The sequence below is a fragment of the Vicia villosa genome, linkage group LG2 (genome assembly GCF_029867415.1).
Source record: "Vicia villosa cultivar HV-30 ecotype Madison, WI linkage group LG2, Vvil1.0, whole genome shotgun sequence".
Taxonomy (NCBI): Eukaryota; Viridiplantae; Streptophyta; class Magnoliopsida; order Fabales; family Fabaceae; genus Vicia; species Vicia villosa.
Window position 1 is genome coordinate 111,224,701 of NC_081181.1, and position 72,089 is coordinate 111,296,789.

The window sequence follows — 72,089 nt, forward strand, 5'->3', positions numbered from 1 at the left end:
TAGGCACCCTCAACCCTTTCCTAAGGTTTTATGTTCACAGTAAAGGTTAGTGGCTAAATATTGAGGTTTATAGCTAAGGAAATGAGAAGGGGAAAAATTGAGATTTTTGGAAAGGGGGACTCGCCTTGTTGCCAAGTGCCTACGTACCTCCCTAGGGAGGATCAGAGTCTACGTAGTTCGGGGACAGGGTTGTACGCCTTAGAATTGAATTTGATATGGTTGAAAGTTGTTTGAAGGCTTTTTAAATGGCCTATCGTAGTTTTGAAAAGGTATTTTGAGTTACCTGATTGAAAAGGATGAAAATCCGTAGTATCGTGGTTTAGTGTTTTTTTAGATGTTTTGGGCGTACAACCCTAATTTAATTTGTACCATTAATCGCGATGACCAATAGGTTTGATCACCATAATTAACAGATTAACAAAAGCATTGCTAATTATTCTAATCGATTGATTCGATTATCACCGTTAGCAAATTGATGTGTTTTAATTATTTAATTTTATCGTTATCCCTCATAATCAATAGCTTTGATTACAAATAATAACGAATTGATAAAGGAATGCTAATCATCGTAACCAATAGATTTGGTTAAAACCATTTAGCAAATTAAGTTTATTTGAATTATATTGGATTTGATTAATTAAATTAACCGATTATTAATCATCGCGACCAATAAATTTAGTCGAAACGAATAATAATTTAAATCCTAATATTTTGATACTTTGACCAAATGGGATGGGGTAAACCCTAATACCTTTAACCTTTATAGGGTTCTTTTTGATCTTTAATTAAAACTGGTTAAAATAATTAAATCGAGGAATCGAAATAATCGGAGTAATCGGAAAATATTGTAATCTTAAACCTAATCCTAATTTTACTAATTGATTAAACTAAACATAATTTATTAATATTCAATCTAAACAAAATAATAGAATTATAAACAAAAATATAAAATTATATAAAAAAAACCTGGGAAAGTAATCATGTGTTATTGTTCCTTGAAGGTGCATGGTGGATCCACAATTCCTGGGGCGTTAGATTGAAATTATAGGAGATCCAAGGGTGGTTGCCTGAAAGTCCATTGTGGGCATGCATTGGCTATGTGTACTGGATCTGGAAGCATGTTATTCACAAAAAATTATATAGAGACCTGGGGATCGAACCCAGGATGCTGTGGTTGCGCCAAAGATCTCCTTGCCAGCTGAGCCAATTTTCTCATTCGTCCATGTAATAGCTACCAAACAATAAATAAAACAAACGCATGGAATGTAAATTGGAAAGAGAGTCAGAGCGGGCCCCGCAGCAATTTATCTCAGCCAATCGCGTGGAGAGAGAAAGCCTCTGACTGTTTGACTGACCACTCAAGAGGTTACACGCGCGGAGAGAGGGAGGTTGTTTGTTGATTGTCCAATCGCAACACACGATTGTGCCACGCATGCAATGTTCCCAGCCCTAAATATTCTCAGACCACCGGAACAGTGCGCCGGTTGTCTTCTCCGGCGAGGCGAATTGCTGGACCTACAAAATACGAGTAGAAAACGAACAAGAAAGGTCCTTGTCCACTAATTAAGGCCTTGCGAATCCAATGGCAATAGTGGCTTATCCTAAAACTGCCTGTAGGATGCGTTTCGAAGCACCCAAACCGAACTGCCCTAACAATGGCAGCGGTTGGCTCCGACGTTCAAAGCTTCATGTGAATCGTCAGGCGTGTCCCAAGCACGTGTATGAAGCAACCTGGGCAAGAAAAGTCAATTAACAATGCGTGGAATTAAAGAACGAAATCAAAACCTTTACCCAACCGGTGCACTTCGAATGAGGGTCTTTAGGCACGTTACAAGCTTCGAGATGGACTCAGAAACGTTCCTGGGAGCCTCAGGAGGATAATGAATCCCTTGGAATTGCTTGAATCCTCCTGTAACGATTTTGTGATGAAGACCTAGTTTGTTTGAAACTTTGGAATCTCAAACCCTAACCCTTGCTGCCTTTTTTCGTCTCCCTCTTCTACTGATGTTTTTTTGAATATATATGCTCTCTTTTTAGGTTAAACATGGGCTGCTATCTTTAGGTCATGAGGCCCCTTGGTGATTCCACATAATTTGCATATATACTTTCCAAAATAGGTGATTTTTGTCTCTCCATCAATCTTCACGTTTTGGATACTTCATGGTGTATAATATGGGCCTTCAAAAGAAAAAAATCAAGCCCAAGTGGATTAATTCAATTATTTCCATTTTCTACTTAATTTATTTGCCTTTTAATTGAATAAAAATTCAAATAAATATAAGTAAAAATAATAGAAAATATGAGGATGGCCTTATAAGTCATTTTTTAGGTCATAAGGTTGTTTGCAATCAAAAACTTAGGCCAAATAATCAAAAAATGTAAAATTGGTGCAATTAGGGTTTCATGCATATCCTGAAAACTTGCCAACTTGTGCGCCTCGTATTTTGCTCAATTTTTGACATATGAAAGTATTCTTGGACTCTTTAGAAAGCTCAAAGAGTCCTCTAAACACACTCTTTTGTTTCATCTCCATTGAAGTTTCCATGTTCAAGTTATGAGCTTTGACCTAAAAGGTGTTTCTCGTTGACTTTTCAGAGGACCTATAATCTTTTGCACCATATCTCTCAAATGAAGCATTTCTAGCCTTGGCTTGTGAGAGACAAAATTGTAGAGAATCAAATTTCCTTCAAAATAGGCTTTGGTTGGGAAATTTTTGATGCTCCACGTGGAAGTTATGACCAGTCAAAGTTGTGTTGACTTTCTCCATTTAAAAACCCTAATTTTAACCTTGCATTTGTTCATTTCTGAATTTTTATTGATGGATCATGATCAAACTTTGATCAAATGATGGATATAACCTCGCATACTTGATGTTGACCAAAAATCTTGAAGTTTGACTGTATTTTGACTATGGTTGACTTTTAGGTCAGCATAGTCGATTATTGATCATCTAAGCCATTGAGTGCGCAATCCTTGGGATTAAAGCTTAATAATTGTCATGGAGATACATTGAGACATATGAGACATCTTGAGATCCCTTTGAGGCCTTAGAAATTCAAAATCCTTTGATAAGTGCAAACCCTAGCTTTGAGAGACCCTCGATTAGGAGAGTGTTGTTTTGAACAGTCCCTTGAACTTTGAGCCATTGAAGATGCATAGAGGGACCTTTGATTGAATATAGGAGGGCAAATTTTTGGGTATGACAGATGTCATGAGCAGTTTCTCTATTTGTTATCTTCTCATATTCAGCATGAGAGATAACATTTAGCAATATTGTTCTAGACTTGTGATGATTCTTGAAGTCTTTCTTTTGAGCATCACTCATGGCTTGTCTAGACACCTTGACACCTTGAGCATTAACAGGATGTGTGTAACCATCCAGCACTAGATACCATAAGTCACCATCTTGGCAAAGAAAGTAACTTTCGAGTCTATCTTTCCAGTACTCAAAGTTTTCACCATCAAAAACTGGTGGTCTATTATAGCCATTAAAACTATTTCTTCCACTACCATTGTTGTTTTGTTAAGGTGTAGGAGTAGATGAAGTTGTTTCAACCATATTGACTTTGTGTTTTTCTCCCTGAATCTTTTATCTAACACGGTTAAGTGCTTGCACCTAGAACCGGCGCTCTGATGCCAATTGAAGGATAGAAAAACACTTAGAAAGGGGGGTTTGAATAAGTGTGACTTCAAAAACTTGTAAGATAAAAAGAATGAACACAATTATTTCTATCCTGGTTCGTTGTTAACGAAACTACTCCAGTCCACCCCCTTATGTAGCAACTTGTCCTAAAAATTAAGCTTTTAGAGTCGCCACCTATTCTACCAGGGCGAATAGGAAACCCTACGTAGTTTTAGAGAATTCCGGGTAAGTTATTATATTCGGGTCAAGGGAAGGTGTTAGGCACCCTTAACCCTTTCCTAAGGCTTTTAAGTTTAAGGTAAAGGTTTATGGATAAATGTTAAGGTTTAATAGCTAAGGAAATGAATAGGGTGAAAAGTGAGATTTGAATGAATTGAGGTTTTGGGGAAGGGGACTCGCCTTGGTTATCCAAGTGCCTACGTACCTCCTTAGGGAGGATCAGAGTCAACGTAGTCCGGGGCAGGGTTGTACGCCTTAGATTTAGTATGAATGTATTTGAAGGAATTTTGAGTTACCTTATCGAAGTTTTTGAAATTCGCAGTTTGCAAGGTATTTTGAATTACCTTATCGCAGTGATGAAAATCCGTAGTTTGAAGATGAAAGAATGTTTTAAAGTTTGGCGTACAACCCTGATTTTAAATATGCACTATTAATCGCAATGATCAATAGGTTTGATCACCATAATTAGTAGATTAGTAAAGGATTGCTAACAATTCTAATCGATAGGTTCGATTATCACTAATAGCAAGTAAATGTATTTTAAAAAATTAGTTAATTTTATCGTTACTCCTCATAATCAATAGATTTGATTAAAAATAATAACGATTTGATAAAGGGAAATATGCTAATCATCGTAACCAATAAGATGGTTAAAACCTTTTAGCAAAATAAAATCCTATTTGAATTTAATTAATTAAATTATTGATTATTAACCATCGCGACCGATTAATTCGGTCGAAACAAATAATAAATAAAATCCTAATATTTTGGCCAAATAGCCAGTGGGATTGGGCAAACCTTAATACTTGATAAACCTCTCTAGGGTCTTTGTGATTTTTATAATTAAAGTTGATTAAAATAAATTAAATCGAATAATTGAAAGAATCGGGAAAATAATTCTAAACCCTAATTATAGCCCTAATCCTAATTTATATTCTAATCCTAAGTAAATTAACTAAATCTAAATATAATTAATTTAACCTAATCCAAATAATTAAATAATAAAAATATATAGAAAAACCTGGGCATGATCCTGTGCTGTGCGTTTCTGGATGTCCATGGTGAGCCTCCAGCTGTGTGCACATTAGATATGGATTACTGAAGATCATATGGCTGATAACGAGGGTGTATGGTGGCCTTCCCTGGGTGTGCTGCGTTGGATCTTGTAAAGAACCCTTTGTAAAAATTAAATTGTTACAGCAAGGGTTCGAACCCAGCCCCTTTGTATACACGCCTCCCCTCATTAGCCAATTCAGCCAAAATTTTAATTTATCAATGAATCCAATACAAAACTATAAGTATGAAATTAAATGTAATAATGGAATTCAAACCAAAAGTCACGGTGGACCCCATCAGTGCGTTGACGGACCAATTGCAGGGAGAGAGAGTGAATATTTTTGACCAGCGAGTGACAATGGGCCACGCAACAGTCAAAGAATCCAAACCTACTGTTCATCATCTTCCTCAATTCACCTGCAGGATTTATTGCGAATTTTGCCACGGGCTTTCCTGCGGATTTCACACGATCCTGAAACTAACCATCACCACCACTTGGAACCTACAAAAAGTGAATCAAACAACAATAGAAACAACCCAGATCAATTAATCCAAGTATCACGAGTTGATTGGTGGAATTCTTAGGGTCTGAAACAGCCTGTGTACAGAGATTCGAAGATCATCCTCTTCATGCCCTAACCATGGCAACTCACGTTCTATACGTCAAAGCTCCAGAGCAAGGGTTCTAATCTTCCCTAAAACAACTCAGAAACTCAAAACAATCGTCAAATCATATTTAAACATAACCATATGCGTTAAACAAAATTTCAAGAAGTGTGTGAAAATATGAACGATATACTATGGCCTTTTGGACGTTTTATGACTCAACCATTTATATAGGCTTACTCTTTATCACCTTGGGAACGGAATGGAATGCTTAGGAAGCTTTGAAATTGCTTAATGTAAGCTCACGAAAATTTACCTATTCTTTGATATTTTTGAACCGTGAACCCTAGCCTCCTTTTTCAGATTTTCGCCCCCCCTTTGATGCAGAAAATATTATCCTTATATATGGAGTGAGATTAAGTCAGAAGTAATGATCAAATATTTGGCATTCATGGTGAAATATTTGATTGAAAATCAAATGTGATCTTACTAAACTTGGCCCATATTCATATAATCATGCCTTGTACGTTTCTTGCTAGCTTTCATGATTTTTCATGGACCTCAAGACAAATAACAATCAAGCCCAATATGCCTTTCCTTTCATATTTGTATCTTATTTAATTAAAATTGAATTCTAATTAATTAATTCAAAAATAAATTAAATAAAAGAGAGATGGGCGTGCAAATGAGTTTAGAGACCATGGATGGGCTTAGGAATAAGTTTAGATTAAAAGAACTTGGGCCCATTTGGAAGAAAATTGCTTTTGACAAGCATTTCTCTTCATGCACCTCTTCAAAAATGTTCAACTTCTGCAACTTGTATCTTGCTCAATTTTTATCATTTTGGGATGTTCTTGGACTTTTTAGAAAGCTCAAAGAGTCCTCTAAACACTCCTTTTGGTTTCATCTCCATTGAAATTCCATGCTCATGTTGTGGGATTTTGAAAAAGATGACCTTTTATTGACCTTTTTGGAGGACCTGTAATGTATTGGACCATATCTTTTGAATAAAGCATTTCTAGCCTTGGCATGTGAGAGACAAAGTTGTAGAGAATCCAATTTCCTTCAAAATAGGAATTGGTTGGGAAATTTTTGATACTCCATGTGAAAGTTATGTCCAGTCAAAGTTGAGTTGACTTTCTAGTTAAAAAACCCTAATTTGAACTTTTGACTTTGTTCATTTCTGAGTTTTTATTAATGAATCATGATCAAATTTTGATCAAATGATGGATATAACCTCAAATACTTGATGTTGACCAAAAGTCTGAAGGATAGAAAAACACTTAGAAAGGGGGGGGGGGGTTTGAATAAGTGTAGCTTTAAAACTTGTAATATAAAAACAATTTGCACAAAGATTTTTATCCTGGTTCGTTGTTAACTAAACTACTCCAATCCACCCCCTTGGAGTGATTTACCTCACCTGAGGATTTAATCCACTAATCACACAAGATTACAATGGTTTTCCACTTAGATAACCTCTAAGTCTTCTAGAGTATTTTGATCACAACCTGATCACTCTAGGAACAAACTGCTTAGATACCCTCTAAGACTTTCTAGAGAATCCGATCACAACTTGATCTCCTATAGTTCTTACAAATTAATGTAAACAAATTCTTATAAGAGTTACAATGCTTCTTAATAAGCTATTATCACAACTGTGATTTTTCTCTTAAGTTTAAGCTTAATCTCACTAAGATATTACAACAGAAATGTAGTGAGGTTGAAGATGAAGTTTGAGAGCTTTTGAATTTGACAGCGTTTTTGTATGTATGCGCAAAGTGTTGTTTTCAGCTTCTCTTCAGAACTTCTATTTATAGGCACTTGAGAAGATGACCATTGGGAGCATTTAATGCTTTGCGTGATCCGTACAGCATTGCATTTAATGTTTCACTCTTTTGTCAACTACCTCGAGCCTTGCTTTCGCTGTGTCTACTGACGTTGCCTTTAATAGCTTCTAAGGTTCCTTTTGTCAGTCAGCATAGCCTGCCATCTTATACTTGCTTCTGATCTGATGTTTGTGTAAACAACGTTTGAATATCATCAGAGTCAAACAGCTTGGTGCAGAGCATCTTCTTGTCTTCTGACCTTGAAGTGCTTCTTAGCGTGATACCATGAGAACTTCAGTGCTTCTGCTTCTGATCTCAAGTTCTTCTGATGCTTCCATAGACCATGTTCTGATTCAGCTTGACCATCTTCTAATGTCTTGCCAGAGCATGTTCTGATGTTGCATGCTGAACCTTCTGAGTCAGTGCTTCTTGCGCTAATTTTGTGCATACTCTTTATGTGATTCCTGAAATGGAAATTGCATAGGATTAGAGTACCACATTATCTTATACAAAATTCATATACATTGTTATCATCAAAACTAAGAATATTGATCAGAACAAATCTTGTTCTAACAAAGTCTTGAAGTTTGACTGTATTTTGACTATAGTTGACTTTTATGTCAACATAGTTGATTATTGATCATCTAAACCATTGACTGAACAATCTTGTGATCCAAAGCTTGAAAATTTGCCTGGAGATGCTCTGGGACATATGAGATACCTTGAGGTCCATTTGAGGCCTTAAAGATTCAAACTCCTTTGATAAAATGCAAACCCTAGTTTTGGAGATCCTGGATTAGGAGGAGCTTTGTCTGGTAGAACCCTGAGTGTTCTTGGGGAATTGAGGAACCTTTGGTTGAATATAAGAGAGCAAATTTTTGGGTATGACACCTTAGAGTGATTTACCTCAACTGAGGATTTAATCCACTAATCCAACTAATTACAATGGTTATCCACTTAGAAACCTTCTAAGTCTTCTAGAGTCTACAGATCACAACTTGATCACTCTAGGAACCTTTTACAAACAATGTAAAATAATGTTTACAACAGTAAGATTGCTTCTAATAAAGCTGTAATCACAACAGTGATATTTCTCTTAAGTTCTAAGCTTAACACTCACTAAATATTACAAGAGTTTGTGAGGTTGAAGATGAAGTTCACGAGATTTGATTTTGACAGTGTTTCAGTATTATGCATAAGTGTTCTACTTTGCTTCTGATCAGAACCTCTATTTATAGGCGCTGAGAAGAAATGACCGTTGGGAGCATTTAATGCTTTGCGTGAATAGTATAACTATGCATTTAATGTTTCACACTTTTGTCAACTACCTCGAGCCTTGCTTCTCCTGCTTTTACTGACTTTGCCTTTTGTAGCTTCTTACGTTCCTTTTGTCAGTCAGAGATTAGACGTTTCAGCCTTTCATCTTGTACTTTCTTTTGGACTCAGATTTTGTATATAACAACGTTTGAATATCAAAGGCAACAACTTAGAGCAGTGCATCTTCTTGTCTTCTGACTTTGAAGAGCTTGAGCGTGATACCATCAAAACTTCAGAGCTTGTTCTTTTGACTTTCATTCTTCTGATGCTTTCGGTTCATGTTCTGATTCTGCTTGATCATTTTCTGATGTCTTGCAAGAGCATGTTCTGATGAAGCCATCCAGAACCTTCTAAGTCAGTTGCTTCTGAGCGCTGATTTGTGCATACTCTACATATATTTCCTGAAATGGAAAATGCAAAGGATTAGAGTACCACATTATCTTATACAAAATTCATATATAATTTTATCATCAAAACGCAGAATATTGATCAGAACAAATCTTGTTCTAACAAGTTTCAACCTTCAATGACTACTTACACTATTAGTAGTTTCAACCTTTAACTTTTACTTGTACCCTGAGTGGTTCCAATCCTAAACGGATCTATTTTTAAAATTCTATATATCAAGATGAAGTTTGAAGAATAAGGTGTGTGTGTGTGTAAGACTGTGTGCACAAGAAATATGATACCATAACACACCGTGGGAGTTGAGACAAAATTTGTGTCAGACAGAAAAGAAAGTTTAGAGTAACACACAAAAGAAGATGAAATCCAACCAAAAGGGTTATTGTGTGTTAAGAGAGAAGAGCAAGACATATTCCCATATGAATAGGAAATTCAAAAGAAATATTATATGAATATGATCAGTAGATCAACAAAACAGCAAGGCATAACAAATGAAGAACATTTGTATAGAAGAAGAAGAGAAAATACTGAAGAATTCATTCTTATACACTTAGGAGCTACTCAACTTATATCATGCTCCAAGTGTAAAACATTTGTATATCTTCTTAACCAAGAAGCACGCAAACAAACACAAAGGTTAACAATATATTCTTTTGATAGAAGAATTTGGAGTCTCTAGCAATCATGCTTGAGCACAAGTCTTTTTCAATTTTTTTTTTGGAAATCTTGGTATCCGACCTTGCGACCGACTAATCCAAGACGGACCAATCCCACCGTCCACTAGCGGGGGCCCCGTTTAAAGCCAGAACAAAGTTCTGTATGGATTGGCCCAACATAAAGATTGATAGCACCTAGCTAGATTCGAACTCAGGGACTTCAGAGGAGAACACTCTCAGGACCCAAGCCTCCACCGCTAAGCCAACCCTTGGGGGTTAAGTCTCTTTCAGTTTAATTGAGAAAGGAAGTCCTGAACAGTTGGTTTAGGTAAGGAAGTCTCTTTCAGTTTGATTGAGCAAGAAATCCTGAATTCAGGTTTAGGCAAGGAAGTCTCTTGTTTGAGGATTTGAGTAGGAAGTATCGATCTGTAAGATTGAGCAAGAAAGTCTCTTACATGCAGACTTGAGCAAGAAGTCTCGATCTAGAGGATTGAGCAGGAAGTTTCTTGTCGGGAGGACTTGAGCAGGAAGTCTCGATCTGTAGGATTGAGAAAAAAGTCCCTTGCTTGAAGGCTTAAGTAGGAAGTATTGAATTATAGGTTTAGGCAAAGAATTATCTTGCCTGTGTGCTTGAGCAACAAAGTCTCATTTTAGTTTGATTGAGCAAATTGTAATATGAATGATTATAGTGAAAATCTCTTGTGCTGCAAAGAGAACGAACTACTCTCAGTTTAGGAGGAACCATGATAAATTTGACAGTGCGAGAAACACAAGAAAAGGGATTTGAATTGGGTTGCCCCAAATATAATCTTTTTGCGACTCAAAATAAGGGGTTAATAAGTGAATAAAAATAGATGAGCACAATTATTTTTATCTTGGTTCACTGTTAACTAAGTTACTCCATTCCATCCACCAAGGTGATTTTGCCTTCTCAATAAAGACTTAATCCACTATAACCAAAATGATTACAGACAACCACACTGACCGCAATCAATGTCTTCTTAAAGCTCCTAATTAACACTTAGTCTTTCAAGGAAATAACCACAATAAACTAATGATCAACCTTGCTGAAAATTCTAACAAGTTCAGCTGATCCTTATCGTAAAACCACTATGACGGCAGCCACAGTCTTCTTGAGGTTTCTGACTAACACTTAGTCCCCCAAGGAATCTAATCAACCAAGCTGATTACAAGTGTGTATTACAAATATGCTTCTAATAAGCAGATTACACAATGTTTAAGTACAGCAGCACAAAAGTGTTGATAAATAAGATACAAACAAAATCTCCTTGCTAAAAATAGAAAAATATATAGATTTATCTAACAGAGTTTGTGCACCGCTTTGGTGTAGTTTTATAGAACAGATTCGTTGATTTAAAATTCTTCCAATGGCTTTCTTTATAGAGAAGGATAGATCTGTTGGAGGTTAGCATAGGAAATGCAAAGTACATCCGTAAAGTCCCTAACGCTCATGGTGGAAATGGTAGATAACAAGTACAGGTTGGACTACGCCACCCGATAAGAGTAGAGGTCACAGTTTACGTTAGTACTTTTATGCTCACCATCACATGTGAACCGTCCTTGATCTTAAGTCTTTAGAGGCTTCTGATTGTATGTTGATTGAAGCATGTTGTAGATGATCACAACTTGTGTCTTCAGAACATGTTCAGTAGAACCTTGTCTTCAGAGTCTTCAGCACTTGGTCTTCAGAAGCGATGTCTTCGGATCTTCACAACTTGTTCAGCAGAACCTCGTCTTCAGCATCTTCAGAACATGGTACACAAAAGTAAAGCTTTAGAAGGCCTCCAAAGCTTCCTTGCAAAGTCACGATCAAAAGCTCTTGTACTAACATTCCTTAGAACCGTTGTAGAAGTATCATTCCAGAATCTTGACTTCCATTGTAATATAGCACTAGTAATCTTACAGAGTGTTGAGTTCAAAACCCGATAACTTCACACGCCTTCTTACCAGAGTCAGAACCTGCAAGACAAAAGCCACACACTTGAAAATCTGATCTCATCTACTCAATTCTGAATCAAGATTGAAAAAAGTAGTTTTTGGTATACACAATTCAACCCCCCTTCTTGTTTATATTTTTCTCACCTTTAGAGTGGACCCGTAGGATATGGGAACTCACTGAGATTATTATCTCACTCCACTGTTATTATTGTTTTTCAGGTGATTTTTTACAGGTTAAAGGCAAGGACAAGCTTATCTGAGGATATTTCGAAGACTTTTGTAATCGTGATCTTCTGATGTATATTATGTGCAATTGTGGATATTATACATAGATCTTAGTTTTTGTTTAGGCACTCTTGTATATCATGTGACAAAGTTGTTTTTCCTTTTGGACATATATATATATATATATATATATATATATATATATATATATATATAGTGATGCCGTTAGACACTTATGTTGTATCAATACAAATTAATATGGCGTATAATGTATTTTCTAGATGTGTATTATACGGGTAGTTACGTAAAACTTGAGGGAGAAGTCTTAAAACTCAAAGGTTCTCTAAATTCTTAAAAAGAAGATCGTGCATCACTTGTGAATGATCAATTGTGTATTTCCATACCTTATAAGAAAAATTGGAATTAGTTAAGAGCGCGACTTGTCCAAATTTGAAAATTGAAATTAGCAACTTAATGGGACAAATAACACAACTCTCTAAAACTCCAATTATTGTTTCTATGAGTCCAAATAATGAAAGCAAAACTTTTAAAAACAATACAAGAAAAATGCCTACATCACTAGAAAGAATGGAAAATTTTCTCTTCTAAAATAGTTTGTCATTATTATAGCAAGATTGGACATATAAGGCCTTAACGTCAAATTAGGAATATAATGGTCTCTAATGAACTAAGGACAAGGGTGACTATAAGTCCCAGAACTAACTCTCCAGGATCCATCACAAGTTAGGTACCTAAATTACCTTGTTGATCTTAAATGTAGGAGTATATGAGGTCAACAAACAAGATATGATTTCAAGACAGTGGATGCTTGAGACACGTGACGAAAAATATGTCTATGTTTATTGACTTCATCAAGAAGAAGTGCAACTACGTCACTTTTAGATATAATGTTTGAGGTAAAATATTAGGTGGAAGCATTATGGAAAATTCCTCCACAAATACCATTGATGGTGTGGTGTTTGTGAATAATTTAAACATAACCTCTTTATCATTAGTCAATTATGTGACAAAAGAATACATTATTACTTTCGATACCCTAGATTGTGTTATATATTAAAAGGCTGATAAGGAGAGAGTGTTTAAGAATTATAGAGTTGAAAAATATTTATTCACTTAATCTCAATGAAGTATAATAGCGGTACCGAGTGTTTAATCACTAGAAGTGAAAACTATTGGTTGTGGCACAAACACTTGGGTTATGTATGTCCATTTTAATTTAATTAATAAGATAACACTCAAGAATCTAGTCACTAGTCTATCTAAGATTATAAATTTTAAAAGAGAAACTATGTGATGCATGTCAAATGGGAGATTCAACAAGAATGTCTTTTAAAATGAAATGCTTAATATTAAGAAAAAACATTTCATGAATTTTTCACAAAGTAGAATGTCGTGCATTCGAACTCACGTCCTTGCATCGGATGTCACTAAATAGTTATCTGTGCTGGCTTAAGGAAACATTTTTTCTTTTTATTTTATTTAATCGTAATTATATAAGAAAACAAAACAATATGTAACAAAACTATTTAAAAAAAAACTCACAAAAAGAAATAAATATAGATTTTTGTTTATCATCAAAATTTTGATGTAAAATATGATTTGCCTAATGTTATTGTGGCATGTAGCATGAAGAGACAGACATACATATGATGATAGGACTTTAATGCTATGTTATCTTCTATCTCTATAGTTGAAATGGCCGCTACTGCTACTACTGCTGCTCTCCGGTTTCTTCCCCCAAACCCCACTGCCAGAAAAACACCCCACTTCTTCTCTAAACCAAATGTCGTCTCACTGCGCTCATTCTCTTCTTCTTCTTCTTCTTCAATGTTTTCTCTATCTCACAAATTCAATCTTCCTCTACCTCCCTGCAAATGCTCCTTCACAGCCCCCGTTTCCACCACTGCCTATGAGGTACTTACTTATATCCTCCTTCCTTCAAGTTTAATTCAATTCTATTTCACAAACTCCAAAACATATCAAAAATCAATTTTAAGTCCTCAGAATCAGTTATTCATATGGTTGTTAGTTTTTAGGATTTTAACCTAGAAACCAAATGCCCCCTTGTAACATAGACTTTTTCGTTCTTATTGTAATTTCAAGTTTCTCTCTTTTAGCATTTGAGTTTCATTTATAACTGATGGTAACTAACAAGGTATAACTAAATGCAGTTTTCTGATGGTGCTTCTGAGATGGAGTTAAGGTTACAATTAGGAGGTATGGATATAACAAGCACAAAAGACATATCGGTTGATGCAGACGATACATCGTTAGTTATCAGAGTATTGCGCTCAGGATCGCCTATTACATTGTTACAAACTAATCCTCTTTTTGACAGGATTAAACCATCTGAAACAATCTGGTTTGTGCTAATTAAACTACACTAAAAATGGATTTTTGCTGTATTTTTTTTTTTTTTTCCCTTTTTGGTTGAGTGGTTTTGATTTGGGCAGGTATATAGATGATGATCAGCTTGTTGTGAATTTCAAGAAACATGACCCGGAGTTGAAATGGCCTGACATTATGGAATCATGGGAATCACTTGCTGCTGGATCATCGCAGCTTTTGAAAGGAACTTCAATTTATCTTGTTGGTGATTCAACTGAAATCAACCAGAAAGTGGCTGAAGAGCTTGCTACTGGTCTCGGGTACGTTTAAGACAGCATCTGATTGTGATTATCAATATTCAAATGCTTGTAACTAGGAGGAGAAATACTCATGCATATGATTGATGTGTAACTTTCACTAATGGCTCACAAATCTCTAGTGTTTGATAATGATATTCTTCTCTTATCAGATACACACCACTTAGTACACAAGAGTTGCTGGAGTCTTATACCAATCAAACCGTGGATTCATGTAAGTGCCAATGTCATTGCTAGTTTGATATGCCTTGCTCTTTCTTCATCTTCTACGACATCGCTTGATAGATAGAGACATTGAATTTCTGTATAGTTTGTATTGTCATCAACTTTAGCATATGTAATATTATTATAGAACTGTAGGATGAATAGTGTGAGTGCCCCAGTATTGTCTTAGAAGATATTATGTTTGACTTCAATTTTAGATCCTACCTTAACTCTAGACAAAAAATCTAAAGCAATGCGCCATTTCTGCCTTTTTTTAAGCAAATGCATAATTAGTCTTATGGAAACTGCTGAGTTTTGACACTACAAGTTTGTTGCCATTCTCTGTTACTTCTACTGATAAAGATGTGTTACTTGCAACCTTGGGAAACCTTGGCTCAAGGATCATCTTTAAGCTCTATTTATGAAGATTCCTGATTAATGAGTAAAAACACACAAAAAGCCCTCTCCTCGAAAGATATTTTTGTGATGATGCATCTTGTTTTAATATGAGAGAATATGACTGCAACCAGTGCACACATTTCAGCACAAGAGTCACTTAAATCATGTATCTTGAAGTGTATTAATAAATGTAATCGAATTCTAGGGCTGCTTGCTGAAGGTTCTGACTCGGTAGCCGAAGGTGAAGGCGCTGTACTTGAAAGCATAAGTAGGTAAGTCAATTACTTCATTTCATTTTATGGATACTCTTGTTGCTGGGTATTGATTCATTTTTTCACACTGTCTGCTAGACATGTAAGGACAGTAGTTGCAACATTAGGAGGTAATCAAGGTGCTGCTGGAAGATCTGATAAATGGAGATATCTTTATGCAGGATTTACTGTCTGGTTGTCACAGACGGAAGCATCAGGTAATTTTTGTTGACTTATTCTTAGTTGTTTTTACATGATATGTCTTCAGTTCCAGTCCTACACTTCAACCTTGTTTTGAATCTTCAAAAGAATTGATGAGTCACTTGATCCTTGACTTATGAAATTTTTACCATTATAAAGGCGATGTGTTGGATGGGGGATTTACGAGGGGAAATGAAGGGAAGAGTGTGGAAGCCACGTTTTAATCAACCTTTGTTTGGAAGTTTTTCAAAATGGAGGGAGGGAAATATGAAGTGAGAACTTACATGTATCAACCAATAACCTTTCCTTATTGATTTTCATGAACATCTTGTTCTACCAATTTGGAGGAAGAACTTTGGAAGATTTTAAACATCCAAACAAGGGGAAAGAAACTTAGTAAGGGTCTGTTTAGATTGACTTATTTGAGCTCTTCTACTTGCGTAAATACTGGTGAGGGTGTTTGAGATGACCATGGTTTTCAGCTTATTTCCATAAACTTATGAATAACTCATGAAAATAACTTATAACTTAATGAAAACAGGCCGTCTTTCTTTTTACTGTTTGTTATAGAAATAGCATATTACATAAGCACTTATATGATAAATGCTTAATTATGTTGTTTATCCAAATAGGGCCTAGTTTCCGATTGATACTCTGCCCTCCCTTCCCCTTCGTTTTCTTTTGATTTCTTCCCCATACTTTCGCTCCCAACTACCATATCACTTCAGCCTCTTGTTTCCAGTAAAAATTGATTTTGATTGCCTGAAATATAGATGAAGATTCTGCAAAGGAGGAGACGCACCGAAATGTCAAAGATGGCTTAACCGCATACACGAATGCAGATGTTGTTGTCAAGCTGCAGGGCTGGGATCCTGCCTATGCTAAAAGCGTGGCACAAGGATGCTTGAAGGCCCTAAAACAGTTAATCCTATCGGACAAGAAACTTCCTGGTACTTCTTATTTATTTGTAAATCACATGCTTTCATATCAACAACAATCCATTTGACTATTTGAGTAGTCATGTTTTTTAAAATAAAAAGTCTCCTTAGGCCTCAACACATCCAATCACTAACTCATATTGGGGCTGGGAAAAGTAACACCCGAATTTATTAGCCCGTGATTGACTTAATATCTTGCTATGATACTATGCAGGTAAAAAAGGCTTATACATAAGATTGGGATGTCGAGGTGATTGGCCAAACATCAAACCCCCTGGTTGGGATCCATCAAGTGAAGGCGGCGAAACTCTTGGCATATAATCATAATAAGTGAGTACAAATATGTCGATACAAGTCTGTTAGTTAAGGTACTACTGTTCAAGAATTGTTCTTGTCATCAAAGCCAAAGAAAAAGATACCAAGACTGAAAATGCAAATGCAACACTATCAAGTCTTTTAAGAAGCAATTCCTTCATATGTATGTATGCAATATCATTCCCCTCCAAACTGTTATCAATTTTATATGAAATATTCATGACTAAATCAATCTTTGAATCAAGATTTCAGTTGCTGCTGATATATTCTATAATGGGAGCTTGTGAAATTTTGAATCAACATTGTGCACGGTTTGATTATTTGAGTACTTTGATCGCAGTTTTAAGTCAATTCAAGCTATACAAAGCAATTGAGTTGTTAACTAGTAACTCTTATCAATTCGATGTCCAGTTCAATTTTTAAAACATTGATTTTTTTTAGTCCAGTTATTTGGAGTAACTCGGTTTTTAAAAATGGCTATCCCATTACACAAACTTATTTTAAAATCATAGAAATTGTTGAACAACTTTTGAAATCACATCATTCCCAGTGGAAATAATAAACTTAAATACTAACTTTAATATACTAACAAAGTCATAGTGTCCCTGACATACTATTTTTTTGAAACTGATTATGTAGGAAAAAATAGTATATGACCCCATAGAAGGTTTGTTAATAAGGCACGTGAATAAGTCATTATAATTTAAGTTAGGGACCCTAAAACGAATCCGTTTTCTACAGCTACATGACCCTTATCCTATATGATCACAGAAACTTCTAATACAATGGAATTGCACACCTGGAGAAAATGCAAATGGGGTGAAGTCTATTTATAGGGTAACATTCCTACATGTCTGTATTTTAAGGAAGGGCATTGTTAGGATCCCAAATTGAGTATGTGGATTCAAATAGATAATTAACTAATTGGTTGCAATAGCCCATAAAGAGTGACATTATCAAAATATAGGTAAGAGGAGGAAAAGAATGTGACGTGGGAGTGAGGGGTGACTAATTGAGTATGTGAAGGCATAAAGTAGGGTATCTTTGATCATCTTGTTGAGTTAGAACTAGGGGTGGCAAAACGAGCGCCCCCGCCCGTCCCGCCTTATGCCCGCCAAAAAAAGAGCGGCCTGCCCCGCCAAGATGGCGGGCGGCGGGCTTACCCGCCTATTTTTATTTATATATTTTTTAATATATTAATAGGTTTTTTTTATCTTTTAATTAAACTTTTCACTTATTTTTTAAAACAATTTTTTATAAAAGCAATTTTTTAACAAATTTACGTAAAAAAATATTACATATATTTATAAATAAATGTATAAAATAAACCATCAAGAATTGCAATTACTAGAATTAACTAAAAAAAGAGTGAGTTTTGGAGGAGAGGCGGATTTTGGCGGGCGGTAGGCTTTGACGGGGCGGGTATGGCGGGCGGCGGGTTTTGGCGGGGCGGGCTTTGGCGAGCGGCGAGCCTAAACTCCCAACCCAACCCACCATTTTTTGGCGGGTGCGCGGGCCGGCCCGACGGGCCACGACCCGTTTTACCACCCCTAGTTAGAACCTTAGAGTCAGAAAGAGAAAGAATCATATCTTCAATGAAGAGTTTTGCTCTAGGATTACAGTGATTTATATTTTGTAATATGTTTCTTTTTCCAATAAATAATACAATTTCATTTTATCTATTAAATTTGGGTTCCTAACACAATCCCACGGTGAATAACTTTTCTAATGAGGGATTTAATCCATTTTTATTATCAAAAGGCACCAACTTCATTTGATTTATACTCGAAGCAAATTGAGCTTATTTACAATAGTGATATGAAAAGAGAGCCAACAAGCCATAACTAGATAATTTATGGAAAAGAAATATTGAATCCAAAAAAATGACAATAATAACAATATATGTTATTCTTTCAGAAAAATATTTTTTGAAAATATTGACAAAAGTAATAGGAATATATATATTTTTTGAATAAACTAGTTTATGTTTAAAGCACAAATTAAGGAATGAAATAAAAAAAAAAAACCAAAAATTTTATATCATATAATAACTGATAAGATGATTTATGGATAAAATGAAAACACATATCTTGTAAACACAGTCATACATGCAATTGCAAACCATTAAGCCAAAAACTATTTACAACATCATCGCTAATTACATGCCAGGTCGAACAAGGGAGTATTACGGATAGGCACAAAGGAGAGCCTCAAATTAAGGAACATCACCTCACGAATGTGTCATCTAGACACCAAAAAATCCAACCATGTTTATCACTTGTACCAACAAAAAATGTGCAAGTGGAATCCATTAGTTCCCGGTGCAAATTGAGAAATCACTTTAAAGTTAAAGTAGTATCATAAATATCTGATTTATTGAAGAGTAATTCAATATTCAGAAGATGAGCATCAGAAGTTCTAATGTGGGTTGATCTTCTGATGGTTACTCAGAAGATAGTGTTGACCAGAAGTTCTACTTTCTAGGTCCCGTTAGCTTAGCTATTTAGTTAAAGGGCACTTTAGTATTTTGTAGTAGTGTACTGTTTGTACTTTAAACTTGTTCACTAAGTTTAGTCTGTTAGGGCTTAGGTGGCAAATTTTCTTTTGTATAAATAGCCTTGTAATAGCTATCATTTATTAACAACGCAAGTAGAATATACATCTTTATTCTCTCATCTCTTTTGCGTCGTTATTCCTTTTGTTCATTCTCTTTGTTATCATCTTTATTCTTGTGCACCAACAATTGGTATCTAGAGCTCCGGTTCCAAACACATGGAAACACGAGTGAACGTGAGTTTGTGTGATTGTGTGATTGATTTTGTTTCAGGGAAACAAAGTTGTGTTGAATCACATTTTTCTTGGTTGTTTGTGGGTTGGGAAACACTGTGTGAGTGTGAGTGAAATCTATTTTTCTGCACAAGTTTAAAGATGAGTGGAAGCAATTTGAACACCAAACTTCCAGTTCTTGATGGCAAAAACTGGAATAGATGGATGGTTCAAATGCGTGTATTATTTGGTGCTCAAGATGTTCTAGATCTTGTCACTAAAGGATATGTTCCGGTTGCAGCGGATGCAACGGAAGAACAAAAAGATGCGCAAAGATAAACGAGGAAGAAAGATCAGAAAATGTTGTTCTTCATCCATCAGTGTGTGGATGTGAATGTGTTTGAGAAGATTGCTGATTCTATGACGTCAAAGGAGGCGTGGGATATACTGGTCAGGTGTTACGGCGGTGACGCATCAGTGAAGAAGGTGAAGCTTCAATCCTTGAGAAAGCAATATGAGAATCTCAACATGAAGAACAATGAGAAAGTTTCTGAGTATATCTCTAGAGTGATTTTGATCACTAATGAGATAAAGGCTTGTGGAGAAACCCTTTCTGAACAAGTAATCATAGAGAAGATATTGAGGTCACTTACTCCTCAATTTGATTACATTGTTGTAGCCATTGAACATTCTAAAGATCTGGACACCATGAGAATAGAAGAGCTGCAAAGTAGTCTAGAGGCGCAAGAGTTGTGTCTGACTAAAAGAACTTCTGAGAGGGAAGTTAAGCAGGCTCTAAAGGCTTCTTTTGTCAAGAAGGACCAGAAGCTGAAAAAACATGGTAGGTCGCAGAAGTCAGAAGTCTTCTATTCTGATGAGGAGAAACATCAGAAGGGAAAGGAGAAGTATGACAAGAAAATGGTTCAGTGTTACTGTTGTAATAGGTTTGGCCACTTTGCTAAAGATTGTTGGTCAAACAAAGAAGAAGCAAAAATAGCCAGAGGAGATTCTGATGATGAACCTGTGCTATTAATGGCTTATGAATCTGATGAGGAACCTGTGAGTTTGTCGTTTTCTGATTCTGAAAGGGAAGAAGATAACTCTGAATATTCTGAAGGAGTATTTTTATATGATTCATAATCAGAAGATGACTTTGAAGATTCTGGAGAAGATTCAGAATCTGAGGTTTCTGAAGATGAGTCAGAGTTAGAAGATGACTCTGAAGCTGAAGACAAGTCAGAATCCGAAGGTGATTCTGAGTCTGAAGGAGAATCAGAAGATGATTCAGAATCTGAAGAAGATTTTGCTTATGAAGATAAGTCAGAACTTGAAAGTTCTGAAGGCGAGTCAGACTCTGAAGGTGATTCTGAGTCTGAAGGAGAATCAAAAGATGAGTCAGAATCTGAAGAAGATTCTGCTTCTGAAGATGAGTCAGAACTTGAAAGTTTTGAAGAAGAGTTAGAGTCAGGAGATGAAGAATCTTCTGGAGACTCTGAAGATGAGTCAGATGGTGAATTTGATTCTGATCTAGATTTTGATGATGATCAAGAATCTGGTGGTGGTCATGCTTCTGGAAGGGAAAGCTCTGAAGATATAGGTTTTGGAGGACAAGCTTCTAAATATGATCATGTTTCTGGTGTTAATCATGACGTTGAAGGTGGAACTTCTGAAGGCGGAGCTTCTGAAGGTAGTCCAGCTTCTGACGGTGGTCATGATTCTGAAAGAAAAGATTATGAAGTTGGAACTTCTAAAGGCAGAGCTTCTGAAGGCGATCCAACTTCTAAAGGTGGTGGTTTTGAACAAGACCCAGAAGTTAACAAAGGTGGAACTTCTGGTGGTAGTCAAACTTTCGAAGAAAATCCAGAAGGAGATATAGTTCCAGAATCAGAAGGAGATTCTGAACTATTGGGCATGGAAGAAGCAAGCATATTGAGACTAAGTATCATTTCTTGAGAAGCCAAGTCCATAATGGAACATTAGAAGTTGTGCACTGTAGCACCCAGAAGCAGATGACAGATGTTCTGACGAAGGCGATCAAGACAGATCAATTTCTGCTCTTAAGGAATGGAATTGGCGTTGTCAGCTTTGATTGAAGAATATGAATTAAGAGATGGTATTGAAGAGTAATTCAATATTCAGAAGATGAGCATCAGAAGTTCTGATGTGGGCTGATCTTCTGATGGTTACTCAGAAGATAGTGTTGACCAGAAGTTCTACTTTCTGGGTTCCGTTAGCTTAGCTATTTAGTTAAAGGGTACTTTAGTATTTTGTACTATTGTACTGTTTGTACTTTAAACTTGTTCACTAAGTTTAGTCTGTTAGGACTTAGGTGGCAAATTTTCTTTTGTATAAATAGCCTTGTAGTAGCTATCATTTATTAACAACACAAGTAGAATATACATCTTTATTCTCTCTCATAAATCTTTGCGCCGTTATTCTCTTTGTCATCATCTTTATTCATTGTGCACCAACACGATTAACAAGATTTATTATAAAACCATAACATATGAAAGTTGACAGTACATCATATCACCATATATTTCAAAATAAACCCTTACTAAGGGATGTGTTGATGTGCATAAGGTATATCGTTATGCCCGGTGCATAAATACTCAAATATTTTTTATATCATTCAAAGTATTATATTTATTACTCAAAATAATATACAGATTACCTAAAATAGTATAAATACTACTTAGAACAATGAATATATTACTCAAAATAGTTAAAATTTGATATTACTCAGAATGGTGTAAATATTACGCAGAATAGTGTACTCATTACTCACAATTAATAATTACTCACAATTAATAATTACTCATAATTAATAGATGTGTACAAATAATACAAATATTATTAATGAATTATGATATTATTACTCGTTTCTAACTAAAATGTTACTCTGAACAATTTAAATATTACTCGTACGAGACTTATGCACCGTGCTTAAGTATATACCTTATGCACATCAACCTGACCCCCTTAGTAAGTTCCAGTTTACTCCATATTCCATACTTTGTCTGTTAAATGTTATACATTACTCTTTGTTTGAAGTCTATATGACTTGTACAAATACTTATATTTAAATTTTTATTGAAAAATTAAATATAGAGACATTTGTAAATGTAGAGATGTCATTGCATTTATATAAAGTCGACCATGTTCTTGTCAATTATTGAAAATGTGTTGTCTTTGGTACTTGTATGGTTTCTCTATCCAACACTAGTTATAGGTTGTATTAGGCTTAAATCCTTTATCTTTTAGGGGGAATTTATAAACATAATTTTCTTTATTGCCAACTTTATACATTAACATGTGGCATATTAATATAGATTATTTTGTTGGAATGCTAAGAGGATCTAATTTTGCTATAACTACAATGCCCTTTATTATTATGTTTATGAAAACAGGGTTAAACAGTTGATCCTTTGTCGTGTTATAATGGGGAACATGGAGCATTTTCACAGTAGAAATAATCAGATTGGACCGAGTGGTTGCAAATATGATAATAGGGTTGATGAAATTCAACGCCCAAAATTCTATGCTCCCCAGTATCATATTCGCAACCATTGAAATGATTATGACTATTTCCATTATGAGTAGGCTCCATGTTCCCCATTATGACACGACTAATGACCAAGTGTTTTACCTCATTTTCGTCAACATCATAATAAGGGGCACTCTAAATATAGCAAAATCGAATTCTCTAGGCCCTCCAACGAAGTAATCCATAGTTATATGTCACATAATAATATTTAAAGTTGGCAATAAAGAAAAATATGTTTATCACTCACCCTCAAAGATAAAGGATTGAAGCTTAACACAATTTATAACCAGTTTTGGAAAAGTAAACCATATAAGTATCAAATTCAAAACATTTGCAATAATCGACAGTCTTATGTCTTGGTTAGAAGTTGCACTAATATTTTCATTTCCCACTTTGTTAGTGGTATCTTAACCATCAACTTCTACATCCTTAGCTAAAGCATTAGAATCCATACTACACTCCTCTAATTTGGATTCATCCACCCCCATTAAGTTCAATGGATAAATGCAATTCATGCTTTTGTGCCTCTTTCGTACCATGAGTTTCCTCACCCTCCTGCTCGCCTAAGTTACTGGATTCTTCATCACAACCAACAAAAAGTTCAAGGAAAAAGCAACTACCGACCTCATCAATCCAAGCAATGGGTTATTGCAAACTTGTTTATAAATTAATATTATACATATGTAAAACATATAGCACAACATCCTGGCCATCTAACTCTACCTCCACAAATGCCTTGATTTCAAAATCTTTATGATAGTCTGACCACTCACCATTTTTATAGAACATCCTTACGATAGTCTAACCATTCGTCATTTTTATATAACATTAAACGTTTGGGCAGTCCACTTTTCTTATAGTTAAAATTATATTTAACTAATGACTTGGAAATACTATGAGCAAAGTCAGTCTATCGCCTTTGATCTTCTACTAATCTTATTTGTTTGACAACTAAGTTTGTTGGTGTTAAACTTCATTTAGTTGAGATGTGCCACACATCAGGTAGCCTAATTTTTCTTCAGATTGGGTGCAACTTCATCCAATGCCTTTGTGGAATTGTCTGCCATTTCTATCTGCTAGATGAATACCTATGTACACACGCTCAAATCTAAAGGCTCATATTCATCGATAAAATAAAACTATAGACATTGAGCAACAATAATATTTGACAGTCCATGGATGTTTAAAAGATTTAAAAATATTAAACTAGTATAAAGGATCATGTGCTCATCATAATAGTATAATATTTACATAATAAAAAATATAGAGTAAGTCAATAAAAACATTTATGTATGACAACACAAATAATATGAAATAATTGTACATGTGAAATATTGCAACATTACAATCTCTAAAAAATTTCAAAAATAATCACTATCAAACTAATTTAATAGTCCATAAGAATAATCAATAGAACTCAAGCCATATATTTAATCCAAAATAAAAAATATTTGCACAAACAATGTAATGAACATGATAATGGCAATTCATTTGAATTAAATTTTATGTGAATCTACATAAAGTACTTTCATCTGTCAATTGTCATTTGATCATCATGATACTAAGGAGATTCAAAGAAAAAACAATTTCAAAGGATAATTCCGCAACAAAATTAAAATAGTTCAAAGAATAATTCCAACAAAAAAAATTTAAAATTTTGAAAAAATTTGTACCCACAATAAAATCACCCAAAAAATTGTCTCCATAATTAGAAACTACACAATCTTCAATATTCTGACTTGATTCTTTTGACCTTTAAATCTGCGCCACATAGGATTGCATAATATTCTCCTGAATATTCCGCATCTGTTAATTTCAAACTGAATCTTCATATTTTCCAGCTTCAGCAGGCGCAATGTCACATAAGACATGATGTCACAGGACATGTCTTAACATTCCATAGGACGTCTTGCTGTTGTACCTGTTTATGTTTGTAAGTTCTATATATCCTATTTTATATTGCTGCTACTATATTTTAGCCAAACATAAATACCAATCACAATATTCAGAACATTAACACCAACAATCCATAAGAATTAAATAATTTATGAAGAAAAAACGTTGAAACCAAAAACAGTGATGAGAAGATATGTTGTCCTTTCTGAAAAATGGTTTTTGAAAATATTGAAGAAAGTGATAATAATATATATTTTTGATTAAACCTGTTTATTTTTAAATCACAAACCAAGGAGTGAAATAAAAATAACTAATCACATGATTTATGGAGAAAACAAAAACACATATCAAGCAAACATAATCATACAAATAAATGTAAATCATTCAACCACAAAATAGGTCCAACATCCTCTCCAATTACATGCCATGTCAAACAAGAGCATATAAAAATAGGCACAAGGGATAACCCAATACTGAGTCATCCTCAACCCTACCTCAGAGTAGGAAGCATCACCCACAAATGTGTCATCAAGACACCAAAAATTCTAACCATATCTATCACTTCTACCAACAAAAAAATGCAAGTCGAAACCATCATTATGCAGTGCAAATTGAGCAATCACTTTAAAGTGAAACTAATGTAACGGATATTGAATTAACATAATTTATTATAAAACCATAAAATATGAATGTTGAAAGTACATCTTATCACCGGACAATTCAAAATAAACTCTTATTAAATTCTAGTAGCAAACATAGGCTACGGTTCCAGATCAAAACTAGAAATTAGGATGATAAAAAGAAATTGACAAAATAAGACATTTCTCCCCATAGCAAAAAACATCACAACTTCATGTTGGCAATAGTTAACTCCAAGTGAAAGATCTCCACCTCCTTATTTAAAATTCTCAGTTACATCGTCTAGATCATCATTTGATGGTCCCTGCAAGAAAAAAGTTAAACATTAGGATGCATAATCAAATTTCAAAATATAGTTCTTGTTACTTCGTGATAAAAAAAGTTGAGCATAACATTTGCAACTACAACTTCAAGGTAATTCATTGTGAGGTATAAACACAACACAAGAAAATGCATCATACTTCAAAGCCATAAACTTTTAGAATTTAGAAATTTGGTACCTTGTCTCGAAGATTAGTTACTACAGATCTCAGTATATCGTCTCCTACAATTAATCGCAGCTTCATCACAAAATCATCATGTGAAATCTTCTTTTCCTGCACAAGTACGAAATATAACATTAGTGACACTTTATCATATAAAACATAAGCATCAGTTGCAGCCACTTTATATACCATTAATTCTTTATAGTGTTCTTTAATCAGAAGCATCACTTTTGGAGTAACCCTGCGTCTGATAGCAGCTAACAACATTGGAAAGGGAAGCCATGGCGACCTTGGAACTCTTCGTGTGTTAGGAACACTGGCAGCATTGTCCTAAGGAATCTCACAACCAATTTTTTTTTTTTTTGATAAAGGTAATAAATACAAATATTATAGGAATAAAAAACAAATCTCAAAAGTTTAAAACCCAAAATGTTGCACATGAACACATAATGTATGAAAACATAACAAATCAATCAAATAAGTCTTTTACATAGAAAGCTAAGAAAACATAAAATGCAAAACTCATATGAGATAACTTACAGTATCCAAGGTAGAATAGTTATTCCCAGAAACATTTTTCTCACTCTCTTTTAAACAAGCTGTAAGAAAATATAAGGTATTATGATCAATTTGTTTTGAAATAAATAACAATCATACTACATACTGGTAGAACAAACAACGGGTTATTTTATCAAACCAGCTATTAGTATGTTGAAAAGAATTACATATTAATTAGTTTGCTGATGGTTAATCCCTTTAGGCTTCGGTACTAATTATGTAATATTAAAATAAAATGTACAAAGTATGGGAATTTTTTTGCTTAAGGAATAGTACATCACCTTCTGCGTCCAAAGGTGCCTTGAAGCTGACAACAAATTCTGGATAGATATGAGTTTTCATATTCATATTCCAAACCACAAAGTATTTTGGGTGTTGAATGTCATCAACCCCGTTATCATATTTGAAACCACTAGGACGAATCTTATTATTGCCACGATGAAGAGGCTCCATGTTCCCCATTATTACACGACAAAGGACCATGTGCCTAACTCCATTTTCGTCAACATCACAATAAGGAGCACTGTAAATATATAAAAATTGAATCCTCTAAGCATTCTAACAGAATAATCTATTGTAGTATGTTTGATAATAATGTATAAAGTTGGAAATAAATAAAAATATGCTTATAACTTCCCTTCAAAGATAAGGGGTGGAAGCCTATAACCAATATTGGACAGGGAAACTATACAAGTACCAAATATAGAACATTTGCAATAATTGACAGGAACATGAACAACTTAATATAAATGCAATAACATCTCTGCATTTACAAATGTCTCCATATTTAACTTTTCAATAAATAAATATAAGTATTTCTGCAGACTTTAAACAAAGAGAAGTGTATAACATGACAGAGGTAGAGTATGGAGTAAATGACAGTAAGAAAAATTTATAACATAAAATTGAATAAGAGAAAACTAGAGACACATATTATAATTTAGTAATTAAAATATTTTAATGAGTGGTTTCATTTCACCATAAAGGATCAACTTGCTCACTAGCCTAACAGTTATAAAAAAGCTCATATTCATATAGTCATTTTTTTTACTCAGACAAACTTATACCATAACTATTAAGAGCGTTTAAAAGACTATGAAGTTTAAAGTTTATCATATGAAAACTAACCAGACATAAGGGTGGGTAATAGTAGCAAGATGAACACCAAATCCATATATGCACTTGCATGATGATAGTGCATTGTGACCAAGCCCATATTCCATCATTGTAGTCAGTTCCTCTTTAGAACATGCAAGCCAACCGTATCGAACATTAGCATCACCATGAATTCCTTTTGTGATATCAGCTTGCTTCTGGAATAACTCTAGTCGCGCTTGCATTGAGATGCCCGAGCTACGGTAAACATCCACGATATCACCCTCGCTAATGCCGAAAGTATCCATTCCCGTGAGAAACAATTTTCTTACAGAATCTACATCCTGTCTTCCATATACAGGTTCAATATAAGCATCTAAATCTATTTCTATGTCTTGGTTATAAGGTTCATCATCGGAACCATCAAAAAGTTCAGGGAAAAAGCAACTCTCGGCCTCATCAATCCAAGCAATGGGTTGTTGCAAACCTGTTTGTAAATTAACATTATACATATGCAAAAAGTCTAGAACAATATTTTGACCATCAAATTCTATCTCCACAGCTGCCTTCTTGATTTCAAAATCTTTCCTAACCAAGTTAACAACATCCTCAGGATAGTCTGACCACTCACCATTTTTATAGAACATCAAACGTTTTGGCAACCCACTTTTCTTATAGTTCAAAAAATACTTAACCAAGAACTTTGAAATACCAGGACCAGAGCCAGTTGGTCGGCTATCATCTCCAACTAATCTCATTTGTTTGACAACCAAATTTGTTGTTGTTGGAACTTCAGTCATACGTGTAACACTTTGGGTGGATTGCTTTCTCTTCAGATTAAGTGCAGCTCCACCCAATGCCTTTGGGGATTTGTCTTCCATTTCTATCTACTAGATGAATACATGTAAACACACACCCAAATCTAAAAGCTTAGATGCAATAGTAAAATATAACTCGAAACCTTGAGCAACAAGAATATAAAGGATCATGTGTTCATCATAATATTATAATGTTGACATGATAAATAAAGAGTAAGTTGATAAAAGCATTTTCGCATAGAAAAACAAGTAATCTAAAACAATTGCATACATGAAATATTGCAACCAAACAATCACTAAACAAATTCAAAAAATATTAAGTATCTAACTAATAAAAATAAAAGATACCACAAGAATAATCAATATAACTCGACCTATATATCAAATCCAACATAAAAAGATTTACACAAACATTTTAATAAAAATGAAAATATCAATTCATTTCAAGCAAAATTTATTCAATTCTACTTTAAATACTTTCAATTATTAACTGTCATTTGATCATCATGACACTACGGACATTTCCAAAGACAACAAGTTCAAAGAATAATTCAACAACAAAATTTAAATAGTTGAAATAACAATTCCAACCAAAAAAACCATAATCATAATCGGAAAAAAATTCAATTCAATCACAAAAATCAAATAAGTAAGCTAAATTTAAAACAAAGTAAGATCACAATCAATTTAAATTGAAAATAAAAAAGCAATAAAAACTATTCCAAAAAAAAAAAATCTAAAAACTAAGTAATTAACCATGGCTGAATTTTGAGATTACCTGAATGTAGAAACTCACACAATAGAATTATATATTTTATATTTTGTAAATTTCAAACTGTGCATTTAACGGGACTAAGAGCCCTATATATACTATCCTAAGATTCAAGCGATTTCAGACCATGAATGATTCATTCTTGGGTTCTATAATATTACCTAGTATAGCATCCATTTTCTTTTTTTAAGTTTGTTATATAATAAATTCTTTTCTTTTAATATAAAATTCATGAATGGTTGGTTGTTAGAATTTCCATATTCTCATGATTTTCTAAAGTTTGTTATATAATAAATCATTTTCTTTTAATGTGAAATTCATAAATGGTTAGTTGTTAGAATTTCCAAATTCTCATTTTTTTAAATATTACTAAATTTGTATAGAAGGAAAATTTTAAAAAGATTGACTGAAATATTATAATATACTAGCATTTTTGAAAGAAAAAAAGTGAAAATGGAAAAAATATGAAATAGTCGAATTTTGAAACAATTAATTTAATATTTTTATTGTTTTTAAAATAAAATTACATAATATTGACTCCAAAATTTTGTTATTTATATGTTATAGACAAAGTTAATGCAAAAATTTAGAAGTTAAATATATTTTTTACAAAATAAGTGCTTATACAATGAAAACCAATGATCACATTACTCAGTTTTTGTAATTCCATTTAAAAATTAAATGTATGGCATAGAATGGAGGGCTATAGTTGAAGACAATAATGTAAATACTTTTAGAAATAATGAAAATATAAAATAATTTAAAAATATATATATTATTTCGTATTTTCTCTATTACAACAGTTTTATTCAAAAGACCTACGTTGTAATATATCAATCAATTTCTTTATTATTTATTTCTATAAAAATAATTATTATTTTAACGCAATGAGAATTTGGAAATTGTAACAAACAATCATTCAAATTTAATTTTATACATTATCAATATAAATAATGTTCTTGTTATTAAACTATTATAATAAATATTTGATTTTAAATTTTAAAAATAATTAAATGACACATATAATTTATAGTTTGCTGATGATATAAAATGTTAGCAGAGGATATGAAGGTCTTCCTCGATGCATCTCTAGTTTATTTAATTTGTAGATTTCCTTATTTTTTTTAAGAGTAATTTTAAGCACTAATTTAAAATAAATAATATAAAATAATTATATATATATATATATATATATATATATACACACTAGTGCAGAAAATGCATCGGGTCTGGGACCGATGTAAATCTAAGCGATGTAGTAAATCCTATACATTTTACATCGGTCTAAAAACCGATGTGAAAAAGCATGATACCACATCGGTTTAAATTATGTTTGATGTGAAACAAATTCCAATACTTTTTTAAAAAAATATGTTCAATATTTTACATCGATTTCCCGTATATACCGATGTAGAAAGTATGTTTTCACACCGGTTTTCAGTATAGACCGATGTCCAAAGTATGCTGTTACATCCGTTTTGTAGTTGGCCCGATGTAATTGTTTCTGTAATTTTTTCATGAATAGTCCGGTTTCACCTTTTCTCCTGTAATTTTTTTGTACCTAATTTTTTATATTTTACCAATAAGTGCATTTGTAGCTTCGGTAGGCAACACCAAAATCACATTTGCTGACAATAAATTAAACGAACATGCATGTCATGTAATTTGAACCAAATTAGATCAGTCTACTTTATACTTTTTTAATTAATACAAATTACTAATAATTCAAATGTGCAAGCTTCTACACCAGAACACAACAAAAACAAATACGGTACCATTTTCTTGAACTCTTTCCGATTGCAGCTATGTGTTTACCACAAGAAAATCAACCTGACATGAAATATAACAAATATGATTAGCTGTCATTTTTTATTATTGGAATAAACTTCATTCAACTGAAAACAAAAGAAACAAAAGAACAATGTTAATATAACTTATTCGTCATATGACTTGCGAACTTCATTCAAATATGATTGGAATAAACTTCATTCAACTTCATTACTTCATTTTTTTATGATTAGCTCTCATTACTTATTCATTCATAAGCATTAAAAATGAGTCATTATTAGCTTATTCGTCACTCGGTGGTCATTTGAACAATAAAGTGTATGAGATGAAGAAAGTTAACTATGATTACATAATGAAACATTAATACAGTTTCAATTTTTTATTTCAGTTAGCAAAAATGATATTATAAGACTTATTATATTATAAGGTTCTAATTCTAAATGGAAATTCATATGTTAAGTTTTTTCCTCAAATATGGATGAAACATTCAAAGAAATCTTCCTTCAAACTTATGGTTCTACAACTAGAAATTCTAGTCATCGATAACATTAACGGTGGAGGTGGAAATGTACTACCAGAAGACACACACATTAATAAAAACAATTAAGCACACGGTGGAAATATTCCCTACTAATACCTTTTTTTAATAAACATTCCCTACTAATACCTATTTCTAATCATATCTTGCTACGCTAACTAATATATTTATTATACAAAATGTGGGAAATTCTTTATCATAAGTGGTATATTGGTTAGTCAGCATTTAGTTGTCACCTCCTATCACCACAAAATGTTGCATATACCATTAATTATAATAGATTCATCAAATTTATTTACAAGCAGGCTCAATCAACAAATATTGCATATACCATTAACTTACAATCAGAAACTAATAATGTAAAGAAATAGAAGAAATATTGTTCAAGTTAGAAAGGATATCTCTTACCTTTGTGCTAATGTACCATTTGCTATCAGGATTTTGATGAGGCTAGGAATCAGAATTGATGAGTCCATATAGCAACCCACGAGCCACATGGATCCTCTGCATGGCCGTCTTCGAGGGAGTGCAAGATGGGCTACCGCACAGGGCCTCAAATTTTTTACGATTAAATTGTAACTATATGAGGATTCACAACTCTTTTTTACTATTAAAATAGGGTTAAATAGGACCTCTAATTATTTTATCATGGTTGAACCATGACTAACCTACACAGGGCCTCCAAAAAATTGAGACGGCCCTTTTCCTCTACAAAGAGCCTAGCACTTCATCTACATGAACAAATGCATCATCATTGTCTTCATGATAAACTTTATGAAACAACCTGTATTTGTTCAAAAGATAATGCCTATGAAAGAGGAATTATTTTCAAAGTCACAGAAAAGACAAGACATTACCCCAAAAATGCAGATTGCTAAAGACTTCCAAGTGATGAGGCTGTAGTATTCAACAAACGACATCTACTGTATATCTCCATATGTTTGTGCTTCTTTCCATAATTTTATATCATAATATGATAGATGATCATAATTTTATATATATATTACTTCGTACTTTCTCTATTACAACAGTTTTCTTCAAAAGACATACGTTGTAATATATCAGTCAAATTCTTTATAATTTATTTTTATAAAAATTTATTATTATTTTAACACAATGAGAATTTGGAAATTGTAACAAACAATCATTCAAATTTAATTTTATACATTGTCAATATAAATAATGTTCATGTTATTAAACTATTTTAATAAATATTTGATTTTAAATTTAAAAAAATAAAATAAATGACACATATATAATTTATAGTTTGTTGATGATATAAAATGTTAGTGGAGGATATGAAGGTCTTCCTTGATCCATCTCTAGTTTATTTAATTTGTAAATTTCCTCATTGTTTAAAAGTAATTTTAAGCACCAATTTAAAATAAATAATATAAAATAATTTTAAAATTTATATATTATTTTGTACTTTCTCTATTACAACAGTTTTCTTCAAAAGACCTACGTTGTTATATATCAGTCAAATTCTTTATAATTTATTTCTATGAAAATTTATTATTATTTTAACAAAATGAGAATTTGGAAATTGTAACAAACAATCATTCAAATTTAATTTTCTACATTATCAATATAAATAATGTTCGTGTTATTAAATTATTATAATAAATATTTGATTTTAAATTTTAAAATAATTAAACAGCACATATAAGTTATAGTTTGTTGATGATATAAAATGTTAGTAGAGGATGTAAAGGTCTTCCTTGATGCATCTCTAGTTTATTTAATTTGTAAATTTCCTCATTTTTTAAAAGTAATTTTAAGTACTAATTTAAAATATAAAATATAAAATAATTTAAAAATTACTATCATTTGACTCTTATTTTATAAAGCTTATTGACTGTTACTTTTTTAAGAGGTTAAATATCATTTTAAAATTACCATTACCTTAAAATTTTAAAAAATAACCATATTCATGAATCTCTCAATATTGTAAGAGTTTAACTCATATAGACAATAAATCTAAAAATTATATTATGAGTGACCAGTTAATCAATAGTGATTCTCATATCAAAAAATTCAAAGGAAAAAGTTATTAAGGACTATTGACTTATTTCTTGTTATACCACCATATACAAAATTATCTCTAAGATCCTCACAACAAGACTATGTAAAGTGTTGGAGAGCATTGTGAACAAGAATCAAACTGAATTTGTACCAGGATAACATATATATGACTATATCATGTTGGCTTATGTGATAAGGGGTTATACTAGGAAGGAGAATACTCTAAGGTGTATGCTACAACTTGATCTCCAAAAGGTTATGATATAGTTAATTGGCAAGCTTTGGAGACTATTTTGCATGAAATAGGCATTCCTAGACAATTCATTTAATGGACAATATTAGTTGTGATAACTGTCTCATACAGGTTCAATGTTAATGGAGAATACACTAGGATTATGCAGGCTAGAAGAGGACTGGGACAAGGGGCCCTATCTCCCCCCTACTTTTTGAGATTGTGATGGAATACTTAAGCAGGTTCATGCAACAGTTAAAGAAAAACCCTGATTTCAACTTTCATTCAAAGTGTGAAAAGTTGAACATCACTAGTATTAGCTTTGTAGATAATCTTCTAATGTTTGTTAAAGGGGACAAAAAAATCTATTGAGCTTATGATGGATAATTTTAACAGATTCTCAAGATCAACTGGCCTGAAAGTCAATCCAAGCAAATGCAAGATCTATTTTGGAGCAGTGCGTGAACACACCAAAGCTGGAATCAAGAAAATCACTTGTTTTAAGGAAGGATCCCTTCCTTTTAGGTATCTTGGAGTGCCCCTTACAAGCAAAAAGTTATCCATTTATCACTATACGAGTTTAATTGACATGATTGTGGAGACAATAACTTATTGGGGTGCCAAATTATTGAGCTATGCATGGAAAATCTAACTCATCCTAAGTGTCATTTTTTCCATCACTAATTTTTGGATGCAATGTCTGCCACAGCCAAAGAATGTTCTTCATAGAATTGAAGAAATTCATAGGAGTTTTTTGGGGACTGGAGGAAAAGATGCGAGCAGAAAATCTCTCGTTGCTTGAAAATAAGTTTGTAACCCTAAAACTAAAGGAAGCTTGAACATTATTTCTCTTGAAGAATGAAATTAAGCAAATCTGTTGAAAATACTTTGGAATCTCGGTAATGAGACTGATAACTTCTGGATTCATACTTACTATATCAAACATGATCAATTGATGTCAGTGCATGTAAATGCCAGCTGCTCTTAGATTTTGAAAGCAATTCTCAAGATGAGAGATAAAGCTCAAAAAATGCAGGTTTGGCAAAGTATGCAGAGTAAAAAGTTTGACATGAAGAAAATATATTTGGCTCTAAACAATGAGTACCATGAGGTAAACTGGAAGAAGATATTCTTAAACAGTGTGGCTCATCCAAGAGCTCAGTTTCTGATTTGGTTGGCTTGTCGTGATATATTAGCTACCAAAGACATACTCCATAGGTTTGGTGTGGTGGATAATACCAATTGATGTTTCTGCCCACAAGTAGAATCAATCCAACATACTTTGTTTGGATGCAATTAGATGAAAAACATATGGAAGAAGGTTTTAAATTGGATACAAGTGAACTATGAGACAGAGGAACGGATGGAAGAATTATAGTGGATAACTCAACATTTTAAGGGAAAATACGGGCGAGCAATGCTTCTCAAATTTGCGACATCTGAAACAATTTATGAGGTGTGGAAGTATAAGAGTGTTAGAAGTTTTGGAAAAGTTGTCATTAACACTAAGATAGAGGAAAAAATTATAGATACCATGGTTTATAGGGGTGGAACAACCATAAGCTTAAGAAACATATTAATAGGATGATGATAAAGTAGTGTTATCCATTAGTTTTTTGCATGATTAATGTTTTTGCCAGTTGAATTTGTTGGGGCTGAATCCTTGAGAGATCGCTTGTGTATAGTATTTTTGAATTAATCAAAGTTTCTTCATTAAAAAAAAAGATATTATGACTATCCGTGTTTATTATTATTTTTACTAATTTTATGAACTAATCATTCATATATAATTTTAGATTTGAATTATGTATATAAATGAAACTCTTGTAATAATGAGAGATGCGTATATATAATTATTTTTTAAATTTTAAAGTAGTTTTAAAATAACTGTCAACCTCTAAATAATATATGACAATTTTCTGTTAAAAAAAAATAGTTAACTATTATTTTAACAAATTTTAAATTGATTAGTTATTTATTTAAAATAATTAATACTTAAAATTATTTTTTTAAAGGAAAGTTTACAAATAAAACAAAATAAGAACTGATTTTTACAAGAAAAAAAAACTAAGGGATATATAGAAAGAGGAAGAAGGGGAAAGCATCACCTTGTTATTGTTATGTCATATAGTAGTTGTTGAAGCATGCTAGATCTGGAAATAGAAATAAGCATATATATATGAATACTCATTGGTGGGATCATAATGAATGAATATTATGGATTTTCTTCAAAAAGATATAAGTCACATTATTACAAATACTTTTGTTTTTAATTTCTTTTTATGAATTGAGATTTTGTTTAATCAATTATGGGTTTCTAAACTCTTTAAATGGACCTTGAAGTTTAATATTAATGTACATTAACTTTAGATCTTAGAATTTCTTTCTTTACATTGACATAATACTTGAAAAGCACTCATTTAGATACCTCCTTCCAAATTTTTATTTTGTCGTTATTCTGTCAATTACAAATTTAACTTGTCATACACATTGTCTCGTACATTGTGTATAATATTTGTCTTGTGAAAAACAAAATTTCACTTCCAAATACTCGTTTCGTTGGAGAGTCAGGCTCTGAACCATTTCCTTCATCTGAAACTTTTCTTCGTGGATCTGTTCAGACTAAAGTGTCATCCAACGACCAGACCCCCCAAGGGCTAAAGCAATTGACGACCACCAAGAAGGTCGTGTCAAATTCACCAGCTCTAGCTCTAGAGTCATCCCTAACATATTGGCCAAATAGGCACAATCCTTATCAAAAGCTGACTCTTGTTGACCACTAGAGGGAACAGACCCGACCCCAACACCATTTACGGGCCTTGAGGGGTTGGAAAATAAGTAATCCTCTGAGGAGGTTCAAAGGTAAAAGAAGTGTTTGGTGAAAATATGGATGCACGAAGGTCTAGAATTAGGGGTTGAACAGTCTGATTTCCTAAAAGATAATTTTAGAAACGAGTTAAAGTCCCATAAAAAAATCAAAGATTTTAACACACGCGGAAGCAAAACAAAATACACAGAAGGCTTACACACTTATCAAAGATTAAATCCATGAGATAGATATTATAAATCATTAGAGAAATGATTCTTTTGAAACTGTAGCAATTACTATAGAACCAAAGTCGCTTTAAACAAAGCCATTTAAAACAATTACATTGGATTTCATACAAACATAATCACAATCATGATTGCAAATCTAGGCTTTAACAATAAATTCATAAATTCCTAGACTAAATGCAATAACATACTAACAATGTACAAATGCAATGATTCAATAGAAAATGCAAAAAATTAAAGATGATAGGGAGAAAGGAAAGGTACATAGAGATATATAGTGGTTCACCAATCGTCCTTGCTATGCCCACTCCATTTTCTAATGAATAAAAATCATCGGGAAACTAATCATGGTCTTCCACTATGTTTTCACTATTTACATGTGAGCATTTTAATACAATGAACTATCACAGACAATAGTCCCTTCTGTTGATGAAGATACTCAACTGCTACAAAAACAAGATCACTCTGACAGTTGCGAAAGGGTCCGCGATGGCCCAGTGGTCTTGATCAAAGCAGTTGCGATGACGTTCACTTTGAAAATTTGCGAAAAGGTCCGCGATGTCCTTGTCGTCTTGATAGAAGCAGTCCCGATGATGTTCACTCTGATGGTTGCGATAAGGTTCGCGATGGCCTTGCCGACTTCTCGCCCACACTGATCCTTCACCCTCTGATCTCTTCGCTAGTGCTTGTTGTTCAATTTCTTTAACCGGAAATCATTGTTTGTTGTTAATTGAGGGATTGGAGGTGCCTCATTAAAAACCCTAAATAGGAAAAAAGAGCACATCCCCCATCCCCGCCTTATTACAAGTTTGAATGGCTCATGGCACTATAGCAACTTATTTTACATCCAGATCCTAAAACAAACTAAAAGGTTAGTCCTTTCTTGTCGAGGGGAAATGCTTATTCATTTTAGGCAGGCCAGTGACCCTTCCAAAGCTCTTCGTGTTGTCACTACTCCCTGTCTCCTTACAATTTCCTGACCCCTTCTAAGGCGTGCCGGAAAGGGATTCCCTTGAATGTCCTTCTCGAGGATTCTTGACTTCTTGTGAGTATAACCTCGTCCTCGTTGCCTTTGAATGCGTCGGGCTCCTCTTTCCTGCAGATGAAGAAAAAGCATCGCTTACGTTAGTTGACAACTTACCACGCTGGATTGGGGCTTCTATCTCCTTTTCAAGTTGTACACAGTCTTCCGTGTGATGGCCCCTCATACAATGAAATGAGCACCACGACTCTTTCCTACTGGCCGCCGACTTCTTGTGAGCCCGGGGAGGTCTGATTACAAGACCCAAATGGTCTACCTCCCGTGGGATGTTTGTCCTTCTTGAATTGAGGGGAGTGAATGACGGTTCCCTTTTTCCGCGATGTGCCCGGCTTCGCTCCCTAATGTTTTTCCGTTGCGCAATGGGTTGTTTCTCCCTCCGAGGTACACCTCTGACCGGCTTGGAGGGATTCCTTGGGATGCAGGGGTGATATCTCTCCTTGCTTCTTCCTCATTTCAGTACGCTATAACAGAAAAGGTTTATTGACTCTTTCGTGATAGCGTTTTGCATTTTAATCGACGGCCCCTCTAAACTGTCAAACTGAGCATTTTTGTGGGAAGCCCTAGCGTTACGCATTATCCTTTCGTTGAAAGAAGTCTGGTACTCCCGAACATCTCCACCAAGCCCCGAGAGATTGTTAAGCGGAGTGCTAATAAGCGCTTCACCTTGCTTGCATATCGGAAAGGATTGATTCATCTTCCATACCAGGTCGGGATATCCTGAGACAGAAGCTCTCGGAAGACTCGTGTACCAATCCAACGCTTCATCCTTAAACATTCCCAGCTTAGGACACATTTGAGAGTATCCGTTGAAGGAGTGAAAAACACTTAGAAAGGGGGGGTTGAATAAGTGTAACTTCAAAAACTTGGAAGATAAAAACAATGAACACAATTATTTTTATCCTGGTTCGTTGTTAACCAAACTACTCCAGTCCACCCCTGACAAGGTGATTTACCTTAACTGAGGATTTAATCCACTAATCCAACTGATTACAATTGTTTTCCACTTAGATAACCTCTAAGTCTTCTAGAGTCTACAGATCACAACTTGATCACTCTAGGAATCCTTTTACAATCAATGTAAAATAAAGTTTACAAGAGTTTAGATTGCTTCTAATAAAGCTGTAATCACAACTGTGATATTTCTCTTAAGTTATATTCTTAACACTCACTAAGATATTACAAAGTTTGTGAGGTTGAGGATGAAGTTCTTTAGCTTTTGAATTTGATAGTGTTTATGTATGTTTTTGCGCAAGTGTTGTATTCGGCTTCTGGACAAAACTTCTATATATAGGCGCTTGAGAGGAAATGACAGTTGGGATGCATTTAATGCTTTGTGTGAATAGTACAACGCTGCATTTAATGTTTCACACTTTTGTCAACTACCTCGAGCCTTGCTTTTGCTGCTTTTACTGATTTTGCCTTTTGTAGCTTCTAACGTTCCTTTTGTCAGTCAGAGATTTGATGTTACAGCCTTTCATCTTGTACTTTCTTCTGGACTCAGATTTGTAGATAACAACATTTGAATATCAGAGCCATCAGCTTTGGTGCGGAGCATCTTATGTCTTCTGACTTTGAAGAGCTTTGAGCGTGATACCATCAGAACTTCAGAGCTTGTTCTTCTAACTTCCATTCTGATGCTTTCCAGTTCATGTTCTGATTCTGCATGACCATCTTCTGATGTCTTGCCAGAGCATGTTCTGATGAAGCTATCCAGAACTTGCTGAGTCAGTGCTTCTGAATGCTGATTTGTCCATACTCTTTATATATTTCCTGAAATGGAAAACTTAAAGGATTAGAGTACCATATTGTCTTATACAAAATTCATACATAATGTTATCATCAAAACAAAGAATATTGATCAGAACATTTCTTGTTCTAACAATCTCCCCCTTTTTAATGATGACAAAAACATATATAATTGATATGAATTTGTATCCAGAATATCAGATGAACAAAGACAATTTCACAGATATAGCATAAGCATATAATCAGAGTGTGTGAATATGTCTCCCCCTGAGATTAAAAATCTCCCCCTGAAATTAATACTAGAAGAATTTATAAATAAAAGACTTCCCTGAGTATTTTTCATTTCAGTTGAGACTTTCACGTTAAACTGAACTTCAGAGCTTTGAATTTCTCTTTGTGATCACTTGTATCAGAGCTCTTATTTCTTCAGTCTTCTATGTATCTGATCCATCAGAACTTGAGACTTCTTATATTAGAGCTTCTAGGTTTGATCACAGCATTTCTTGCTTCTGGACTTGAAGCTTCAGAGCACTAAGCTTGCTTCAAATCTTTAAGAGCTTTAGAATTGCTTTTCCCCATGTATTTGCTTCTCATTTTGAGCTTTGTCCAGAATATCACATTTCTGCAAAAACTAACAAAGACAGAGAACTTGCAATATAATTGTTAGGAATGTTGAGACTTAAGCCTAGCAACTGATATTATAAATCAATTTAATTATCACATTTCTCCCCCTTTTTATCATAACATCAAAAAGCATAAAAGATTCAGATGAAAGACACACAGAGTGAAGAAAGAAAAAGATATTTCATTGATTAATCAGAAGAAAACAATACAGAAGCAGATGCAAGTAAGAAATAGATGCAAAAACAAATAAAAACCAACTAAGACACAAGACAGACTATGACTGGCTAAACTTAGAAACTAAGGCGGCTAGAAGTTTCTTAATCTCAGAAGTGTCTTCAGCTTCCTTCTTAGTAGCTTTTTCTTGGGTCTTCATCCAAGTTTCGAACTCTGCGTTGGTGTCATCGTGCTTATCCAGACGACTAGCCAAGGTAGCTTGATTCTATTGGATCTCCTTCATAGTGTTCAGCAGAATAGAAACAGAAGAACCAGCATAAGCAACATCAAAACTGTTTTCTAGAACAGGATGATTAGCATCAGCTTCAACCATTTGAACATCGTCATGACTTTCCTCAACAGGAATATCTTCAGCAGGATGTTCTTCAGAAGGTAACCCTTTGAAAACAGGAATTTCAGGTTTTGGAGGGTACTCAACTTCTGGGTAAACCAATTCAAGAGCCTTATCCAGAGGGTTCTCCCTGAACCAGTTGAACAAAATCTGAAAATCTCTAGTCAGAACCTTGTATGGATGTGGCTTCCACACAATGATTGCAAGAGGATTTTCTTCTTCCAACTCATCAACAAACTGCTTCTCTTCCAGAGGCTTCCAGTTGGTGATGGGATGATAGTATCTTCCATCATCATACTCCAAAGAGAATCCAGAAGGACCAGGAGTAGCAGCTAAGCAATCTTTCTGGATCCAGAAAGTCAGCTTGAATGTTCTTACCAAAAGCTCTCCAGAGCTTCCCAGCAGCTATATGATCCAGCTTAGAGTCATGATCAACCTTCATAGCATCTAACCCTTTCCGTACCTTATACTTTAATAATTCAAAACGAATATCAACAGAGGGTTTAGGAGGGTTGATTCTCAGACGGGTGATAGGGGAGTCTGGGTTAAGAATGAAATAGGGTTCAGGTTCTCTAGAGAACAAAGCAGAGGTGGTAGAAGAGGAAAGAGAGGATGATGAATCTGTTGTGGAGGTGGTTGAAGGGTCATTTATTGGTGAGATTGCAGAAGGAATGGAGGTGGTTGAAAAGATATTTTCAGAAGGAATTTGTGGAAAGACAACATTTAGAGGTTAGGGGTCAAGAGTTGGTTCAGAATGAAGTGGACGACTTCTTTTAGTGGTGATGGAAGAGGATGGACGATCAGAAGGTAGTGGTCTTTTCTGAGGGGGGAGGTCATAGGAAGAATGTAAACTGGAGGTGTCTACATTATCAATATCTTCTATGAGCTTCTGAAGCTCTTTAGAAGTTCTAGGAACTTTGAGGGACTCTGTTGATACGTATTCAGAACTATTAACAGGTACAGAGTCAGAGATAACAATACCTGAAGGTTTCTTCTGCTTCTTGGCTTTCTTAGCAGCAGAACCTTCTTCTGTGACCTTTCTCTTCTACTTCTTCTGTTTCTTCTTCTTATCCTTTTTCTTTAACTCATCCAAATATGGAAGAGTTCTTCCACGAATCCAAGCAGGGTCAACTTCTGACTGGTCTCTTACACAAGATTTCAGATAAATTTGAACTGATTTTGATAGTTCCTCCTTGAACATATGAGGGAAATCAACAACAGGAGTTCTCCTGGTCAGAATATCAGGAAACACCTTAGGAGAGGTGGTCACTTTTTCAATTAACTGCATTCTTCTCAAGGACAGAGCAGTCAGAATATTTCCACGAACAACTTTCAGATCTTGAATAGAGCCAGCTGCTCTCAGATTATCTATCAGACCACTCTCAGTTAGAATGTCTGATATCAATCTTCCCATAGGAATGGTGTTCTTTTTAAGCTTGGGATACTTCAGACGTTCTACTTCCCTTGATTATGTCACATGAGTACTTAGATGATTGAACAGAACATGAGGCAGGTTGATTCTCATACCCTTTCCAATGCAGTACATAATGAACTGCTGATCCTGACTTATGTAGGTTGCAGAGTTTGTGGATTTTCTGTGATAGAAAGATCCTAGAATGATCTTTGCCCAAACTCTATACATAGGCTTCAAGTCTGTAGAGTGAGGAGAGCCTATTCCAGAAGTAAACAACTCTGGATGAACCTTTTCCCAATCAGTTCTACCAGGGAGAGAACTAGTGATTCCACCCATACCTTCAAGACTATATAGTTTCCTTGTCAGATTCTCAGAGACAACCACTTCCTGACCTAGCACGAAGGAGATGATAGCAGTTGGAGTAACAGTGACATGAGTCCAGAATTCCTTAACCAAGAGAGGGTAAACTGGTCCAATTAAACGTTCAAAATAGTTTGCCCATCCTTGTACCAACATACCAATTTTGATTTTGAAATCATGTGCTAGCAGATTTTCAAAATCAACCATAGATTCACAGAGAACTTCCAGTTTGTCGTATGGAATCAAACACGTCTTCAATGGAGTAGAGACAGATTTCTTATGTTATTCTTGTTTTGAAGAAGAAACCTTGTGTTAATGTCATACCCCAAAATTTGCCCACAATATTCAAATATTCAAATTATTTTAAAATTGGATTTTTTTTATAAAATTTTGAGGTCATTCACATTGACGTCTTGAATTTTATAAATATTCAATTTAAAGTCTATTTTAAAATATAATAATTTACTCTTAAATTATTTATATTTTAATAAATAGCAAAATGCTTTCTCATGCTTCATACACTTCCAATTGACTTTTATTTCAAACAAATAATATAACATAGTTGGTAAGGAGGTAAGGCTTGCAAGTACAAAGTCTCGGGTTCAAATCCCACTTCTAACACTTTTTTTTCTTTTTTTTCTAACTATAGTTTTAATTTTATTTTTATTAAAAAAATCACAAAAAATCATTTTTTTTATCATTTTATTTTTAATTTTCGCACTATTTAAATATGCATTTTTTAAAATAGTCAAATTTTCACTTTTATGTATTTTCTAGTCAAAAATCATCAAAAATCATAAAATATTCAAAAAAATCCAAAAAAAAAGTTTTTAATCTTATTTGTCCTATTTTTAGCACTTTTTATAACTTAGAGAACAAGTCAATCTTATTAAATTAGTTTGATTTAATTTTTTATTAAAATTAAAACAAATTGATTTTTGGGCTTTGATTTGGTCCATAGTTTTACTATAATTATTTTTTCTAACCTAATTCATGATATATAAATAAAACTAACAATTACAAATTTCTCAATTTACTCTCTCACAACTAAACCCTTATTTTTTTTAACACCTTCAACCTTATTCTTCATTCCTAATTCCTACCTACAAAACAATTCACCAAGTTTCTTCAATATCTTTTGTTCTTCTTTTGCTTAGTTCTTGGCCAATGATTTCGTATGAGGCCTCATCTTCTTCTTTTTTAAAGAAAAAATCTTTTTCTAAATCTTTTTATCAAAACTAAAAATAAACCTTTTGTTTTCAAAACCTTTTGGCCAATGATTATCATATGAGGCCCTTGATGTATGTTTTTATACTAACTTTAGTTTTTGGCTAATGATGATACTTGAGGCCACCTTTTATCAAAATTCTTATGTTTTGACATCCTCTTTATGTTTCGAAACATTTTCTTTCAACTCTCTTTTTTTAAAAAACCTTTTTCAAATACTTTATCTAGAATTACAATTTTTTTGGCCAATGATGATACATGAGGCTTGTTTTTTTTTAATCATTGTTTTGGTCATTGTTGCTACATTTTAGTTTAAATTTATGTTTTTACAATCATAATTATTTTTTTTTACTTTTGAGAATTTTTGCCCTTTGAGCCATAATCTAACTTTCTGAACCTTTCTTTAATTTTTGGGAAAATTTAGATTATATGAGGTCAAACCTATTTTATAATATTTTTTATTTTATTATTGTAACTATTATCATTACTAACCCTTATTATTATTATTATTATTATTATTATTATTATTATTATTATTATTATCATTATTATTAACATTATTACTATCCTTGTTTGCAGGTACTTCCTTTGGCCATTAACCTTGTTTTGGCCAAACAATTTTGCTGGCCACTTTCTCACCATGTACTCTCAAGAGCGCACAACACCCAATCTGAGCTAAGTTTCTTTTTTTGTTTTTATTTTAATTGCATGAAATTTTTTATATATATTCCTTTCTTTTTTTATTATTAGTATAATTTTTTTCTTTTATTTATTTTTATTTATTTAACCAAATTAGTTTTTATATATAATAATTTCATAGTTATTTATTTTAATCGAAAACTCGTTTTTTAATTTTATCAATAATTATTTTTAAAACAATAAAAAATTTTATTTTTGTATATATTTTTAATTAATTAATTAATTGAAAATTAATAATTAAAGTTTTTGTTAACCTTGATTCATTTATAAACCTTAAAATCTTCAGGCAGGTGTTCTCCACTAACGCATTGTTAGGCCTTATAAACCTTTTGGGTCACAATAAGTTTTCTTAAATAACCCTTTAGGGTTCGTAAACTTTTTAGGGTTTATAATCAATTAACGTTTAAATCAGTTAATGCACTAACATTTCTCTTCTTCATGTCAATTCTTTTCAGGGTTACCATCAGGGTTCGTCCGCCTACGCGCCACGCCAGATCAAAAGCTAAGTCCCTAATTTGATTATTATTTTAAATATTATTTTTGTCCTATAAAATAAATTATGATTTACTTTTAAATATCAATGAGTCAGCCATACACTCACTGCATCCTTTTTCTTTATGCCCATCTTTTAGGATTCATCACAATCTGGTCAGTGTCAATGCTTCATGCCTCAAGGCTAGCCTCTGCCCATCAACCTTCATCCATCAAAGATAAAAGTTTGTCAGACTGCCAAAGCTACGTTGGTAACCCTAAACTCTGTCTTTATTATTACTTATGTCAAACCCTATTAAGGGATCCGCTGGTTTCATTGTTCCCTTCCCCGTATTATTATGTAACTGTTCCCTGGTTGTATTGTTTGGCCTTGAAGGCACTTAAAACTGTTATATTATATTTACTGCGTGGTTAGTAATTTAGGGAGTGCAAACCATGAACTGAACATAGATCACCTAATTACAAGATAAATGTAATCGAAGTTAACCACGTGATTGCTGCACACACTCACCTTTAGGGTAACCTCTTCTGTTGCCTGTTGCCTTGCTGCCTCTAAGTGTACTAAATAGTCAAGTCCCTCGATTCCGAGGATACCTAAAGCAAAACAAATGTTGCCCTAAGTTCATTATCATCAAGTTTGTCCCTCGATGTTGCCTTATATGATGATTGTCCCAATTGCTAAGGTATCCTCGCATGATGCCTAAAAAGATTAATGACTATTATATCCTTCCCTTAGACTACCTGCCCTCTTTATGGCAAGGGACTGTCTTATGGCGAACGATTCCTCGATGACCCTTCACACATCCAATTGAAAGACTTCCTGCCCTCTCATGGTGTGGATAGATCCTTTCGCCTCGAAAAGCTAAAAGAACAAATTTTAAAACTTAGGGTAGTTACTATTAATTGCTTGCTCTAAAATTCAAACTCTTTTTTCCCACTAATTTTCAAATACTTTTCAAAAAGACTACGCTTATTTACAAGCTAAAGTTCTTATCCAAATTTCTATTCATACACTACTTTTCAAACAATTCAAAAGTGAGCTAAGCAATTAAGAGCCCATGGATAACCATGGATACAAAGGGTGCCTTACACCTTCCCTTTGTATAACTTACCCCCCGAACTCAAAATCTTTTTAAAAGGTATTTTCCTGTTCTTTTTGCCTTTCCTAATTGGATAAAATAAAAGTCGGTGGCGACTCATGCTTAACCGCGACATTTCAAATATAGTCAGTTCACCGTATTACAGAACTGGCGACTCTGCTGGGGATGCTTTCGATTAAAAGAGGGGTTACCTTAAAGTTTAGGATCACTTTAATAATTGTTTGTTTGTTTGCTTTATTCTTAAAGGTTGTTTTGGGTATTGAATGGAAGATGAATCCTATACCCGGATTCGAGTGCACCTTAAGATAGGAGTGGCATAGTCATGGCGACCTCCCTTGTGTATGCTTGGGATTGGTCAATATGAGAGTTCACGCTTAAGTTAGGCCTCTATGGGTGTTCACATGCCTCTTTTGCATGAGAGAGGTTCGTGTGGATATCTGTAGGTGAGTCGGAGCTTAAGGACCTTTAGTCACCTTTAACCCATCTTGGCCTTTAGGAACGTAGTGGGGGGACTACTCTTGACAAATGTTGAGAACTAGTCGCTACCCGATGCTACAATTCAGATAGGTCCTTTCTCAAAGTATCATTGCATGATGCAAATGTATCATGTCCGAGGGTGCTTTAGAAGGGCTGACAATTCTGGGTCACTTGGTAGAACCCGTTGCTGATATCATCCTTATCCTTAGAAGTACCTTTGGGGAAGGGTAGTCACCTGGTCATACTTCACGCAAGCCTTTAAACTTAAGGACTCTTGTATGACTTGCTTGTTATCTAACCTTTTCTTTCCTTGCAGGATTTGCTTGTAGGACATTTCGTCCTTATTACCATATGCTTCACCTTTCTATTTCCTTGCAATATTTGCTTGTAGGACATCTCGTCCTCACTACCTTATGCTCTAACCTTTTATTTCCTTGCAGGGTTTTCCTGTAGGACGTCTCGTCCTTATGACCTTATGCTTTACTTAATGCATTGCATTTGCATGACGTCATAACATCATAACATCACATGTAAACTAACACTTTCAAGGATCTTAGGGATTTAAAGCGCACAATCTCTTAGCAAGGACATAATTCCTAACTAGGGGCAAGAGGATTTACTTTCCTCTGGCCACGTACCTTCCAATTCAAAGACACCGTACCCATCAAGGGGCAAGAGGATTTATTTTTCTCTGGCCGTATGCCTTATAGTTTAATGATATCATACCTATCAAGGGGCAAGAGGATTTATTTTCTTCTAGCCATGTACCTTCAAATTCAGAGATATCTTGAATCAGAGGCGATGACGCACTCGATATGGTGAGCTTGATTCTCAAAGAAGGACGTCCAAAGACGAAAGCCAGAATTCTCTAGACATAACTCTGTTTGATTCAATGTCTAAGCGTTGCAAACTAAATTTCCTATAGATCCTTGAAAGCATTGCATTTACATTCACGACATCGCATATTTCTAACTTTGTTTTCAGGTTCCGCCTCGACAATCATTTGTCTCAAATATAATCGAGCTGGAGATTCATTCTGACAAGCCCTTTTACATTCCAAAACTTCGTCAAATAACTCATCGACTCTAACAAGCAAGCATTCTCTATCAGATATGGTCCAATGTATGACCCGTTCCGGTATTCCCTATCAGATATGGTCCAATGTATGACCCGTTCCGGTATCTTCAGTCAGATATGGTCTAATGTATGACTCGTTCTGGCATTATTCATCAGATATGGTCTAATGTATGACTCGTTCTGACATTCCCCTTCAGATATGGTTTTGATATCCTTCAACAGATATAGTCCAATGTATGACTCGTTCTGACATTCCAACAGATATGGTCTAACGTACGACTCGTTCTGCTATCCTTCAACAGATATAGTCCAATGTATGACTCGTTCTGACATTCCAACAGATATAGTCCAATGTATGACTCGTTCTGACATTCCAACAGATATAGTCCAATGTATGACTCGTTCTGACATTCCAACAGATATGGTCTAACGTACGACTCGTTCTGCTATTCCTCAACAGATATGGTCTAAAGCATGACCCGTTCTGGTCTTCTCAATCAGATACACATTCCGGAAGCTCGAACCCCGGATGCTCTGAATCTCTACACCAGCTCTACAACAACGACGCAAGCCAGACGTACCTAATCGTCAATTCACCGAGATCAATATGTCATTGGCTCAAGCGTTACAACATCCATTGAAGATCGAATTGATTACTCTGAGGGACCCTCCTAAGAATGCTAACACCTCCACTCCTGACTATAAACTTAATGCAAGGTGCGGGTACCATTCCAACATTCCTGGACATTACACAAACAAATTGCTGGACATTGAAGAATAAGATCCAAAAGCTGATCAATGACGGAGAAATCAAATCCAACTCGCCTGAAACTCCTGTGGTGATCACCGCTCCTATGCCTAGTCATGACAAGACTGATTGACGTCTAGACGGACGAACTTTTGGATCATTAGATCTACTTTCATTTGCAAGTTCCTTTTCTGTTTGTTTAAACATCTGATTCATGATAGACATTATCTGTTTTAATAATCATCATCAGTGCATTGCATATGTTTGTCTTGAATAAATTATTTCGTTATCACTCATTTTAAATTACGTCTTTATTCTGCATATGTTTTTGCGACACTCAACTCCTGCTAAAGTTGTATACCTTTTGAGGGAGGATGACGAAAGCGATACCGCAACTTCATACAATATGCTTTTGAACAGACTATGCTGACGATGTACAGGCATTGTTTCAATTCCTAAACAGCGGAGATATAAGGATGTTAATCCCTCGTCAACCCCCTTGAGCCTAAGAAGTAGAAGTTTCTTTTTGTACTAAAACCCTTGATCATAACCTGGGGTAGGGTAGTTCTCAGTTAATTTGGCTGTGCATTCTATTTTAAGAGAATCATTCAGTACACCTTTCAACAAAGGTTTCAATCACAAGCGTTCATCCGCACACATCAAATAAGCGTTAGAGACGACAGTCAAAAGACAATGATGGTTCATCAAGCAAGGCAGTCAATATCTTTCAAAAAGGAAAAAATGAAAAAACATATATACAAAGAAAAGCCTGCTAAGTCAAAAATCAAAAAGGTGACTTAGGCAAAAATCAAGGCGTCCCGCTGACTGTAAGCTCAAAATAGACAGTTCAGGCAAAAGTTAGGGATATCAAAAAGATGAAAAAAGAGAAGTCAATAAACTCCTGAACAACACAATGTTGTGACTACCAAAAGGAAGAAGTGACTGCCATCTCAAAAGTTCTCTTTGTTTACGAACCATCAACATTATCGAAGGCGCAAATCCAGAAATCTCTTGGAACCCGAATGCATAAGTTGAATTAACTGAGTTTAGGACTGAAGATCATCACGAAGAGGGGTGGGTATAAATAAACTTTGAGCCTTTATCCTTTGTTTCTTAAACCGTGAACCAAGCCACGTTACAACCCTTGAAAGTCCTAACTGAAGCATGGTTAGTTCGAAAGCATATTGTCACAACAAAGGTATCCTGACTCCTTAAGGTTTATCACAAATGCTGAGTCGATATTTCATTTTTACAAACATCACGTTGTTACAAATATCATGTTTTACAAATATCACGCTTGTACATCTCCTGTTTTAATGTTTTTCAAAAACTCAAGACAAACGTATGCATTGCATCTCATGAATACATTATTAAACATATTCTGCTACATAATTTCAAATGTTAGCATCAGAAAGAATCTGCACAGGGTACGACTAATGACTAAAAGTCATCCCGACAGACGGAACTATTTCAACAGCAACATCCCTTATAACTGACTCAGTTGACTATAAGTCAATGAATACAAGGGGCATGGCACGCTTCGCCCGATCAATCAGGGACAATCAAGTCAAGATTCGAAGAATCTCTCAAAATGCCAAATAGTCAAGAGCATACATCCCAAGTGGACTTCAAACTATACCCCCGATCAATCTGGGGCAATCAAGTCAAGATTTCAAGAATACCTGAACGATGCAAAAAAAAAACAGTCAGGGGCATGCATCCAAGTAGATCTGAAGCAATTTCCCAATCAACATGGGACGTTGTCCTAGACCTATGATTACTAAAGGCATGTTCGCCCATAGTGCACATCTCATAAAGTCCTCGCGAGGCAAATCAAAGTCCCTACTAACTGGGGCAAATCTATGCAAGTCCAGTTTGACATCTTGATCAACATTCAGTGGCATGTCCTAAATCCAGGAATGGCAGGTACTATAATACTAGGGGCAACATTCAAGACACCCACGCCTTCCCACAGAGCCGGGTTCACAAGATCATATCCCCACAGAGTAATCATCTTCAAATGCTCTCGTCTCGACAAAGACATGACTCCCCAACAGAGTTTACACCTTCAACGCTACCGGTCCTCCGACACTTCACTTTCCTCCAACATGGCGCATTAATATCTTTATCACCAATCAGGGTACATCAAGTTACTGATCATCCCCAAGCAAAAATCATAAATCCCCAGCTGAGCATCTTTCAAGACGAAATCAAACATCAAAATCACATAGACCTGGAGATTTATTCTCTCGACTAAGACAACATAAATCATGTTTGCATACCATAAATCATAAACATAGTCATACATCACATACATACTGAACTCACGCATAACATACAAAGCTTCTCATTCATTTCGAGATACTCATTACTTTAACGCATGCATCATGACATAAGAAAACTAACTTCTATTTTTCAGGATATTACTATCTCTATCTGCAAGAGTTAAGTCGACACCTTTGACGGTTCCTTAACAATATATGCTTCAAAGTTAAGTCGACACCTTTGACGGTTCCTTAACAACACACATCACCAGTTAAGTCGACACCTTTGACGGTTCCTTAACAACACACTTCAGATATAAGTCGACACCTTTGACGGTTCCTTATACAATCTACCTGCATATCTGAGTCGATACCTTTGACGGTGCCTCAATGATATGTTTCAAATTTAAGTCGACACCTTTGACGGTTCCTTATACAATCTACCTGCATATCTGAGTCGATACCTTTGACGGTGCCTCAATGATATGTTTCAAATTTAAGTCGATACCTTTGACGGTTCCTTAAATAACCCAACACAGATTTGAATTGATACCTTTGACGGTTCCTTATACAGTCTATCTACATATCTGAGTCGATACCTTTGACGGTGCCTCAATGATATGCTTCAGAGTTAAGTCGATACCTTTGACGGTTCCTTAACAACCCACATCAAGAGTTAAGTCGACACCTTTGACGGTTCCTTAACGACATACTTCAGATATAAGTCGACACCTTTGACGGTTCCTTATACAATCTATCCGCATATCTGAGTCGATACCTTTGACGGTGCCTCAACAATATGCTTCGAATTTAAGTCGATACCTTTGACGGTTCCTTAAATAACCCAACACATATTTGAGTCGATACCTTTGACGGTTCCTCAACATTCAAAAGAGGGAAGACGGCAAAAGCAGAAATTTCGTAACAATCCATACTCCAACAACTACCAGATGGCATCTACAAGCCCATCTCCGACAAAAGTCCCTACTTCAGCTAGGGCAAATTTCTTGGTATTCTAGTGTTCAATCATCTTCCACCTTCAGATACCGACTGACACACAAACCACTCTATATCTTCAGGTTTAAGAAGATTGAACAGGGGCAGCTGTCATACCCCAAAATTTGCCCACAATATTCAAATATTCAAATTATTTTAAAATTGGATTTTTTTTATAAAATTTTGAGGTCATTCACATTGACGTCTTGAATTTTATAAATATTCAATTTAAAGTCTATTTTAAAATATAATAATTTACTCTTAAATTATTTATATTTTAATAAATAGCAAAATGCTTTCTCATGCTTCATACACTTCCAATTGACTTTTATTTCAAACAAATAATATAACATAGTTGGTAAGGAGGTAAGGCTTGCAAGTACAAAGTCTCGGGTTCAAATCCCACTTCTAACACTTTTTTTTCTTTTTTTTCTAACTATAGTTTTAATTTTATTTTTATTAAAAAAATCACAAAAAATCATTTTTTTTATCATTTTATTTTTAATTTTCGCACTATTTAAATATGCATTTTTTAAAATAGTCAAATTTTCACTTTTATGTATTTTCTAGTCAAAAATCATCAAAAATCATAAAATATTCAAAAAAATCCAAAAAAAAAGTTTTTAATCTTATTTGTCCTATTTTTAGCACTTTTTATAACTTAGAGAACAAGTCAATCTTATTAAATTAGTTTGATTTAATTTTTTATTAAAATTAAAACAAATTGATTTTTGGGCTTTGATTTGGTCCATAGTTTTACTATAATTATTTTTTCTAACCTAATTCATGATATATAAATAAAACTAACAATTACAAATTTCTCAATTTACTCTCTCACAACTAAACCCTTATTTTTTTTAACACCTTCAACCTTATTCTTCATTCCTAATTCCTACCTACAAAACAATTCACCAAGTTTCTTCAATATCTTTTGTTCTTCTTTTGCTTAGTTCTTGGCCAATGATTTCGTATGAGGCCTCATCTTCTTCTTTTTTAAAGAAAAGATCTTTTTCTAAATCTTTTTATCAAAACTAAAAATAAACCTTTTGTTTTCAAAACCTTTTGGCCAATGATTATCATATGAGGCCCTTGATGTATGTTTTTATACTAACTTTAGTTTTTGGCTAATGATGATACTTGAGGCCACCTTTTATCAAAATTCTTATGTTTTGACATCCTCTTTATGTTTCGAAACATTTTCTTTCAACTCTCTTTTTTTAAAAAACCTTTTTCAAATACTTTATCTAGAATTACAATTTTTTTGGCCAATGATGATACATGAGGCTTGTTTTTTTTTAATCATTGTTTTGGTCATTGTTGCTACATTTTAGTTTAAATTTATGTTTTTACAATCATAATTATTTTTTTTTACTTTTGAGAATTTTTGCCCTTTGAGCCATAATCTAACTTTCTGAACCTTTCTTTAATTTTTGGGAAAATTTAGATTATATGAGGTCAAACCTATTTTATAATATTTTTTATTTTATTATTGTAACTATTATCATTACTAACCCTTATTATTATTATTATTATTATTATTATTATTATTATTATTATTATTATTATCATTATTATTAACATTATTACTATCCTTGTTTGCAGGTACTTCCTTTGGCCATTAACCTTGTTTTGGCCAAACAATTTTGCTGGCCACTTTCTCACCATGTACTCTCAAGAGCGCACAACACCCAATCTGAGCTAAGTTTCTTTTTTTGTTTTTATTTTAATTGCATGAAATTTTTTATATATATTCCTTTCTTTTTTTATTATTAGTATAATTTTTTTCTTTTATTTATTTTTATTTATTTAACCAAATTAGTTTTTATATATAATAATTTCATAGTTATTTATTTTAATCGAAAACTCGTTTTTTAATTTTATCAATAATTATTTTTAAAACAATAAAAAATTTTATTTTTGTATATATTTTTAATTAATTAATTAATTGAAAATTAATAATTAAAGTTTTTGTTAACCTTGATTCATTTATAAACCTTAAAATCTTCAGGCAGGTGTTCTCCACTAACGCATTGTTAGGCCTTATAAACCTTTTGGGTCACAATAAGTTTTCTTAAATAACCCTTTAGGGTTCGTAAACTTTTTAGGGTTTATAATCAATTAACGTTTAAATCAGTTAATGCACTAACATTTCTCTTCTTCATGTCAATTCTTTTCAGGGTTACCATCAGGGTTCGTCCGCCTACGCGCCACGCCAGATCAAAAGCTAAGTCCCTAATTTGATTATTATTTTAAATATTATTTTTGTCCTATAAAATAAATTATGATTTACTTTTAAATATCAATGAGTCAGCCATACACTCACTGCATCCTTTTTCTTTATGCCCATCTTTTAGGATTCATCACAATCTGGTCAGTGTCAATGCTTCATGCCTCAAGGCTAGCCTCTGCCCATCAACCTTCATCCATCAAAGATAAAAGTTTGTCAGACTGCCAAAGCTACGTTGGTAACCCTAAACTCTGTCTTTATTATTACTTATGTCAAACCCTATTAAGGGATCCGCTGGTTTCATTGTTCCCTTCCCCGTATTATTATGTAACTGTTCCCTGGTTGTATTGTTTGGCCTTGAAGGCACTTAAAACTGTTATATTATATTTACTGCGTGGTTAGTAATTTAGGGAGTGCAAACCATGAACTGAACATAGATCACCTAATTACAAGATAAATGTAATCGAAGTTAACCACGTGATTGCTGCACACACTCACCTTTAGGGTAACCTCTTCTGTTGCCTGTTGCCTTGCTGCCTCTAAGTGTACTAAATAGTCAAGTCCCTCGATTCCGAGGATACCTAAAGCAAAACAAATGTTGCCCTAAGTTCATTATCATCATCAAGTTTGTCCCTCGATGTTGCCTTATATGATGATTGTCCCAATTGCTAAGGTATCCTCGCATGATGCCTAAAAAGATTAATGACTATTATATCCTTCCCTTAGACTACCTGCCCTCTTTATGGCAAGGGACAGTCTTATGGCGAACGATTCCTCGATGACCCTTCACACATCCAATTGAAAGACTTCCTGCCCTCTCATGGTGTGGATAGATCCTTTCGCCTCGAAAAGCTAAAAGAACAAATTTTAAAACTTAGGGTAGTTACTATTAATTGCTTGCTCTAAAATTCAAACTCTTTTTTCCCACTAATTTTCAAATACTTTTCAAAAAGACTACGCTTATTTACAAGCTAAAGTTCTTATCCAAATTTCTATTCATACACTACTTTTCAAACAATTCAAAAGTGAGCTAAGCAATTAAGAGCCCATGGATAACCATGGATACAAAGGGTGCCTTACACCTTCCCTTTGTATAACTTACCCCCCGAACTCAAAATCTTTTTAAAAGGTATTTTCCTGTTCTTTTTGCCTTTCCTAATTGGATAAAATAAAAGTCGGTGGCGACTCATGCTTAACCGCGACATTTCAAATATAGTCAGTTCACCGTATTACAGTTAAACATTGGATGAAGAAGCCATTGAAGCACAACTGAGATTACTGGTTTCTTTTTAGGGTTTTTGAAAAGAGAGAAGAAGAGGCAAAAATGCATAAACAAGATGATGATGAATGCGTGAAAATGAAAAAAAATGAATATGAGATGTGTATAAATAGCCACGGACGCGAAAAAAAATGCAATCAAATTCTGAGAATGAACAGTTACAGAATGCAAAGAATCAAATTTGCATTTAATGTTGAATGACGTTAGTGGAGAAAATGTGAGATTTGAAAAGATTTGCACAGTTACCTAGGGCGGCGTCTCGTCAACTGCACGCATGCTTGTCCCTTCAGAATGAACACGTGTTCATCATCTGGAATAGCTGGTGACAGCTGTTTTGCTTTAACAGAAATTCTGGATCATCTTAGACATATGAAACGTTAGCAATAACAGAAACAGAGTATCTAAATGAATAACATATTTAGAACATTTGATAAGAAAAAATAAATAAGCATTTCAAATCTAATCCATATATCAGATCTTCTCATCCTTTCATTCTGGGCATAAATCCATACTGATATTCTTCAGAATGAACTTAAACCTATCTTCAGCAAGGGTTTTGTGAAGATATCAGCCCAATGATGTTCTGTATCCACAAAGTTTAAAGAAAGAACACCCTTTTGAAAATAGTCCCTAATGAAGTGATGTTTAATCTCAATATGTTTAGCTTTGGAATGTAAGATAGGATTCTTAGATAAACAGATAATAGAATTACTATCACAGAATATAGAAATGTTACTCTCATATATCTGATAATCTTCTAGCTAACTCTTCATCTAGAGCATCTGTGTACTACATCCAGCAGCAGCAACATATTCTGCTTCTGTTGTAGAGAGGGCAATTGTGGCTTGCTTCTTGCTAAACCAAGAGATCAGATGACTTCTTAGAAACTGACAGCTTCTAGAAGTACTTTTCCTTTCAACTCTATCTCCAGCGTAATCAGCATCACAATATCCTACTAAGTTGTATTCTTCTGATCTTCTGTAGACTAAACCAACATTAGTAGTACCTTTCAGATACCTCAGAATTCTCTTAACAACAGTTAAGTGAGATTCTCTAGGATCTGATTGGAGTCTAGCACACAGGCATACACTGAATAAAATATCAGGTCTAGAAGCAGCGAGATATAGAAGAGATCCAATCATACCTGTGTAGAGTTTCTGATATACCTTCTTACTTACCTCATCCTTACCTAATACACACGTTGGATGCATAGGAGTCTTTGCTTCTTTGATTTCTGAAAGATTAAACTTCTTCAGGAGTTCTTTCACATACTTGGTTTGATGAACATAAGTTCCTTCAGAAGTTTGATTGATTTGGATCCCAAGGAAATACTTGAGTTCTCCCATCATGCTCATTTCAAACTCTGCCTGCATAGACTTAGCAAACTCCTTTCCAAGTGTAGCATTAGATGTTCCAAATATAATATCATCAACATATATTTGACAAATTAAAATATCCCTTTTAGAGGTTTTACAGAAGAGAGTTGTATCCATTTTTCCTCTAGTGAAACCATTATCTAGAAGGAAAGAACTTAATATTTCATACCAAGCTCTGGGAGCTTGCTTCAGGCCATATAATGATTTCTTTAACTTAAAAACATGTTCTGGAGACTTTGAGTCTTCAAAACCAGAAGGTTGGTGGACATATACTTCTTCATATATATAACCATTTAAAAAGACACTCTAAACATCCATATGATATAGAGTGATGTTATGCTGAGTGGAAAATGAAATTAATAAGCGAATAGATTCTAACCTGGCCACTGGTGCAAAGGTTTCTGTATAGTCAATACCTTCTTGTTGATTATATCCCTGAGCAACCAGTCTGGCTTTGTTTCTCACAACTTCTCCTTTCTCACTCAGCTTGTTTCTGAATACCCACTTAGTTCTAATAAAGTTAAATCCTTTTTGTCTTGGAACCAGATCCCAAACATCATTACTTGTAAACTGATTTAACTCTTCTTGCATGGCAATTATCCAGTCAGCATCTTCCAGAGCTTGATCAACAGAAGTTGGCTCAATCAAAGATACTAGACCAAATTGACATTCTGCATTGTTCTTAAGGAATGCTCTTGTTATGATGGGATCATCTTTCTTTCCAATGATAACATCTTCTGAATGAGCAGAGTTGAGTCTAGAAGATCTTCTGAGTGTTGGCTCTTTAGATATTCTGAGATTCTCTAAATAAGCTGCACTTGATCTTCTGAAACTTTGCTTCTGGGTTCTTCTTGATCTGAGATAGATAAATCTATATCTACAAAATTCTCAAACTGCTTTGGCTTTTCAAGACCAAGCTTATCATCAAATATGATATTGATTGATTCTTCAACTACCAGAGTTTCAATATTGTATACTCTGTAGCCTTTTGAGCATCCAGAATATCCAAGTAGAAAACACTTCTGAGCTTTAGAATCAAACTTATGCAGATGATCTTTAGTATTCAGAATATAGCATATACATCAAAATGGATGGAAATAAGAAATGTTGGGCTTTCTGTTCTTCCACAATTCATAAGGAGTCTTATTTAGAATAGGTCTTATGGAGATTCTATTCTGAATATAATATGCAGTGTTAATTGCTTCCTCCTAGAAATGCTTAGCCATATTGGTTTCATTGATCATGGTTCTGGCCATTTCTTGTAGAGTCCTATTCTTTTGTTCTACAACTCCATTTTGCTGTGGAGTTCTAGGACAAGAGAAATCATGGGTAATACCATTTTCTTTGAAATAAATTTCAAAGAGTCTGTTCTCAAATTCACCACCATGATCACTTCTGACCTTTATGATTTTGCCTTCCTTCTCAGATTGAATCTTAGTGTAGAAGTCAAAGAACAGAGTATAAGTCTCATCCTTGTGTTTCAAGAACTTTACCCATGTTCATCTGTTATAGTCGTCTACGATGACTAATCCATATTTCTTCCCTCTAATTGATGTTGTTTTGACTGGGCCAAAAAGATCAATGTGTAGAAGTTCTAGCGGCCTAGAGGAAGAGACAACATTTTTAGACTTGAATGTAGGTTTTGAAAACTTCCCTTTCTGACATGCTTTGCAAAGAGCATCTGATTTATATTTCAGATTAGGGAGTCCTCTAACCAGATTAAGTTTGTTAATCTGAGAGATCTTTCTCAAACTAGCATGACCCAATCTTCTGTGCCAGACCCACTGCTCTTCACTAACAGACATAAGGCAATTAATCTTTTGATTCTTAAGATCTAAAAGATCAATCTTATAAATGTTGTTCTTTCTCTTGCCTGTAAATAGGATTGAGCCATCCTTCTGACTAATAGCTTTACAAGACTTTTGATTAAAGATTATGTCATAACCATTGTCACTTAATTGACTTATAGACAATAATTTATGAGCTATTCCATCTACTAAAAGAACATTAGTTATAGAGGGAGAGTTACCAATGCATATGGTTCCCTCCAAACTTTACTTCTCTAGCAGATTTAAGTTCCAGGTCTTGGAACATAGACCTTCTTCCCGTCAAGTGTCGTGAGCACCCAGAGTCCAGGTACCATGACATGTTTTCCTTTGTCTTTTGAGCCTTGAAGGAGATCTGTAATAGGAATTATCTTTTTGTTAGGTACCCACATTCTTTTGGGTCCTTTTAGGTTAGTCCTTCTCAAGTTCTGATTGAACAGAGATTTAGCATGAGGTTTAACATAAGATTTTCTAGATTGTGTAGCAACTCGTTTCTTGGTGTGTGTTATGTCGAAACTCTTAGCATGAGATGTGTGCCTAATATCATGAGAATGGCCATACTTGAACTGATCATACAGAGGTTTGTATGTGATAATCATCTCATCAACAGGTTCAAGTTTATATGGGGTTTCACCCTCAAAGCCTATGTCAATTCTCTTGTTTCCACTTACACCATATATCATAGAGGCTAGATGACTTCTGCCTATACCTCTAGATAGAAACTTTCTGAAACTCAAGTCATATTCCTTCAGAATATTGTTCACGCTTGGAATAGACTTTTCTAAACTTGATGATTTAACATCTTTAGATAGTTTTAAAACTTTTTCCTTAAGTTCAGAATTTTATATTTCAAGTTTCTTAGTTTCAGATGCAAAGAGCTTTTTCAGCTTTTTGTATTTGATACTAAGTTGAGCCTTGATTTCCAGAAGTTCGGTTAAGCTGGAAACTAACTCATCTCTAGAAAGTTCAGAAAATACCTCTTCAGAATCTGAGTCTGATGTAGATTCTGACTCTTCATCAACAGTAGCCATCAGTGCTATGTTGGCCTGCTCATCTTCAGAGTCTGACTCTTGATCAGAAGAATCTGAGTCATCCCCAGTAGCCATAAGACCTTTCTTCTTTTCAAATATTTTCTTGGGCTTTTCCCTCTGAAGCTTTGGACATTCATTCTTGTAGTGTCCAGGCTCTTTACATTCATAACACGTCACCTTCTTCTTGTCCGATCTTCTGTGTCCAGAAGATTCTCCTTTTTCAGGCCTTTTGAAGTTCTTGAACTTTCTCTGCTTGCTTTTCCAGAGTTGATTTACTCTTCTGGATATTAGAGACAGTTCATTTTCTTCTTCTTCTGATTCTGACTCGTCAGAATCTTCTTCTTCAGCCTGAAAAGAGTTAGTGCATTTTTTATTATTAGACTTTAATGCAATAGACTTACCTTTCTTGTGAGGTTCATTTGCATCCAGCTCAATTTCATGACTCCTCGGGGTACTGATCAGCTCCTCAAGAGACATTGCATTCAGATTCTTGGCAATCTTGAATGCAGTCACCATGGGTCCCCATCTTCTGGGTAAGCTTCTGATGATCTTCTTTACATGATCAGCTTTGGTGTAGCCTTTATCTAGCACTCTCATTCCAGCAGTTAGAGTCTGGAATCTTGAAAACATTGCTTCAATGTTCTCATCTTCCTCCATCTTGAATGCTTCATACTTCTGGATTAGAGCTAAGGCCTTTGTCTCCTTAACTTGAGCATTACCTTCATGAGTCATCTTTATAGATTCAAAGATGTCATGAGTTGTTTCTCTGTTTGTTATCTTCTCATACTCAGCATGAGAGATAGCATTTAGCAATATGGTCCTTGACTTGTGATGATTCTTGAATTCTTTCTTTTGGTAATCACTCATAGCTTGCCTTGAGATCTTGACTCCACGAGCATTTACAGGATGTATGTAACCATCCAACACTAGATCCCATAAGTCACCATCTTGACAAAGTGTAGCAACCTGCCCTAAAAATTAAGACTTAAAGTCGCCACCTATTCTGAAGGGCAAATAGGAAACCCTACGCAGTTTAGAGATCGGGGTAAGTTATTATAATCAAGTTGAGGGAAGGTGTTAGGCACCCTCAACCCTTTCCTAAGGTTTGTTCTAAGGTAAAGGTTTTATGGTTAAAATTTAGAGGTTTAATAGCTAAGAAAATGAATAGGGCGAAAATTGAGATTTGAAAGTGAATTGAAATTGTGGGGAGGGGGACTCGCCTTGGTTATCCAAGTGCCTACGTACCTCCTTAGGGAGGATCAGAGTCTACGTAGTTCGGGCACAGGGTTGTACTTCTTAGAATTAGTATGAAGTTGTTTGAAGGTATTTTGAGTTACCTTGTCGTAGTTTTGAAATCGCAGTATTGAAGAGATGAAAATCTGTAGTTTTGTGGTTTAGTGTGTTTTAAGATTTGGGCGTACAACCCTGATTTGATATGTCACCGTTAGATGCGATGATCAATAGATTTGATCATTATAGTTAACGGATTATACGGGGTATTGCTGGTTACTCTGATCGATAGATTCGATCGTCACGGGCAGCAAATGAGGTGTATTTTAATCTTGTAATTAAAATTATTTACCGTTATCCCTCATAATCAATAGGTTTGATTACTACACGATAACGAATTAAGTATGCTAATCATTGTAACCAATAGATTTGGTTAGAACCATTTAGAAAAATAAAATGTATTTTATTATTTAAGTTTTATGGTTTAACCAAAAATTATAAAATTAATTAGATCTAAATAAGAACTAATTATATGAACTAAAATAAAGAACTAAAGGGAGTGAGAAGAAAAAAAAAGGAGTGTTTAAAACAAACCCAATAACAAATTGAGAGCCCAAAGCCCAAATAACCCATCTAACCCTAAGTTATCTTAAAATTAAACCTATAAACCAAAAACAACAACAATTAATAATGGGCGGTGCCCCTTGATCATCAGCATCACCATTGTTTTTTTTTATTTAAACTATGGCCACACAGAATCTGACACGTGGCGGATTATTTTAAAAAAAAATTAGAAAAAAAAATGTGCACACACGTGATTAGGTAGAGAAAACAAAATAACATAAGCATATATTACAGAGGCATAGAGAAGGCATAGAGAATGAATGTATCAGCTTTTTTCCTTGCTTCCATTCCTCGCATCTCCCTCTGTAAGCCAAAACAAATAGATCTAGTGAAAAATAATCAAACAAAACAAATCGAAAAGATGATACCGGTACCTGGACGATGACGATGGCGCTAGTGCAAGTAGACTTGAATCAGAGGCGGATTTTGCGCGAGGAGATCCGAAACACGGTGTTGCTGTTGGTGGCTACCGATGTGGAGGAGATTCATCTGACTTGCTTCAGTTCTTTTCCTCGACGGCGGTGATGCGAAAGTGCGACGGTGGTTGAATGGTTCGTTCGATTGTGCACCGAAGTTATGCGGCGGTTTGTGTAGGAGGTTCGCGGCGGTACAGGGCTGAGCGCAGATCTGTTGGTTCGTGAAGGGGTTGATGATGATGATGCACGTGTCGGAGTTGTTCCGTCGAAGAATCGGTGCTGCTTCCAGTGGTGGACGAGTTGAGTTCGTCAACTCTGTTGGCTCTTTGAATGCAGCAATTTCCTCTTTTCTTTTTCCTTCGAATCACGCTTATTGATGATGCCGGCATGGAAGTCGCTCACGTAGTTACCCCGGCTGTTGTGATTCCGGATTGTTGTTTCGAATCCCTCTTCACTGTATCGACTTTCTACCAATTGTTTCTTTCACTTGTATCTGCAACAACAAAACTTTATACCAATATTGTTAGCAAGCATAAAATTCCATTCACAAGTTAGTTTATGACCTTATTATGACTATGATTAGGATGGATTGATGTTAGTTTATGTACAAGTTTCTAGTTTAGAAAAGTTGGATTTGTGTATGAATGTTAAGGTTTATGTTGCTGTGTGTGAAGTTTTGGCGATTGAATTTTGACTAGAAAACAAGAGACATCGAGCGTGGTATTTGGTTGAAATATTTATAGTGTTAGTGTCAACCCTATAAACAAAAGTGGGGAGGTTCACTGTGTATGTACGTATGAGAGAGAAATAAGGATTAGTGAAGTTGTTGGAAAAATATTGGCCTCCCCTAAAATAGGGTTGTTAGTTGTGTATTTATAATAAAAATTAGGGTAAGGAGCGGGCTTGGATCTATTTATTTTCCCTATTTGAAATCTAATAAAATTATAAATCTAATAAATCTGCAAACAAATAAAACTATAAACTAAAATTAATATTAATATACACTTAAGAAATAAAAATATAAAGAACTATATTTTTTGTGATTTTTTTCTAAATAAATAAATAAATGAAAAGAGGTTAGAAACAAACATTATAAAAATAAAAGAAGAAAAGTTAGAAGTGGGATTCGAACCCGGGATGTCTCGATCGCACACTCTTATCCTTAAATTCTTACCGACTGCACCATATCAATTATTCGAAAAATGACATAGACAATTATAAGAGGGCGAATTTTGGGGTATGACAGCTGCCCCTGTTCAATCTTCTTAAACCTGAAGAGTCGGATAGGCACGTCTGGCTATCGTGATCTAAAGGTAGAAGATGATTGGACACTGAAATGCCCTGAAATTTGCATGGGAAGAAATTCCGCAGGAGATGGGCTTACAGATGCCACCCAAGATAAATACCCCTCTCTTTCGGATGTGGAGCAGATGCTTTGATTGTAGCATGGCCTAAAAAGGCAACCTGAATTTTATGCAATGTTATGATGCATGCGATGTATGATGCAACGAGCTTCTCAAAATAAATGAGAGTCATATATGTATATGCACTATGTATGAATGAGGTATGTTAGTTGAATGATGCATGACCATTATGTAAGTATGAAGTGCGCCTAAGAGGGGGGGTGAATTAGGTTTTCAAAAATTAATCGGTTTTATGAGAAAGTCTTTTCTGAGTTTTGGTTAAGTGTTTGACGGCTTTTGATGGTTTTTATCTTTTTCTTGGTAATGGTGATGAAAGCGGTAAAAGCGAAAAGATAAAGAACACAACGATATATACTGGTTCCCCTCACAATCCGAGAGTACTCCAGTCCCCTTTCAAACACGAAAGAGATTTCACTATAGTTAGAATTATTGTACAAGCCTATGCCTACTATCTAACCTATAGGGTGATCAAAGGTTCTTAACACCTTTAAAATCAATCAACACTAATGTGGATGAAGAACAATCCTCTTCAAACACACCACTTACTTCCAACAATCCTGGATAGTAAGGAAATAATTTTCTTTGAATTTTTACAAGAGATTTAGATGAAGTTTGTATAGCACTATCAATCTTGGATTGATCTTCTTCTTCAAATAAACAATTCTCAAAACGAATATAAGTGTTCACAATGTATGCATGAAACTTTGAATGAATTTCACAATGAAAATGTGTATAGAAAGTTTCACTTGAAAGTAAGAATTTGATGAACACTTGGAAATATTGAAAGATGAAGAATATATGGTTTATGAATTGTTAATGAAGAAGGTGATTAATGATTATGAAAGATATAGTATTTATAATGTGCTAAACATCTCTTTGAATGGTTATAGTTCCATGAAGCAATGCATTGATTAAGTGGTATGAAAACAAATTCGTTTGAATGAAATCATGCAATGGAAAAACACACTGGTTCAGTAGGAACCGGTTCCTGCCTGGGACAACCCGGTTCCTGCTGAACGTTACAGCAGAAAAATTCAAATTTTGAACTGAGGAACCGGTTCCTGCCTAGGGACAACCCGGTTCCCCATAGTAAAACACAGAATGCTGAAGACTGAGAATGCTGGGAACCGGTTCCCCCATAGGGACAACCCGGTTCCTAAAACCTTTATTTTGAATTTTAACTTTGAAAAAGGTTTTAAATGATCTTTTGAAGGATGACACTTTGTAGTATGTTTATGATATGCATGAAAATATATTTGTGAACAATTATATGTCAAAGTGAGTATTGTTTGTACCTTTGCCGTTTTAGCTCGATCCTTGAATCTTTATTGTTTCTTCAAGACTTTTGAAATGATGTGTTTCTTGCTTAAAACTTGAAATACTTTTTGCACATCCTTTTATGAAAGCTTGATGTCCATATAGTCTTCATCAAAACAACCTATGCTTGAGAAGCTTGCATTTACATTCTCCCCCTTTTTGATGATGACAACCAAGTCTTGAAAAAGTTTTGAAAAAGTTGTTTTGTGCTTTTGAAATTATGTTGAACAATGCAAGGCTCCCCCTATGTTAGAGACCCCCCCTAAATCCATGATTCCTTGATTTATGGTGATGAGTTTCATTTGATAATTTTAACAATGGCCTGCATTTTTCTTTAAAACAAAACAACAACAAAAACACATGCATATTCTTCTCCCCCTTTGTTATTATCAAAAAGGATGGGGAAAAAGAGAAAAAGTATATGAAATATAACATAATGTGAAATACCACAAATATAACACAAAATGAAATACTACAAACATAACATGATTTAAACGATACAAAACGTAGTTTTTCACGATTACAACACAAACACAAATAGTCCTAAACATCACGAAACATAAAGGGAACAATGTCTAAAGCATAAAGAAAAACCAACAATAAAATAGAGCATAAAAATAATAAAGAGCACATAATTCAATCACTTTCATCCATTTGCTCTTCATCATCATCATCTTGTTCATCATCTTCTTCACTTACTTCCTCTCCCTCATAATGAGCCAAGATCCGCCTTTGAGTCCATTGAATTTCCCGCATTTGTCTTCTCATAAGGTTATGCTCATAGTTGTTCTCCCGCTTGTTGTTATCAATAGATGTTTGAAGGGAGCAAAGCTTGGCAAACATCATTTCCATTGTGTATCCACCTTCGGGAGGTTGAGGGATTTGAGGCACGGCCGGTTCGAAATCAACTTTGTAGAAAAATCTACCTTCACGATCCGTAACAATTCCTGTATTTTTAAGAGCGGTAGCGGTGGTGATAGCACACTCTTGTTCATCCATATTTTTCTTCGGTTCCCTTTGGAGGAGAACACCAGCATTCCGAACAATATGAGAGATGGCCCTTGCATAAGGTAAGCCTCCTTTAAGGGAAGCCATGAGCTGCATGTGGCGCATAATTGAAAGCGCCCAATTGACTTCAATGCCACGTCTTAGAGCAAGCAAAACCATCAACTCAAACTCATTGACCCTGGAATGGTTAGAATTCTTTGGAAATAAAACATAAGCAATGATAAGATGGAGCATCCTATCACTCACCGATAAGCTTGAACCGAACATGTTAAACTTGGTAGCAAGCTGTTGGCGAACTGTGTCGCGTTGAGTTGGTCGACACATATCCACAAAAACATCAATCTTACTATACGGTTGCCAATCCTCCGGAATGTTACCTTGAAGGAGCACTAAACCTTGAGATGGAATTCCTAACACTCTTCCAAATTCCTCAACATCTAAACATATTTCTTTATTTGAAACTTCAGACAGCAAAGTGAAATCATCAAACTCATCGGTCACTATCTTAAGATTATGATAAAATTCTCGAACCAAATCCGGGTAATAATCTCCATGATCACTCACAAAATTTGCAATACCGGCATTAGCTAACCTAGCATTAAAGTTAAAGCTATGATTTGGGAAATCATGAAGTTTACCGTACTTAGCCGGAAGGAGTTTCCGACTACGAATGTTGAATGTGAGTCTCTGACTCTTGACAGTTGGTTGGATCTCTTGAGGATCTTCACTTGTCTCTCCAATTTTGTTCTTTCCCTTTGCACTTCTTGAAACTTTGGGTGCCATTGTTGAAAGGAGTTGAAAGTTAGGGTTTAAGTTAGGATTTTCGGATTTGGTGAGTGGAGGAATATTTGAGTGAGATATGTGTAAGAATGGAGGATTATATAGAGTTTTGAGGTAGTGGGTAATAAAGATTTGTGGGTTAAAGTGAGATAGTGGAGCTTTGAATGGGGTTTGACAATGGAGGTGGAAGGGTGTTTGGAGAAGATGAAGATGAATGTATGTGAATAATGAAAGTAAATGTGTGGTTGAATAGAGATAAAGAGTAATAAAGTGATATAAAAGAATAAGAAAAAAAAATAAAAATAAAGAAAATAATACGTACAGCCACAGTAAAAGCAAGAAAAAATCTGAAAAAGTACGTGGGAACCGGTTCGTCCCTACATGGGAACCGGTTCCTGCAGCACAGAAAAAACAGCGCTTCTGGAAATTAGTATGGGGAACCGGTTCGTCCCTACATGGGAACCGGTTCCTGGACTGAAAAAGTTCAAAAACTTTAATTTTATGAAAAATAAAGCATACATATCATTCAAAAATACCAAGTCATAATATATGAACATTTATAAAGCACTTTTTAACCCATAACATGTTAGAAACGTGTACCTTTGATTTATGATAATGACGAACGAATTTAAACATCACCTTCATCTAAAATTCCAAGCTCTCGTCGAATTTTGTAAAACGATTCCTTTGGGAGAGGCTTGGTGAAGATATCCGCAAGTTGATTATGAGTATCTACAAAAGTGACTTCAACATCTTCTTTAAGCACATGATCGCGAAGGAAATGATGTCGAATGTCTATGTGTTTGGTTCTTGAATGCATGACCGGATTCTTTGTGATATTTATAGCACTTGTATTGTCGCATCGAAGAGGAATGCATCCGAGATCAAGTCCGTAGTCACGAAGTTGTTGCTTAAACCAAAGAATTTGTGCACAACAACTACCTGCTGCTATGTATTCCGCTTCGGCCGTACTAAGAGCAACACATGCTTGTTTTTTACAAGCCCATGATACTGACGCATTTCCGAGAATGTGACAAGTACCACTTGTGCTTTTACGATCAGTTTTACATCCTGCATAATCCGCGTCAGAATAACCAATTAAATTGCAAACACTACCTTTAGGATACCATAAGCCAACATTGGTCGTTCCTTTGAGATACTTCATGATCCTTTTAACCGCCATAAGATGTGATTCCTTTGGATTTGCTTGAAAGCGAGCACAAAGACAAACACTAAACATTATGTCAGGACGGCTTGCCGTCAAATACAATAAAGAACCAATCATACCTCGATACTTAGTAATATCCATTGGAGTACCGGATTCATCTTGATCAACATATGTACCGGAGCCCATTGGAGTATTCATTGCTTTACAATTGTCCATATCAAACTTCTTCAATAATTCTTTACAATATTTGGATTGATTGATAAAGATTCCATCTTTGAGTTGCTTAATTTGTAGTCCAAGAAAGTAGTTCATCTTTCCCATCATAGACATCTCGAATTCTCCTTGCATCATTAATGAGAATTCCTCACACATTTCTTTGTTAGTTGATCCAAAAATGATATCATCAACATAGACTTGAACCAATAAAGTGTTACTTTTGATTTTCTTAATGAACAAAGTTTTATCAACCTTACCCTTTTCGAAACCTTTTTCATACAAAAAATTGCTAAGTCTATCATACCATGCTCTAGGTGCTTGCTTTAATCCATAAAGAGCCTTTCTCAACTTAAAGACATGTGAAGGATTCTTGAAGTCTTCAAATCCCGGGGGTTGTTTGACATAGACTTCTTCATTGATGTAGCCATTCAAGAATGCGCTCTTGACGTCCATTTGATAAAGCTGAAAATTTAATGAACATGCATAAGCAAGTAAAAGACGAATAGCTTCTAACCTTGCAACCGGAGCAAATGTTTCTTCAAAGTCGATTCCTTCTTCTTGATTATAACCTTGGGCCACCAATCTTGCTTTGTTTCGAACAATTATACCATTCTCATCAAGTTTGTTCTTAAACACCCATCGAGTACCTATGATGTGTTTATTACTTGGTATAGGAACAAGTTCCCAAACTTGATTTCTCTCGAATTGATTTAATTCTTCTTGCATTGCATTTATCCATTGATCGTCTCCTAAGGCTTCATCAACTTTGGAAGGTTCAATTTGAGAAACAAAAGCCATGTGTAAGCAAGCATCTTTAAGATTTAATCTTGTTGCAACTCCTTGGCTAATATCACCAATAACTTTATCAATAGGATGATCTCTATGAGTTCTCCATTCTTTTGGTAGATCGTTGGTGTTAGATTCTTGTGGTACACTTTCTTGTTGAACACTTTCTTGTTGAACACTTTCTTGTTGAACTTCCGGTGCCTTCACAATTGTATCATTTGAAAGTTCTTCCGAGGGTAAATCTAAAAGATCATCATCATCACAAACAACTATTTCCTCTTTGGAGGTGTTAGTCTCATCAAAAGATACATGCATGGATTCTTCAATAGTTAAAGTTCTTTTATTATAAATTCTATATGCTTTACTAGAAAGAGAATAACCAAGAAATATACCTTCGTCGGATTTCTCATCAAACTTACCAAGATTGTCTTTGTCATTGTTGAGAACAAAGCACTTGCATCCAAAAATGTGAAAGTGAGCAATGTTTGGCTTTCTTCCTTTGAAGAGTTCATATGGAGTATTCTTTAAGATAGGTCTAATGATTACTCGATTTCCAACATAACATGCCGTACTAACCGCATCCGCCCAAAAATATTTAGGAAGATTTGCATCACTAAGCATTGTTCTTGCAAGTTCCACTAGAAACCTATTTTTCCTTTCAACTACTCCATTTTGTTGTGGAGTTCTTGGTGCTGAAAAATTATGAGAGATACCATGTTCTTCACAAAATTCTTCAAATGATGCATTTTGAAACTCTCCACCATGATCACTTCTTATGGATACAATCTTTAATGATTTTTCATTTTGGATTTGTTTTGCATACTTCTTAAAGGCTCTAAAAGCATCGCTTTTCTGCACAAGAAACAAAGTCCAAGAATATCTAGAATAATCATCAACAATAACTAAAGCGTATACATTACCTCCGAAGCTTCTTGTCCTTGATGGACCAAATAGATCCATATGCAATAATTGAAGTGGTCTTGTTGTAGTCACCACATTCTTTGGTTTGAAAGATGATTTGGTTTGCTTTCCCTTTTGACATGCATCACATAGTTTATCTTTGACAAACTTTATCTTAGGTAAGCCAATAACAAGATCATGTTTGGTTAACTTATTTAAATGATCCATATGAATATGGGCTACTCTTTTATGCCATAACCATGATTCATTATTGTTTACCAAAAGACATTTTACTTTCAAGGATAAATCATTTAAAGAAATCATAAAAATGTTATTAATTCTTGTACCTTTGAGTTTTACCTCATTGGTGACTTCATCGATGATCAAGCATTCCTCCTTAGTGAATTTGATCTTGAAGCCTTTGTCACAAAGTTGGCTAATGCTTAGAAGATTATGCTTTAGTCCTTCAACATAAAGAACATCTTCAATTGATGTGAAAGGTGGTGCACCAACTTTGCCTTTTCCAAGAATTCTTCCCTTATTGTTGTCTCCATAATGACAAAACCCTTGGCCTTTAACCTTAGATCTGAAAATTGGTTTAGGTCACCCGTCATATGCTTTGAACAACCACTATCTAGATACCATAGGTTTGAGGTGGTCTTCAAGCATGCCTACAAAATAAATTAAGTTTTGTTAGGTACCCAAATGGCTTTGGGTCCATCATAGTTAGTTCCTTTCTTCACCCATACATAATGTCCACTAGGAACACTAAAGTTCCTTACATAACAAGCATTGGGTGTGTGACCAATAATACCACAATAAAAACAAGTAGGTTCAAAGTTACTTCTATATCTAGGAGGATAGGATTTCTTCTTAACAAAGTTCTTCCTTTTAGGATAATGTTGCATTACTTTAGGCTTGATCACTTTCTCTTGAATTGGTTGGTTACTAGCCTTGACAAAGATAGTCTTGTTGGATCTTGGTTTATCAAATTTAGAGAAACCAAGTCCGCTCTTATCATTGGAGTATCTTTGTGTGCTAAGAACATTTTCCAATCCAATTTGCCCTTTTTCATATCTTTCTAAAACACGTTTTAATTGGACAATTTGGAAGGAAAGTGATTCACAATTCTTGCATGCAACATTATCTTCTTGAACACTAATTATTTTTTCTTTGTCATCTTTATGTTCTACTTCAATTATCTTAACCTTCTCTTCTAAAGATGATATTATTTTCTTTTGAGATGAGATAGTTTTATAGAGAATTTTGCATTCTTTTAATAATTCATCTATTGCACCTTGTGCACCATTATCAAAAAGAGAATCATCATAACTAACCTCGCCTTCTTCATCGTCGGAGTGGTGTGATGCCATTAGTGCTAGGTTTGCACTTTCGTCACTATCGGAGTCTGATGAGGAACTTACTTCATTATCTTCCCATGCTATGTAGGCCTTTTTATTTTTGAACTCCTTTTTGCCTTTGAATCCATTCTTCTTCGAAAGCTTTGGACATTCCGGCTTTATGTGTCCTTGTTTCCCACATTCATAGCATGTAACTTCTTGTGATGAAGTGGATGCTTCTTTGTCCTTATGCTTTGAGAATTTCTTTCTTTTGACATAGTTAGTATTATCAATATTATTTTTATTACCAAAAAATTTGCCTAACCTTTTTACAAGAAGCAAGAAATTTTCATCTTCATCCGATGCATCTTTCATTTTGCTTTCTTTTGAATCTACCTTTAATGCAATGCCTTTGGATTTCTTCTCTAAGTTCTCATGCTTTTCCAATCTTCCAAGTTCCGTCTCATATTCTTGAAGTTTTCCAAATAGTGTTGCGGAAGTAAATTTTGATAAATTTTTCTTTTCGGATATCGCCGTCACTTTTGGTTGCCACTCCCTTGTCAAAGATCTGAGTACTTTAAGATTAAGTTCTTCGGTAGTAAGAGTCTTACCAAGTGCCTTCAAGTGATTTGTCAAATGTACGAATCGTTTTTGCAAATCGAGAATAGTTTCTCCGGGCTTCATTCTAAACAGTTCGTACTCTTGGCTTAAAGTATTCAATCTTGATCTTTTAACTTCAGTGGTACCTTCATGAGTTTCTACAAGAGTATCCCATATTTCTTTTGCTGTTGTACATGCCGATACTCGGAAAAATTCATCTATACTAAGAGCACCTTGAAGGAGATTGACCGCCTTTTTGTCAGCAAGAACCCTCTTTCTATCGTTATCATCCCATGATGCTTTAGGTTTATCCGATCCAACACCGTTAACGACAGTTACAGGAACATGAGGACCTTGTAGGACAGCCTCCCATACTTCTTCTCCTTGTGCTTCTAGATGAGCCTTCATTCGGATTTTCCAAAAGTCAAAGTATTCACCACAAAACAATGGAGGCTTGTTGTTAGAACCACCATCTCTGAAAACCGTATTTTGATTTGCGAAAGCCATTCTGGATCTTTAGGAACAAGTTACCTATAACTTGCTCTGATGCCAAATGTAAGTATGAAGTGCGCCTAAGAGGGGGGGTGAATTAGGTTTTCAAAAATTAATCG

General features: G+C 34.6%; 3 protein-coding genes across 3 annotated transcripts; 2 read left to right on the forward strand and 1 right to left on the reverse strand.

Annotated features, from left to right (window-relative positions):
* The first annotated feature begins 13,573 nt into the window (after positions 1–13,573).
* LOC131646621 (probable inactive shikimate kinase like 2, chloroplastic) lies at positions 13,574–17,150 on the forward strand. The gene is made up of 8 exons (XM_058916616.1): positions 13,574–13,847; positions 14,105–14,295; positions 14,387–14,581; positions 14,731–14,792; positions 15,387–15,453; positions 15,532–15,650; positions 16,407–16,583; positions 16,786–17,150. Exons 1-8 carry the CDS (start codon positions 13,602–13,604, stop codon positions 16,890–16,892), a joined length of 1,164 nt encoding a protein of 387 aa, XP_058772599.1. The 5' UTR covers positions 13,574–13,601; the 3' UTR covers positions 16,893–17,150.
* Positions 17,151–20,360: 3,210 nt separating this feature from the next.
* LOC131649795 (uncharacterized) lies at positions 20,361–23,939 on the forward strand. The gene is made up of 4 exons (XM_058919553.1): positions 20,361–20,715; positions 20,797–21,012; positions 21,184–21,561; positions 23,896–23,939. Exons 1-4 carry the CDS (start codon positions 20,361–20,363, stop codon positions 23,937–23,939), a joined length of 993 nt encoding a protein of 330 aa, XP_058775536.1.
* A 2,051-nt stretch (positions 23,940–25,990) lies between these two features.
* Positions 25,991–28,753, reverse strand: LOC131649798 (inactive poly [ADP-ribose] polymerase RCD1). Its single transcript, XM_058919556.1, has 5 exons — positions 27,906–28,753; positions 27,059–27,300; positions 26,760–26,818; positions 26,235–26,330; positions 25,991–26,038 (listed from the first exon to the last, which is right to left on the reverse strand). The coding sequence occupies exons 1-5, from the start codon at positions 28,751–28,753 to the stop codon at positions 25,991–25,993; spliced, it is 1,293 nt and encodes a 430-aa protein (XP_058775539.1).
* Between the last annotated feature and the right edge of the window lie 43,336 nt (positions 28,754–72,089).

Bases quoted from the DNA above. Each gene is read 5' to 3' on its own strand.
- LOC131649795 (XM_058919553.1), top strand. From the start codon at position 20,361: ATGAGAATAGAAGAGCTGCAAAGTAGTCTAGAGGCGCAAGAGTTGTGT. The intron at 20,716-20,796 runs GTTTGTCGTTTT...ATTCATAATCAG, and splicing joins ATCTGATGAGGAACCTGTGA to AAGATGACTTTGAAGATTCT. The intron at 21,013-21,183 runs GTGATTCTGAGT...ATTCTGATCTAG, and splicing joins AGGCGAGTCAGACTCTGAAG to ATTTTGATGATGATCAAGAA.
- LOC131646621 (XM_058916616.1), top strand. From the start codon at position 13,602: ATGTTATCTTCTATCTCTATAGTTGAAATGGCCGCTACTGCTACTACT. The intron at 15,651-16,406 runs GTAATTTTTGTT...CCTGAAATATAG, and splicing joins GTCACAGACGGAAGCATCAG to ATGAAGATTCTGCAAAGGAG. The intron at 16,584-16,785 runs GTACTTCTTATT...GATACTATGCAG, and splicing joins ATCGGACAAGAAACTTCCTG to GTAAAAAAGGCTTATACATA.
- LOC131649798 (XM_058919556.1), bottom strand. From the start codon at position 28,753: ATGGAAGACAAATCCCCAAAGGCATTGGGTGGAGCTGCACTTAATCTG. The intron at 26,331-26,759 runs GTAAGTTATCTC...GTACTTGTGCAG, and splicing joins ACTATTCTACCTTGGATACT to GAAAAGAAGATTTCACATGA. The intron at 26,039-26,234 runs GTACCAAATTTC...TTTTTCTTGCAG, and splicing joins TAACTAATCTTCGAGACAAG to GGACCATCAAATGATGATCT.